The sequence below is a fragment of the Phragmites australis genome, chromosome 3, assembly GCF_958298935.1.
Source record: "Phragmites australis chromosome 3, lpPhrAust1.1, whole genome shotgun sequence".
Lineage (NCBI taxonomy): Eukaryota > Viridiplantae > Streptophyta > Magnoliopsida > Poales > Poaceae > Phragmites > Phragmites australis.
Genome location: NC_084923.1, coordinates 5673472 through 5740101, shown reverse-complemented (window position 1 = coordinate 5740101; position 66630 = coordinate 5673472). Strand labels below are relative to the sequence as shown.

At 42.3% G+C, this 66630-nt stretch overlaps 3 protein-coding genes and 1 pseudogene across 3 annotated transcripts; 2 read left to right on the top strand and 2 right to left on the bottom strand.

The window, feature by feature from the left end:
- Positions 1-9508: 9508 nt before the first annotated feature.
- On the bottom strand, positions 9509-9988 carry LOC133910460 (feruloyl esterase B-like). Its single transcript, XM_062352852.1, has one exon. The coding sequence runs from the start codon at positions 9986-9988 to the stop codon at positions 9509-9511; it is 480 nt and encodes a 159-aa protein (XP_062208836.1).
- Positions 9989-30778: 20790 nt separating this feature from the next.
- LOC133910459 (purine permease 3-like) lies at positions 30779-31649 on the top strand (annotated as a pseudogene).
- A 3496-nt stretch (positions 31650-35145) lies between these two features.
- On the bottom strand, positions 35146-37445 carry LOC133911774 (GEM-like protein 1). Its single transcript, XM_062354174.1, has 4 exons — positions 37091-37445; positions 36881-36982; positions 35883-36154; positions 35146-35528 (listed from the first exon to the last, which is right to left on the bottom strand). Exons 1-4 carry the CDS (start codon positions 37290-37292, stop codon positions 35337-35339), a joined length of 768 nt encoding a protein of 255 aa, XP_062210158.1. The 5' UTR covers positions 37293-37445; the 3' UTR covers positions 35146-35336.
- Positions 37446-63384: 25939 nt separating this feature from the next.
- LOC133911773 (transport inhibitor response 1-like protein) lies at positions 63385-66007 on the top strand. The gene is made up of 3 exons (XM_062354173.1): positions 63385-64020; positions 64144-64666; positions 64747-66007. The coding sequence occupies exons 1-3, from the start codon at positions 63503-63505 to the stop codon at positions 65503-65505; spliced, it is 1800 nt and encodes a 599-aa protein (XP_062210157.1). The 5' UTR covers positions 63385-63502; the 3' UTR covers positions 65506-66007.
- Positions 66008-66630: the final 623 nt, after the last annotated feature.

Sequence of the window (66630 nt, the reverse complement as noted above, 5' to 3'; positions counted from 1 at the left end):
GAAGGTTTTCACAGGCGGTTCTCTTTAGTAACCACATATGGAAGCTGACTTTCACAAGCGGTTCCTTAAGTGAACCGCCTGTGATAATTGCTATGAAACGTCTTCCATAAGACGACCATAACTTCTGCATACAGACTCCGATTTGGACTTTTTTTTGACTCTACGGATATCTACAGAAAAAGTTACATCCGTTTTTGGTAATTTTTTGAGACCAAAAATGGCTTGGAAGATTGAGTTCTCGCCACCAGAAGTTTCTGCACTGTTTTTGGAACACGCGTTTGTGTACATAGCAGTCACTCCTTATATCAAACTTGAGCAAAAATGTACTATGGTTTCTATTCTAATGCTGCTGAGGTGAGAAAAAATAAGAGAAAAATAAACTAAAAATAAAAAATATTTATGGCCGTGCTGACGCTCGATAACACTTGATGTTATTGTTATCACTAGTACTTCTGTAAGTAGAGTCTTGCTATTGATAGTGGAGGTCTTTGATCTTCTTCTAGTTGTCTTGCTGAAGATGTTGAAGTTGGTAGTATTCTTTTTCTTCTCTGGGTTTACTTGCATTAATAGGATTTATAGCAATAATAGTATATGTGTGATTGAAACTTATGTGTAAAACTTCAATGATCATTTGGATATATAGATCTCGTCGATGGCTATAATTTTTATATAAAATTTATCTCTATTTGAGTTCGTATGAAAAAGTTATGAATTTTTTAAGATAAACTGACATCCATTTTTATAGGCGGTTCCTTATATGATCCGTCTCTGAAAATAACCCTCCATTTTCATATACGGTTCTGTGAATCGTCTGTGAAAATGATCATTATCATAGACGGTTCCTTATATGAATCGCCTGTGTTAATCAGTATATTTCCACAAACGGTTTACATATGGAACAACATGTAAAAATGATTCATTTCTACATGCGGTTCATTATATGAACGATTTTTACAAGCGGTTCACATAAGGAACTGTTTGTGTAAATAACCTTTACATAGATGGTTTCTTCTGTCGCTTGTCTCTGAAAAATCGCTCAACCGATTTGCCATATGACCCGTATGTAGAAAGGTATTTTGGGTGTCTTAAAAAATAGTTTTTTTAAGTAGCGAAATAAATTTTTAGTGACGCATATGGACGTAATGGTTATAAGGATCCTTCATTTACATTAAGATTTATTTTGAAATGATAAATAAAAAATCATAAAATCAATTAAAGAATCAATAAATATTAAGTAAGAGAAATTAATAAATAAAATAGATCGTATGTACTTAACACATTGTGAACTTGCATTTACAGCTTTCCCGCATGCGGTGCGCGTGCGCACCAGTATTTGCGACTCGGGATGGTCGGAACGGGTGAGCGGAGAAGAGGCTGTGGCACCGGGACCATGCACGGCGTTGCAGCTAGTACTCCTTGCCCGTTGACCCTTGTCCGGGCTCCAAAACCTGCGTCGATCTCTGTGCTGTGCAGTGCAGCGGAATTGCGATTCCGGCACACACAGATCGCTCCATGAAACGCCACTCCGTCGTTATCTACATCCACGTATTTTTCCTGCTGCTCCTTGTAAGACGATATGCTTAACACCCACGGGATTATAGATTAGTTAGTACCAACCGAGTATCTTTCTTCAGGCAGTAGGAGCCCGATCGATGCTTGCAGCATCATCAAACTGGATCTGTGTGATAAACTTGAAAAGATATTTTCCTAAAAAAACTTGAAAAAGATATACACGTGGATCCGCTGAACGGGAAAGGACTAGCACGTGCCAACCAATTAAGGACAAACCAACCAGATCAAGGCAGATTAGAAAATCTCAGTCCGGTCACCAACTATATATGCATCAGGATCCAGGACACAGGTCACAAGTGTCGACATGCAATGCGAGTGGCTGAATTTATTTTCTGCAAACAAGGACACTGATAGACTGGATTTCTCTTAAAATTTATCTGAAATAATGATCCGCTAGTACATATATGCTCCGGTTGTTGTTCATGTGGAAAACTGGCATCCGTCCACCTCTTAGTCGACAAAAATCCATGTTCGCATGCATGGCAGTATGCCTTCCGGTGATAACCGAAATACCTGTGGTATATATACGCTATATGGTAGACTTAAAATTAGAACACTGCTGGTAACCAATCATCCTTCGATCTCACTAGGTTTTGGAGGACTTCCACAGGAATACCTCTTTTTACCTCTCATTTGTGTCGGATCAAGGCGCCAAGACATAATTAAACTCCGATACAAATAGACTCATGGTGCAGTGGGACACCTCTGAATCGTGTGCCAAAGGAACCGGGTTGCTATGGAGGTTGAGGGAGATTGATCTACTGTACATGTGCCTTCAAGACTACAAATCGTTTCGATCTAACTGTCAGTGGGAAAGGGATGAAAACATGGATCTCATGGTTTACCGTAGTCTCTAGAGCACGGCATACAATTTGAATATTCTTCTTATTTTCTTCACACCTTTGCAGTTATACCTAGAAGTGGAACCAGTATATCTCTCTGAGTAGTACTTGCAAATGATTTTTAGAAGATACTTTGTCAAACACAATATCGTTACTGCTAAGCCATAAAGCCCAATATAATGCAGATGCCTCAATTAATAATTGTCTTTTGTATTTAGTTCCCCGGCCAGTAAGCCGGTCTTCAAATAAATCATCCATACTAAAAGGTATAGTGATATTAAAGGCAATATGAACTGCACGTCATAGGAACTTAACAAAATAACAGTAAAAAAACCGGTGTTGAATCGTTTTATTATTACTAAAAAAGCAACATTTTTACCTCCTTATCTTGCTAAGTTATCTTTGGTTAGAATAACACCATTCTTTATGTACCACAAAAAGATCTTTATTTTTAAAGGGACCTTTAAATTCCAAACCACCTTATTCACGTTTACATTGTCATTGTTTACAAAAGTCATGTACATAGAATGGAATGTGAAAAGTCCATTCTCATGTAAATTCCACCTAAACATATCCTTTTGATCATTCAGTTGAACATATCCTATGTGAGCAACCAGCTGATGCCAATGTATTAAGTTACTATCAACTAAAGATCTTCAAAATGAAATATTTAGTGGAACTCTATCAAACTCCGTCGCAACGGATGTATTCTTCCTACGAACAATATTTTATAGCGATGGGTATTGCTCACTAAGAGTGAAGTTGCCCAACCACTTATCCTCCCAGAATCGGATTTAGTTTCCATCATTAAGATGGAACTTATCCAAATTTAGGAATTTGTCTTTGACATTCATTAGTCCTAACTAAGTGTAGCATCTAGGCCCCTAAGTAAGTGGTAAGTGTTTCGGTGATTAATAATAATCGTATCATTGTGACTAATGCATATGTTTTGAAGGGAATCAAAAAATTTAGTTCATAATGATTGAATGGATTTTCTTGATCCCTCATAGAATTCTATTGGTCGATCAAAGGATATTTGAATCAAGATTAAAGATGTTCTAGTTCTAAGTATCACAAGGTGATGAAGGACACTTAGAGTAGACATGTCTCTTTTTATCTTTTGATCGTACTATAAAGGGGAGCTAAGTGTTGTAGCTTGATCTAGTTGAGTCTAGACATAGTTGAATACACACTTATGAAAATCTAGCACTAGGTAGCTAAAAGAAACCCATGGGTGAGAAGTTGAGAAGTTAGAACTCAAAGTCGATTGAATTGATCAAGTTGCAGAAAGTTTGTTCTCATCGGATTATCCGGTGTGAGAAGGATTAAACTCACTGGACCATTTTCTCTCTGTGTGAAGATTTCGAATGACCTCACCGGATTGTCTGGTGATGAGAGAAATTTTGCACCAGAGAATTTAAGAGAAAAGTCATTTTTCAAAGAAATTTGAAGTTACATGCACCGGATTGTCCGGTGATCTGAAGGACATTAATACTGGACTATTTAACAGAAGGATTGTTTTTCTGGAGAAAATCTGAGTTGAACTGACCGGATTATCCAATGACTTAAAGGAGTTATCACTAGACTATTTAATAGAAGCTTGGTATTTTCGGAGGAAATAGATTATAACTCACCGGATTGTCCGGTGATACTATGTGGAGGAATACCGGAGCATTTTGCAACGACTACTGACAACTATTAGACCAGCGTGTTGAAAAAGTATACTCACCAGATTGTCCGGTGTTAACAGAAACGTGTGCACCGGACCATCCGGTGTTCAAGAAAAAGTGAGTGGTTGGGCAACGACTAGATTTGGACCTCTAGCCTATATATACCCCCTCACTTGGTTTCATTCGTCTCTCTTGCAACCCAGAAGCATTCATACACAATGTGTATCATCTAGAGGCAAGGGAGAGCACTTGAGGTGATTTGCAAGTTCTTAATTGAAGATTAAGGACTCTATTAGTGCTTCAAGAGTAGCGAGTATGCATCTAGCTGCTATTTAGTCTTGATAGGGATCAAGTGAACCAATTAGCTTGTTACTCTTGGTGGTTGGCAACCTAGCCAGTCGTAGAGATTGAATGTGTTCTCGGTGAGCTCTTGGAGGTCTTGTGGGAGCCCCGGGAAGCTCGTGTACTTGGTTTGATATCCGCCAATCTAGAGATGGAGAAGTGGCAATCACTAGTAAGCATTTGAGTCTTGATGACTCAAGGGGAAGCGACATCCTTGTGTAGATGCTCCAACGAGGATTAGTGGAGAGTGCCAACTCTTCGATACCTCGAGAAAAATTCGGTGTCCTCTTTCCCGACTCTTGTTACATTTCCTATTTTGCTTCTAGCATTTCCTTCATACAAGTCTCAATTTCGCACTTTACTTATATTCTATATGCTTGCATGTTTGTGCTTAACATTCTAGATTGCTAGGTTGTCTAGTTACATTTATTCATTCTAGACTAAGGTTGCTCTTTGTTCTAGAATTCAGTGGTTGGTTTAGCTTTGATTAGTGCCTATTCACCCTCCTTTTAGGGCCATTAGATCCTTTCACTAAGATTACGAATCATCAGCTTTTTTCTGCACTTGAGCAATTGTTTGGAATTTTAGATATTTATTTCTCAGGAGGTCCTACCATAAACCTTCTTCATTCATTAACTTGAACAACCATTTGCTTAATAAACATTAGTTCTGTAAATCAATATTCTAGATACCCAACCCTCCTTGGTCTTTTGGTTGACAAAGGATATCCCATCTAGCTAACCTATACTTTTTTTGCCATCACTTTGCCAAAAAAACCTTGATCTATAATACTTCAATTTTTGTAGGACACCCCTATGGACCTAAAAAAGAGCATAAACATTGCCAAGCTAGTTAAAACTGAGTTTATTAAAACCAATCTCCCCCCAACTGACATATGTTTACTTTTCCAGCTGCTCAACTTTTTTTCAAACTTATCTTCAATGATCCTCCAATCCTTATTGTATAACTTCTTATGATGCATTGGAATACCTAAATATCTAAAAGGATAGGTACCCATACAACAACCAAATAGTTGCGAATATTGTTCCTCACATTCCTTAGCTAGACCATAACAAAAGAGTTTGCTCTTGTTGAAATTTATTTTAAGGCTAGATAATTGCTCAAAAGCACAAAACGATAACTTCATATTCTTGCCCTGTTCTAAATTATGGTCTATGAAGATGATTGTATCATACTCATACTGTAAGATGGACAAACCTCCATCAACTAAATGTGGTACAACCCCAGTGACTTAACCATTATTCTTAGCTCTGTTTATGATAATGGCTAGCATATCAACTACTATATTAAATAGTATTCGAGATAATAGATTTCCTTGTCTAAGATCTTTTTTAGTCTAAAAATTCTGTCCAACCTAGTCATTCACCTTTATCCTAACATTTCCTCCTTGAACAAAAGATATTATCCACTCACACCAGGTTGATGAGAAACCTTTCATTGTTAACACTTGTTGTAGAAAAAACCACCTAACTTTATCATACGTCTTCTCAAAATCTATTTTTAGTATTACACCATTTAATTTCTTACGATGCAGCTCATGTAAGGTTTCATGTAGAATAACCACCCCTTCCATAATATTCCTTTGAGACAAAAGAGCCATTTGCGTTGGACTTATTACCTTTTGCGTTACACCAACAATTCTTTTCGTAGCCACATTGGTAAAAATTTGAAGCTTACATTTAATAGGAAAATCGGCCTATAATGTTGAATTTGAGTGGCTTTACTGCTCTTGGGCAATAATATTATGGTCCCAAAATTAAGGCAATGCAGAGGTAGTACCCTTGTGGAAGTCCTCAAACAAAGGCATCAAGTCAAATTTTATCAATTCCCAGAAAGCTTGGTAGAACCCTGATGAGAATCCATCTGGACCCATGGTCTTATTGTGTTTCATTTGAAATATAGCGTGTCTTACTTCATTCTCAGTAAACACCGCTGTTAACATTTCATTTTCTACATCCGAAACCTAGGGAATGTCATCTCGTCATGTCTCATCCATTGAAAAATGATTACTCTCCAGATGTCCAAACAAACCCTTATAGTAAGAGGTGATGTGTTTCTTTAGATCTGCATCCTCTCAAATTATTTGGCCATCATTTTCTAGCTTAAGAATTCTTTGTTTTCTATGTTTCTCATTTGCTACCAAGTGAAAATATTTGGTATTAGAGTCACCTTGAAGTAACTCTTTAACCTTTGCACGTTGGTACCATTTAATCTCTTATTGTCTCAAAAGATGGGCTAGCCTTTCATTAAGATAATGCTTTAGATTAACTTCATTAGGGGACAACAAAGTTCTTTCTGATTTTTTATCAAGTTCATCCGGCTAGACCAAGAGTTTCTTCTTCTCTTTCTTGTACATACCACTCACATTTTTTACCTAGGCTCTTAGATGATGTCTCAATCTCTGAATCTTTGCCTGCCATCTCTCCATAGGGGTGTTACCCCTCATTTTATTTGACCATACTTCAGCTACCATATAAAAAAATATCCCACAGTAACCATCATAGTTCAAATTTAAACATAGGTTGGTTATTAGCTACCGATGCCTCCCCTATGTTTAGTAGCAATGGCGTATGATTAGAAATTTTTCTTGTCAGAGCTTGAACAGTGAGAGTGAAAATTTCTACTCCCATTCTATGCTTATTAGAATTATATCCAGTTTTTCAAAAGACGAAACATTTAGCGAATTAGCCCATGTGTATTGCCTTCTTAACATTTGCAATTCTCTTAGATCTAGCCCACTAATAATTGCATTAAACAAAAAAGGCCATCTATGTTCAAAATTGTCATTGTTCTTTTCATGTGGGCCTCTCAAAATATTGAAATCTTCTCCTATTAAAATAGGATAGGATTCATTTCTACACATATGAGCTAGTTCCGTTAAGAAAATGTCTTCAAACTCAGGTTGAGCCCACCACATGCTTCTCTCATTCAGCATAGCCCATTTAAAACTATCCGACTTATTACATAACTGGAATTTAACATAATAATCTCCTTCGGCGATACCTCCTATGTCATAAGTGTCCAAATCTACCCATAATAAGATTCCTCCTGATCTTCCTCTAGGTGCTTTACTATGCCAAAGAAATTCTTTTCCACTACAAAGGTTCTTAAGAAATGCTTTTGAGAAAGTATCTCTTCATGTTTCTGAGATAGTAATGAAATCTAGTCTTTGTTCCTTAGACAAATCTGAGACATATTTGTGCTTTTTTGGGTCCCTAATCCCGTTGCAGTTCCAAAAAATCCCTTTCATCATTAACCATGTTTGGTTTTGCCAGAACTAGTACCAACTCGAATTCCATTTAGTTTTTGAGTTACTGGTTTGGACTTAGCCATGACCGTATGTTGATCACATAAATGATAATTGCCCATGTCCATCACCTCTTCCATTCGATCACCACATAAATGAATTAATGCAAGATGGTCCTTCACCTCCTCTTCTGTCATTTTCTTCTCTTCCTTTTCAAGCAGGTATGATAAATAATATAGTTTCTCTTTAGCACTTAGCCGTGATAATTCATTTTTTTAACAGAAGAAATAGAGTGTGCAACATGATTAGCTTCATTACCCAATAGAACACCCACACTATTAAAATTCAAAACCAAATGCTCATTAGAAAAGGATAAAATAGACAAGTTTTTCTCACATGTTGTTACTGGCCTGTCCATGTTGTAACCTGCCTTGATTTTAGCTACCCTCTCCAGTGGATCTTGGTCTGCAGAGGTTTCCCGTCTCTTGCTCCTACTCGAGTTCGACAAAGTAGCCTCTAGAATCACCGCCAGTTCACCCACCACGTGCTTCTCTCATTCAGCGTAGCACCAGACACAACTGTCCGAGCACTCCTGCTCAGTGGATCAGTCTAAGGTCCTCTACCTGGACACTCGTCGTACCTAGGGACTCCTTCTGGATCGCACCCGCCTGAGCTCCCATGCCGCCAAACGACTCCAACTGATGCTCGCCCGGCCAGGGGACCCAGTTTGCCCAGAGACACCATCTGGGCTTCATCAATGCTATTGAGACCTTCCACCACAGCCACCGGCATGACCTTTTTCCCAACCTCAGATTGGCCAGCCCCAGTAGCATGTATTTGTGAAGTGGTGGTTGAACCTCCTGGAGCATCAAGCACATGTTTGGAATCCTCCATATGAGTATCTTCGCCCTTCGCACCATTATCATCCTTATCTTTTACATTGTCCAAAATTAAAGGTACCAGATTTGCTTCATTTTCATCTGGTTCCACCCTGAATTGCAACTCATACAGATAGTCGCCAATAACCACATCAATATATTCAGGAATATGGTTGGGGTCAAGGATCGATACTTGAATGCGATCTATATCATGCCTTCTAGTAAATTTCATATCTACCATTTGGGTGACTCCTAAGATGGAGCCAACAGACCAAATGATAACAAAGTCCCTTTGTTTCTTAGACAATCCTCAGAGCTGAAGCCATACCTTTGGCATGATATATTTTACCTCTTCACTTGCACCCCGCTCCTCAATCACCATCTTAGCATTTTTTGTCTTAGTTTGGACGACACCACATCCCACCATACGCTTTAATTCTACTTTGGATGGAAAGATGGTTCGAAACGTGTTGTCTCCGTTTTCCTCCACTACCCACTTCTATCTACCAGGAATTAACCTTTGGAGTTCCGCTGTGACATTAGCAACAGACAAAGAACCCTCTATCACTTTTACCAAAGCTATTTTGGACTCCTTCTTGATTTTCTGGCTAGATGAATGTGGTATATAGTAAAAACCAAGGCCATCCACTGCATAGCCACATGGTACAACAACTGGTTTGATTGCTTTCAAAAGAGGGCATCTATGAGTTACATGCTCCTCGCAAAACAATATTGTGGAACTTGCACATGACCTTCTATATAACAACAAAAACAATAGGGTTTTGCTTTACCGGTACCATCTTTTGCTACTCCTTGCACCGAGGATTCAGGGACGTCCATAGCCGTAAGAGCTCCATTAGCCCCTCCCGGTCCAACTCCTGAGCTAGCCATCGCCGAAGCATCTGTTGCTAGCCCACCAGCAGCAACCATGGTCCCTTAAGGAACCACGTTCACTTGTATGCCACCATTAGCCAGAGGCACGATGCCCTGAAACACTGGAACATCACCTTTTTCCCTTACGCCTTGATGATTCACAGGCACAGGTACACCCACTTGAGGGGGTACTAGAGTAGTTGCTCCTGTGGTCGTAGCACCCCAGTGTCCTTGATTAGCCTGCACACCATATATTGGCACAAAACCACCCTGGAATATGCCATTGCGGCCGGCTCTCCCGCCGAAGTGACCCTGTTGTTGATGGGGGTACCTGCCGCCGCCACAACCACCGTATGGGTGCCGACCTCCCTGGTAGCCACCATAGTACCCTCTCCTGCCATAGCTGGGATGAAAACCTTGAATCGCCAGTTGGAAACCACCACATCCAACAAAGCTACCTTGACCTCTGCCATCGCCCCGAGCCAGACCCTGGTTTGGAATACCTCCACGTTGCGCACCCTGGTTCATCCCTCCATGCTCCATGCCTGCCCTTATGACCTCCGCATATGAGCACATTCATAGAGGAGACAATAAGGAAGATGACGCTCCAGGGTTTGCAAGATGCCGTCGCCCATTCTGGAGAATAAAGCAACGAGGCCCAAGGTGGGCAAGTAAAGTACGCTGGGCTGAAGCCTAGGCTTAAAATCCAACTTCCTCGGCCCAGCGAGTTTGAGTTTTGAATTTGTAACCTCCAGAAAGGACTCTCGATCAGCGTTTTCGCTGGATCTAGCTCCCATTGCCATCACCAGAGATGACTGCACCAGCCGACATCGTCAACCACTCGAACTAGCAGCCTCCAGAACATCTCCGAACGTGAGAGGCGGTGAGACCCTGGGTGGCGGTAGGTGACCTCACCATGGCCGAATACTAGCCTTTCTTTGAACGATGGCCTCAACTAATATTCTCGCCTGAGAACCATTCCTGTTTGTCCCTGTAGAACCAAGCGTTGGATTTACCTTAGCAGAGGAAGATGAAGGCAAATCCGCCTCCACCACCAAGAGATCTGTCACCGTGAACCCTGTTGCAATAGCCTCCCGAACTAGCTCCGGAGAGCCTATAGACTCATCTTCACTCTCCTCCTCCAAATTAGAACCTCCCACCGGTAGCCCATCATTAGACTCAGAGCACCCTCCAGAAGCCCAGAACCTCCCAGAGGACAGTTCCACACCATGTGGCTGTCTAGGACTTGACGAAGAAATGACTGCCACTTGGATGAATGAAGATAAGGACTCTTGACCTCGATGAGCTACCTCTTCTGAGCCCCACTCAGGCTCCACCACCGGCACCGGTCGAGCCATCGGCGCTAGGGTAAGTCGCCTCCACCTCACCATCAGCCCGTATCCTTCCTCAAGAGATACTCCAAATCTTGCAGCAGATTGTCATCCCTGGCGTTCATTCTTAAATATTTACAGGGCATTGCTCCTTTGTTCTATATGATCAACTATTTGAATGAAGAAATGCTATTCACTCCAAATGACTAATTTGTAATGTGCAATTGTAGGACCGAGAATGATGACTAGAGGGGGTGAATAGGCGTCTTACCAATTTCTTTTGAAACAGATGATCTTCTCCTTTTATCACCCAACACACCTCAGAAACCAATAGTGGAGGTAAAACCGGAGAGAATCAAGTTGCTAAGAAAATATCCAGAAAAACATATGGCTCTTGTGGATGTATATGAACCCTAGGTTCCATTGAAACTCATCTCACGGGTTATTACCACAAAAGATAGCAACTTGAGGAAAGAAACATTCGAATCAAAGAAAAGATTACAACTAGAAAAAATTCTCCAAGTTGATGATATAAATGCAAGGGAATTCAAGACCCACTTATATACATATGCATGTAAATTTATGCCTAGTAACAAGAAGAATAGTTTCCCAAAGTGGAAAAATTTTAGGTCAACAACCGGAACAAAAACACAACAGAAAAGAGAAAAACTTGCAAACTTGCAAACTTGCAAGAGAACCAATAGAGGGAACTATAAAGAGGTGAATACAAGCATAAGAGTAAACACAAATTTCATTGCTTGTAGACGTCAGCCCTATTTTAAACGGATTACAAAGATTTTTTTTCTCACACAGCTCTCATCTAATACATAGACTAAGCACTCATCTTTCTCTCCTCTAAAATCGTAACACAAAGCTATCGTATGAATGACTCAAGGGGCTTAAAGTGGTTGGTTCAAAGGGCTCAACTAGCTCTCCCCTTTATTTATAGCCTAGTTTCCTTGACCCCTAAGTTTTCTAATTTGTTCCCAAAATACCCCCCTCTTTTAGTACACTCCTACCTACCATTAAGGGTATTTTGATCCATTTCCTCCTCCATCCATCGGACGACCGTGACGCCTTCATGATTTAGCTTTGCCTCGACATAAACTTCACGATGATGCTACATGCACTTCCATCATTCCCATGATTTTGAGGCCAAACCACGAAACCCCTTACACGCTTTTCAAAGCGTGACTCGTTGCTACTTACTTGACCCCAAGCAAGCATCCCGATGTCGACACGTATACTCTGTCTTACGATTTTGACCGTCGACAAGTCTATCCCGCTCCCAATCCCTCAAGCCGCCTTATCACTTACACCGGCATCCCTTTCGCTTGACTTTGTCAACACGCCGTCTACATCCATCTTTCATACTTTGTTTGATCTCCACGTGTACAGCTAGTATTACTCTTGATTCTGCCCAGCCTACTTGATCATCTGACACCAAGCACCTCGCTTGGCCCTGATCATCTCCTCTTCGATTGTTAAGTTGTATCCATCGCTCGCACAACATAAGACAAGCAAACATGCATATCTAACAACATATAACTCCACTTGCAGTTAGTCCAAATTGAAATCCTCAGTTCCAAGCATATCTCAGAAAAATTATGAATGCCGGATGATCCGGCGCACACTCCTCCTGAGTGTCGGACCATCCCGCATGTGCAACTCAGCAGATCCCATCGTCTGGAATTCTCTTCTACAAGAAATAGTCCAGCGATTCTCCGGTGTACATGCTGGACCATCCAACATGTAGAACGACCCCGAACACTTCATAAAATCTTCTCTGAAAAAATTAGTCCGGTGCTCATTTTGCTTCATCGTCGGACCATCCGGTGTATATTAGTCAACCATACCCGATTTGCAACCTCTATACGAGAAAAGCTCCGGCGTTCATAGATGCCCAACGCCGAACCATCCGGCGTGTACTTTAAGTTTTGCCTTCGGCTTAAAATACTCTGGCGCATACTCTGTCTGAACACCGAACCATTTGGCGTGTACAATTTTTCTAGACTCAAACATGCCAACTCGATTTTCTCTGCAACTTTGGTTAGTCATGATCATAAGTACAGTACATATACATGCATTTCCGATCTAAAAATCATCAAACCAAATCAAGCACTTATCAATCACTCCTCATATATAAACTAAGACATATTTTCACTTAATTTTTTAGCAATGCAGAGAAAGAAGATAGGTGGAAGAAGAAAAGAGATATGCGACGTTGGCTGATGAGCATGATGCGAGCGAGGTAAAGAGTAATCTGACTTAGTGAAGAGTAATCTGACTTAGTGATAGATCTCGACATAAACAAAACTTATCTAACTTTTTTTGTTTATTGTTGTAATCGAGTCAGCCTAAACGATGAAACTATCATACGTGTGTGTCGGAGGGTGAACTTCTCAAGCGGGGATCTGGAGGGACCCCCTTTGAGATTCGGCCGGGGGATGATTCTGAATCCGCTTTGCGGGTGAAATAAATGGGCGTAAATGAGATGCAGGTGGAATGGAATGATCGGATGTAGGAAGTAGTAAGTGCTCAAGGGATTTTTAGACAGGTTTGGACCGCACTGAGCGTAACGCCCTACTCCTGTGTGTATGCTATAAATACTCTGAGAATGTCTCTTTGAGTATTTGCTGAGTTACAAGAATATTTGTCTAGTCTAGAGCTTCGTGCTCCTTGTTCTTCGGTGCTCGTCCTCAGCTCGTATTCAACTTGTCTACTGTCGAACTCTCCTTTTTTTTCTTCTCCGGGGAGCCCACTCGGCTTATATGCCTGCCGGGTTGATAGCGTGCCCAGAAAGGGTGGCGCGAGTTCCGAGGCGCCATAAATGGAAAGCAACCATCATGGGCTGCTGTGCGAGGTGACGCGGAGGGTTGAAAACGCGCCCCTGTCCGGTCTTGTTCGTCATCATGCCGTTTTTCAACGGGCGCCGTGGGCCCATCAGGCAGCCACCGAGCAGCCCGGCGTGCCCACCCGGTCAGAGCAGGTCAGACACAGCAGTGCGGCAGGTGGGGTGCCTCGAGCTCTGCGACGTTATCCCGAGGCGCGCCAGATGACGCGCGATGGGACCCGTGCATTAAATGTCCCCACACCTCCCTACTAGGCCGTAGCAGGGACTGACAGCACGCGTGGGGGGAGCAGTTAGAAGTGACAGGTCACGCGCCCTCTTAAATGCAGCATCGGGCCTCTCACCAGCTGACACCTCACCGCTAGGCCTCTGTGTGGCCACCGGAGAAGGACTTCTCAGGCCCTCGGGGAACCGAGTGCTCGGGGGCCACTGTTCGCCACCCCGAGCACTCTCTCCCGGATATACCCTTTTTTGGTCCTCGGGGACCGCTGTTCACGGCCCCGAGCATTCTCTCCCAGGTCTGACTGTTCAGGTCCTCGGGGAACCGAGTGCTCGGGGACCACTGTTCCTGGTCCCGAGCACTATCTCCCGGAACTGACTTCCTTTGGTTCCTCGGGGGACTCGGATGCTCAGAGGCCACTGTTCGAAGCCCTCAGCACCCTCTTTCCAGTACTTGGCTTTTCTTGTCGTCGGGGGACTTGAGTGCTCGGGGGCCACTATTCGCAGCCCTGAGCACTCTCTTCCCGGTACTTGGTCTTCTCGGGTCATCGGGGAACTTAGGTACTCGGGGACCACCGTTTATGGCCCCGAGCACCCTCTCCCGGGACTTGGTCTTCTTGTACCTTGGGGAGATAGCCCCTGCGGGAGGACGCCACATGGCACTCTGCTGTTCTAGCCTCGGGACTCAGTGACTTCTGGTTCCTGTGTCACCGATAGTGTGGTTCTTGTTTACGTAATGTAATTTATTTCTTATCAAAATGAGCATTACAGTCGGTTATTTATCCGAACTTATTGATAATAGTATTATCATAGTCGATTTCAGCCTAAAATCGATTATGATAATACTTTACCCGATCGGTTACATTATTTTAGTCGGTTCGAATACCGATTGACGAACCGACCGGATCAACTTTTTTTTACTAGTGAATATACATAAAAAAATTACACCCTCGGTCTAAAAATATGTAGGACACATTTTGTCTTACACAAATCATTGAGACATAAAAAATGACCACATTGACCCTGTTGTTATCTCTAAGGACTACTACATTTGATACGTGTATATATCAAATAAAAAGTAAATATTGATATTTATTAGGGGAATAGAAGGAAGAACGCACTATTTTTGCATTGTTGCTAGGATTGTTGACCGATCAAAGTTGGTTAACACGAGTCAGGCATTCCTCCCCTTATTCTTCCTGTAGCAAAAATGATCTTATTAGATTATAATTGTAATTTTGGTGATTAATGATAATATAGTTATTGTGACTAATATGTTTATCAAAAATATATGTTAGTAGATCTCATGAATACAATACATAAAGAAGCTACCGAAACTAGGACAAAATTCGGTTGAATTGAAAAAAATCATAAGAGAAATAACTACACTGGATGGTCTCGTGGTTCAGATATTTGCACTCACCAGAGTATCTCTATCAAAGAGGGACAGAGGCATGAAAGCATCATCGGATAGTCCGGTGACGAAGCCAAACAACACTGGATAATGAACAATGCAAAGATGAAAAAGAAGCAGAAGACCCAACCGGATAGTCCGGTGATTGATTTGAGCACACCGTAGGAATGCACCAGAGCATTGTTAACAAATGGAAGAATGCAGTGACCTTACTGGATAGTCCGGTGATGATGTGATAAGCACCAGAGAAGGCATCAGAGCAATTTACATAGAGAAGATGTTGGTTTGGATGGCTAAGGTATACTCACCAGAAAGTCTGGTAATTAAGATGGAGTATACAGCGGAGTATCCGGTGTTCACAGAGGCTTGAGTGGGGTTTCAACGGTTAGTTTCTAAGAAAGTACTCACTAGATAAACGGTATTAGTACTATTATTCTCACCGGATTATCCGGTGCTAACAACTTTTTAGAGTTGTTGGGTTAACAGCTAGTTGGCGGGTTTGAGGCTATAAATACCCCTCCACTCAGTCATTTAAGTATGCTGGAGTCCAGAGAAGTTCATGTACATCTGAGAAGACATCCAAGCCACCAAAGTGCTTAAAGTGATCATCTAAGGCGATTAAGCATAAGATTAGTGAGTGATTAGTGCTTATAGGCCTAGAGAGTGAGTTGCTAGATGATTGTTGTCTAGAAAGTGAATCAATGAGTGATCTAACAGTGTACCTCTTGGTATGCTGGCACCTTAGAGTCTTGGTGACTCACTGGCAATCTTGTTTACCCTTCGATTTGATGTAGAACGGCGGTAAGACGATTATGCGAGGACACGGAAACCCTTGCCTTTGTGTCTCAAGTTCTGAAGTGATCACAGCGGCGAGGAACCGAAATAGAGGCTAGTGGTGGGACCTTATCATGGTGTCTTATCCAGATGGAGGCCTTGCCTTTGTGACTTGGTGGCTCAAAGGTCATAACCGGGTGCCGACCGGGAGCATATCCTTTGTGTAGCTCCAACAAGGACTAGGAGTGGTATTTATGCCATCGATACTACGAGAAAAAAAAATCCTTGTACCGAGTTTACTCTCTCTATCTTATTTACGTTTTCACATTTACTTACTTATAATTTACGTTCTTAGATAGGTTGCAAACTCTTTGATCGATAGAGTAGACACCCTAGATAAATCTAGAGTATATTTAGATAAAATTCGATATAGATTTATCTTATATTATTTTTTTAAAAAATAATTCTAAATATCCTAATTCACTTTCTTTTAAGACGTCACGGATCTCACTTACTACTTACTAGGCCCTACATGCAGGATACTAAGTAAATGCCCAACTAAGGCTTAGGAAAACCGGGCCAGCACGTCTCATAATTTCTTTCCACATTAATCCAATCACACTACCATGTATAATTCCTTTTCTATTCCACATATTTTCACATAATAGAGCTCTGGAAACAAGTTTCCCCAAATACTCTTTGATATATAGTTCGTGGACGCTACCCTGAGGATTGATCGATCGATATAACAAATTGTATTGTGAAATATGCCATATAATGATGGACAAGATATTCAAACGAAGATCCCTATATTTTTGGATAAAGGGATATTTATCACATAAAATTTGCAAAAATAAGAAGCAAATAAGAATGAGGGAGTACTTCAGTACCTGCATATGATGCAATCAACTCGTGCATGCAAACCAAGACACATTAAAGAATTAAAAAGGATGTATCTATAGATCATAAAAATCCAAAATTAGATAATATATATGAGCATATTTGCTTAATAGATAACATGTTATCATAGTTATAATTTTAGTATGCGTATTCGGCTTATCATTTACCGAAAATAGAATTTTGATACACCGTACGTCGAAAAACCAAAAGTCCGGTCATATTCGGCACACCGTATGCCGAATATAACACTGTAGCCCATATTCAACATACCATATGTCAAATATCAACTGTATTCGGCACACCATGTGCCGAATATAGGCTACAGTGCCGTATTCGGCACATGGTGTGCCGAATATGACCTTTGCCTGTCGTGTGTCACTAATTCGGCACACGACCATATTTTGCACACCGTGTGCCGAATACAACAGTGTAGCCCGTATTCGGCATACTGTGTGTCGAATATGGGTTTTTTCGACGTACGGTGTACCAAAAATTTATTTTCGGTAAATGATGCGCCGAATACAGATGCTAAATTTGTAAATACGATAATATGTTATCTATTTTAATAAATATGCTTATGTATGTTGTAAATTTTAGATTTTTCCTTTCTATAGACAGGTCTTAATGGATTGGTATGATGAGTGAGCTTATTGAGTGCAAAAATAAAATGGGAGATTCTACTATTTATTATTGAATAAGTTATCTATTCTACGATATATTATCAGTGTGTCAATGATATGTGTAGACATTTATTCAGTGGCAAATAGTAGATTGTTCCAAATAAAATATTGGAGACACGTGTAACGCGTGGTAAGGATTAGTGCGCGCACTGTCAAGATACCAATAATATCGATTAACGATGCGGAGGATAGTAAATATACAACTTTAGAAGAGCTAGAGTCCACGGGGCCGGGGGCAGCTGGTAGCAAGGGATCGGGTGCTAGACGTACGTGCTCGGGTCGGTGAATCCTACAAGCAAGCCAGTGGAACGAAACGCGGGGGAAATGCGTGCGCGCGTCGGCGCGTGTCTTCACATGTACATTTACGCACGCACGCGCGCTGATCTACTCGCGTGCTGCACGCCCGTACGTCGCTCCTCGTTCATTCTATGTCGCCGAGCTTCAGTCGTGAGAGTACGTGCACAGTATGGAGACTAGCTTGGCCCTGAAAACTAGCTATATATGTCCCGGCCGTAATCCACCATGAGTTTTGCCTGTGACCGTCTCATCATGTAGTGTGTGTGGTCGTCGTAGATTTTTGATCGGCCGGGACCGCGAGGAAGGAAGAAAGAAATCGATCGGACTCCATATATTCCCGTACGATCGTGGATGCATAAATTTGAAAGTGGAGTAGATGCCAGATATTACGGTGCACGCAGATCTCCATAAGCAACTGTCTCGGTGTCTACACTGAATTTCTTTTTAGAGTAACTCGTACTTGGCGAACCCACGTTACGACAATATCCAAGTCAACTTAGACCCCAATGACTTACTAAGGATGTGTTTGATTCCGTATATAAGGCTGGATGTGTCCCATTCAGATAAACAGTATCCATTCAGGTATTTGGTTGAAGAGTTTAGGTTGGATGGAGTCATCCACCTCCAATGAATATTCGCTGAGATTCGGGATCATCCGATTCGCAAAAAAGAGCTGGACGAGACCGTCCAGCTTCGGTCCGCGTTCGGGACTCCTCAGCCCCGGAGCGGATGACCATTGGGTCGGATAGACAGTACCTGACTGTTTTCAATTTTTTTCTTCACTCTTTCTCTATTAGGATATTTGGATATTGGGTTTTCATAGTCTAAAAATAATGAAACTTTTTCTGTAGGTTCTATAATTAATGATGAATTTATTTTAAAAGGATTTACCTCAATATTACTTGTAGATTTCAAAATAAAAATCTCTAAAGAGAGCTACTCCTAGCTATTCTAGCAATTTTTAAGACCTCAAAGAAATTCTTAAAAATATGAAAAAATTCACTAATATTCCTTTCATGTAGCTTAATAATTTCTAAAATTATTTCCAACCCTAAATTATTTGATGAAAAAGTAGGTTCCTTTACAATACTATATATATATATATATATATATATATATATATATATATATCATTTCATGTGATATTCTCTTTGTAATTCAATTTTAATTTAAACATGCACAAATTCATTGAAATGCTTATGAAATACATATAAATATGAATGTGCACACTCAGCTTATCTCATCAATCTAACCAAACAAAAAATTAACCTATCCCATAAAAAAACAGAAATGACCATATTCTATCCAACCGTATCCTCTTACCAAACGCGCCTAATATGTCCTCTGTGAACCACGTTATGAGAGATGTATCCAACCATATATATATATCACTTGGAGTCTCAATCTCACAGCCACATCTAGACCTACCCCGGGCAGTAACTTGAGTCAGACGCAGATGAGAATATATGGTTGGTGTCGGTTCAAGAACAAAAGGATAAGACGTTATCACACAAATAGTAATAGCAGACACAGTATCACAGTTATTTAAAAGTTGTCATTGATAAATTATGCACAGATGGTTTGTCGAGGATTAATTCTTGATAATGATTCCGAGGTGTACCGATCGATAGGCGTATGAATAACACTTGTGGTGTGTATGTGTTTATGATAAACTCAAGAACACACGGGTTATCTAGGTTTAGACCTTCCGAAGGATAATAATGTTATGTCATGTGTATTTTATTATCAGTGTTTACGAGTGGTTACAGATGAGTTTTCTCAACTTTTTCTTCTTCGTCCCCTTACAAACCGGGTTTGTCCAATTTGTTTACCAGACCCATATCTGGTTAGATATTATACTCTTGGATCATCATTATGGAGAACCAGGTGAACTTAACTTGCTCAGAGAGCTCTGCGTGCCCGTCCCATATATGAAACACCGCCGCACCTGCCTCCCCCAGTCGCCTGGCCTGTACCATTGTTGTGCGCCGTAAGTTCGTCTATCAAGCGTCCCATCCCTGTGCTCCGCGAGTTTACCTGCAAAATCATCAACTTGCCTTGTCGTTCTGCAGATCCCGTCCCATCTGTCACGTGACGCAAGTCGGTCCGCGACACCTCACTCTGTAGCAATTAATGCTATGGGATGGGACACTGCCCATCTGCATTGGTCATGACTTTGTTTGCTGGAGGAGGTGCTTCGAGAAGGAAAATACTTGAGTAGACATCAATAAATACGATAAGACATGTTACGTATGGGCATCTCGTGATCAGCAAGGGCTGGTCACAAGATCATATTATATCGCAAGGAGGCTGGTCGCGCAAGCCTCGTGCTGTTTGTGTGAGCCAAGGGCTAGTCACACAATGGGTCAGGATTCAAGAAATATCTCTCGTCGGTCGTCATATCTTTCGTGGGCCCGTTAGCTAGGATACTCTCTTACTCAATACTCCGATACAGTTGACAGGAAAAAGTATTTGCGATATTCCCAGCTATCTAAGAAAGCAAGAGCACACAGACAATTTTACTAAAAGGTCATCTGTATATTGTTGAACGACACAGACGGCTCTGTATGAAAAAATCGTTTGTGTCTAGTAGTCATCTGCATATAGACGACCTTTTAGTAAAGTCGTTCGTGTGTTTTCACTCTCCTAGACACATACAATTTTTTTTTATATAAATATCCGTCTGTGTGTAGATGACCAACACAAACGAGTTTTATAAATATGCATCTATAGTATAAATTTGAAAATTCATAAAATATTCATATGAAGTCAGATGTAGAAATTTCTTATATAAAAATTATAGTTTTCGACAAGATTTACAACTTTGTATTTTATAACCTTTTCATTTAAAGTTATTTAGATACCTAAATAATTATCCAAAGTTTTGAACAACAGTAGTCAAAATGATAAAATATCTTATTGCTATTAGCAATGAAATACATGTGAGATGGTAAGAAAGCAATGCATGAAGTATGAGGTTATAGATTCGATGTCTACAAACTGCATGCACATGTATTTCACACGAAGCGGGGTGGCTCGGTACATTGAAAATATTGTGTTTTTTTAAAATTAATATTACAAATGGTTCTTATTAAAAACTGTCTATGTTATGTTATATTCGTGGTCTGTGAAATATGTTAAAAACTGTCTTTGATTGTGTAGTCTGTGGTAGCGGGAGTGTAAAGCTCAGGTATACCGTATATATATAGCAACGTTGCCCTGACCAAAGGGGAAACGGAAAGCACGGGTACTTTTCAGTGCTAGCTACCGAGTGACGACGATGACATTGTGCGACTTGTGACACCTGAGGTTCAGATTCTACAAGAGATCAAGCTCTGGAGATATTCAGTCTGAAAAACCGACACACAGATGATTGCGTGTGTGTCGTCCGTGTGTTCTGGACCATCGTGAACCCATACCGTTGCATGATCGACGCTAAACTACGTAGAGGCCGGTCCACACCTTAGCGCTTGGCCCACTGCAGCCGGTGCGTTTGAAGAAGCGTATCCTCCTCGCGTTCGCAGTTTCACATGGAGTAGCTAGCCGCCACGGCATGCTCGATGGCATCGCGAGGTGTGATGCATGCATGAACTCGTGGCCCGGCACCAGTACCACCGGGGGAGTAAGACCGTACCTTCCTTTCGTGACTAGAATTTTTTTACGAAAATATTTTCGTTTTCTTCTATTTTTTAATGATTTCTCTTCATAATTCTCTTCACAAAATAATTTTTAAGATCATTTTTTATAACATAATTCTTTATCTTTTTATTTTACAAATCTCTTCGAAGAAAAATAATTGAAGATGAAAAAATAAAAAAATAAGAATAAAGAAGAAAATCATAAAAGTAACAAAATGAAAAGAAAATAGTTGAGTATAATCTAATGCGCCTCGTCCGCATTCGCCAATTTGCAAGGTGGCCACGGATCGCCATGCAAGATACCAAAATTGGTCACGTCGTATCGATCGCCATGGGCTTGCACACGATCAAGCGCTTCCTGCAGGTTAATGCTGGGTCTCAACACTTTGGCAAAAATCTAAAATTAGACAATATATGTGATCGTATTTACCGAAATAGACAACATATTAGCGTATTTATAATTTTAGCATCCGTATTCGGTACACCGTATGCCGAATATGGCACTCTAGCTCATATTCGACACACGGTGTGCCGAAAATGATACCGTGTGCCGAAAATGGACTGTAGCACCGTATTTCGGCACACCACACTCCGAAAATGAACAGTACCGCGCGTGAACAGTAACATCAGTGCGTTTGAATTTCGTTTTTCAAAACGGTAGTCTTCTGCTACTCCAAAATACAGTGCTACAGTGTCATTCGGCACACTTTGTGCCGAATACGGATGCTAAAATTGTAAATACGCTAATATATTATCTATTTCGGTAAATACGGTCATATATATTGTCTAATTTTGGATTTTTGCCCAACACTTTCGGCTACTTATCTTTCACTACTATAAGATAGTCTTATTTATCGTCACAGTACTATCGGATTAATTAAAACTGATATTGATACGGTTTTCATTACCGATTCATAAGAACGTATTAAAAAACGGCAGCGATACTTTCGTGTCCGCTCAATAGGATTTTGACTCTTTCGCGTATGCTCAGCTCGATTGTTGACTAACCTTATCTCTTCGCGCTCGTCTAATTTTCTAAGTCCGCTCTCGTCCTCTCTATACCGTATCTCTTCATGCTCGCTTTATCTCTTTCCGCTCCCGCTACCTTATCTCTTCGCGCTCGCCTCGGCCGTCGCCGCCCTCCCCGCTCCCGTTCCCCTGCCGTCGCATTGGCGCCGTCGTCGAGACCCTGCCGCCTAGAGCGCATGATGACAGAGGTCGAGGCTGCGACCATGGCACTCGAGACCCGCCTCTTCGATAGCGCCGGGTTTGAGTCTGTGGAGCCCGCCCCGCTCCTTGCCGAGGTCGCTATGCTTTACAACGCCGTCTTCAAGCAATTCGATGCCGACCACAGTGGCGTCATCGACCGCGCCGAGTTCCACCTGCAGGTGAGGCTACGGGCGAGCGCGATTCGGCCATGGGCGAGGGCAATTTGGCTGGGGGGGGGGGGGGGGGGCTGGGCGACTGAATGGAGGGGCCGGGGTGGCCGAGAAGATGACTGCTTCTGGATGGCGCGGATCGAGTTTGGGCTGTATTTGTGCATGTGCTACGGCGGCGGCCTTCAAGCCACCGTGTTTTCCCTTTGTGTAGGTGTTCGCCGACATCTGCTGCTAAGCCGGTGGCGAAGCTCGCCCGATAGGGGTGGCTGAGCGGTCGCGTGTGGCGGCTCCGGCTTGATTTGAGCCAGCTCTTTTTTTTTAAGAGACATCACTGCCGGTTAGCTACCCGATAATAATAATACTCGCTTGATCCCTGCCAGTTTTTTAAAACCGGCAGTGACATGAGTCCAGCATTAATGTATTGTTATGTATTAGTGTTGATAGGTAGGATACTAGCCAACTAGCAGATCGCGAGACGGATGGCAATCCATGCGGCATTGCCGCATAGCGTCATGCTATCATGGAAGTTCCAGTTTGCCAGCCGCGAGGATGAGGATCTATGTGGCGGATTCGCTCCCGTTTCCTTCGTTCGATCACCGACGGAAGGGTTTGCAGTTTTGCAGGCCGCTGGGTTGACGATGAATCTTACTGCGGCCCCACTGCGGTACTGCGTGGCGTGTCAAATGACTCGTGATTCTGCAGGTCTAACGGTCGGGAAGTTACTGATAGATGGTTTGTTCAGGTGGAGCAGAGCATGCCCCATAGATTACTTCGTCAGGAGTCTTCACTCTTCAGGGAAGGCGCCGCCATATCTTCAAGTTCAATCTGATGGTTCCTCTAACAGCCAAAGCCCCTGCTCTCCGATTTCCCGGTGTTCACATGGCGCAGCAACTGTGGAGATTTTGGCCGACTTTCGTCCACCAAGATGATAGTAGGAGGGATACAATGCAATCGCTGTATATACTTGGTTAGCGAGACCAAGCAAGAAGAGTTTGGTTTAATTTGTGCCCCGTTCAGTCATTGGCGTCTCCAGCGGCAGGTGAAACACACACGGATGCATGCGATTTCTCCTTAATGTCACAACAACACTGGAGGGGGTGCGGTGGTTGCAGCAGCGATATAATGGCGTGCTAGCTGCTAGAGGATCGGAGATGGCAAGATGGAGTGGGCACAACAGTAAAGGCAGCGGATCAAGGAAGCGACGTAGCTCTCTGCAGGCCATGCCACCCCACGCATGCACCCATGAACTACAGACTCTACACAGATTCACGTCTTTAGTGAGATCAACAGAATCACCTAAGCTCTGCAGGCGACAAACACGTCGCAAAATCTCATTATGGCTCCACGGTGTGATAGACATATATTTTTATTTGTGGAGCCTTACCCCGGTGGTAGCGCTCGCACCTGGAGCCGCTAGCCAACTGAGCCTCCGGCTCGTCCTCGGTGTGATTGTATTTGTATAGCATGGACGACAGGGATACGTTTCTGAGAAGAAATCAGCCGGATGTTCCATGGACAATACTACCGGTAAGATATCTGCGCCAGGTGGCGGTTGAGCTGAGCTGAACTGAAGCGGGGCATGTGCGAAAGCAAACTTGCCGTGCGGCCTGCGGAGGCCCACGATTTGAGTGCTGGGCAGATCTCGGCAGCATGTGACCCCACGGACCACGGATCCACGTCGATGCAGCGGCGTGATTGCTGCAGAAAGGTCCCCGATTTCCGAGTTTTTTTAATATTTTTTCATTAAAAATTTAAATAAATAGATTTCTCGTGAAAAAATTATAAAACTAGACATCTACCGTCTTCTTATAAAGTGATTAGACACTTACCATCCACTGAAAAAGCGGTAAACAGTCTCACAAACTTTTACCGTCCATTCATTAAGCGGGGAGCTTACTAGTAAGCTACAGTACATGCAATCCTCGGTGAACAGTACTCTGAAGTTCAATTTCAGTACTAAATTCTCTATTCGAAATAGTGATGTTCTGTTGCTCCAAAAATCCTAAAACTTTTTGTACGTGTTACATAATACATGTCCAACCCATTTTAATTGAATTCACCCAAAAATTCTATCTAGAATTTAAACTAAAATTCTCTAAAAAAGGCTACTTTTATAACTTCTAGCAATTGTTAGTGCCTCAAATAAATTTCTAAAAATCTGGTAAATTCACTAATATTCTTCTTATGTGATGTGATAATTTCTAAACTTATTTTCAGCCCTAGATTATATGGTAAAAATGTGGATTCCTTTGTAATGCACCATTTATATGTCTTTTTATAATTTCATGTGATATTCTTCTTTTAACTTAATTTGAATTCAAACATATATAAACCTAGTGCTAAAAATAATTTTAGAAATTATCACATCACATAAGAAGAATATTAGTGAATTTTACCAGATTTTTAGAAATTTATTTGAGGCCCTAACAATTGCTAGAAGTTATAAAAGTAGCCTTTTTTGGAGAATTTTAGTTTAAATTCTACACAGGATTTTTGGGTGAATTCAATTAAAATGGGTTTCACATGGATTATGTAATACGTACAAAATTTTTTAGGATTTTTGGAGCAATAGAACATTACTGTTTTGAATAGATAAGATAGGAGGGAAATTGAACTTCGAAGTACTGTTCACCAAGATGTACTGTTCATGTACTGTAGCTTACCGCCCCGCTGTAAGCCTACCCGGCCTAACCGCCCCCATAAGAGGGCACTAGGCGTCTAGTTTTATAATTTTTTCCACAAGAAATCTATTTATTTAAATTTTTAATTGAAAAAATATAAAAATAAAAAAACTCCCCGATTTCCTCCTCCGTGACAGGGCTCAAGGGCTGCATGATGAATTGCTCACAGACCGTGCCGGGCCCACCCAAAACGGGCCATGCGCTGGCACGCAGCTATCAACTGTATGTTCTGCAGGAAGTGTGGGATTTATTTCATGAGGATGAGTTTGATCACTCAAATGATCAACTCCTCACTTCTTCTGAAGAGCATCTCTTCATGGCCCTATCAGATGCTGCTTACACTGGATAGGAGGCTCCAAGAACCATGAAACGGAAGGGTCCTATTCAGAACTAGTCTCTTCTCATATTGATTGACTCAGGTAGCTCCCATTCCTTTCTCAGTGCAGCAGTGGCTTCAAACTTGCAAGGTATCTCTGATACTACTCAACCAATGAGAGGACATGTGATAAATGGGGAAATTCTTATCTGCACTTCTGAACTTGCACACTCTGATTGGTATATTCACACCTACAAATTTCACTCTACTTAAAAATAGTACCACCAAAGAGTTATGATTTGATTCTTGGTATGGATTGGCTCGAGGAATTCTCTCCTATGAAGGTGCACTGGAGTGAGAAGTGGATGTCCATTCCCTATCAAGGCCAGTCCATTATACTGCAAGAAATCGCACCTGATATGTCCAATTGTGCCCTGTTTGAACTTTATTATATCATTGATCAGCATAAGTCCATCAGTTCATCTGCAATACCTAATTGTATACAGGCAATTCTTCACGAGTTTTCTACAGTTTTTGAGGAACCCACTGAATTGCCTCCCAGGTAATATAGTTATGCACCAGCCCTCAAAGATGAAATTGAAAAACAAGTGGCTGACATGCTGAAAACAGGCATCATTCAACCTAGTAGCAGTGCATTCTCTTCCCCTGTATTGTTATTCAAAAAGAAGGATGGATCTTGGTGTTTTTGTGTTAATTATAGACACTTAAATGCTCTCACTGTAAAGGGGAAATATCATTTGCCTGTTATTGCTGAATTTATGGATGAACTATCCTTGGCTAGCTGGTTCACCAAATTAGACTTAAGGTCTGGTTACCACTAAATTAGATTAGCTCCTGGAGAAGAATACAAAACTGCATTTTAAACACACTCTGGACATTTTGAATTTCGAGTCATGGCATTTGGATTATCTGGTGCCCCTCATACCTTCCAAGGAGCCATGAAAAGAACTCCGCAACCTATGTTGAGAAGATGTGTTCTTGTTTTTTTTTTTGTGATAGTTTAGTCTATAGCAAGTCTCTAGAAGATCATCTTGGAGTTGTTGGCTAAGGATCAGTGGCAAGTTAAAATGTCTAAGTGTGCTTTTGCTCAAAGGCAAATAGCCTATTTAGGCCATGTTATTTTGGAGCAAGGGGTATCAATAGATCCAGCTAAGATTTTTGCTATTAAAGATTGGCCCACACCAATTAATGTGAAACAATTGAGAAGCTTTTAGTGCTGGCTGGGTATTACAGAAAATTTGTCAAACATTTTGCAATTCTTAGCAAACCCTTGACTGAATTGAAAAAACATGTGTTGTTTCACTGGATTGACATACATGAGACTGTATTTTCCACTTTGAAGAAAGCTCTAATGGAAGCTCCAGTTTTGGCACTTCCTGATTTCAGCAAACAGTTTCAGATTGAGACTGATGCTTGTGATTTCATTGTGGGAGCAGTTCTGATGCAATCTGGTCACCCTTTAGCTTTTATTAGCAAATCTTTAGGACCAAGAACCAGTGACTTGTCTATTTATGAAAAAAAGTACTTAGCAATTTTGGTAGTTATTGAGCAGTGGAGGTCATATTTACAATTGGTAGAGTTTATTATCTACACTGACAAAAAAGTCTGGTACATCTTTCTGACCAATGTTTGCATACACATCAACAACACAAGGTCTTCACAAAATTGATTAATTTGCAATATAGAATCATATACAAAAAGGGGCTGACAATAGGGTTGCAGATGCTCTTTCAAGGCACCCTCAACCTCCTGCACAATTGATGGCCTTATCCAGCACTCAACCTATTTGGTTGCAAGCTATCACAGAGGGGTATAAGCATGATCCCAAGACTCTGCAAATCATAGTAGCTCACTCTATTGATCCCCAACCTATGCCTCAATTTACCTTAAAGGATGGAGTCCTAAGGTACAAAGACAGGATTTGGGTTGGTCATAATGAAAAGCTCCAACACCAACTGCTTGTTGCACTTCACAACTCAGCAATTGGGGGTCACTCTGGATTTCATGTGACTTACAGGAAGTTCAAATAGTTATGTACTTCGAAAGGTATGAAAACTACAACACATCAATTTGTCCAATCTTGCATTACTTGCCAACAAGCCAAACCTGATAGGAACAAATATCCTGGCTTGTTGGAGCCACTACTGGTGCCAAATGGTTCTTGGCAGATAATACCGATGGATTTTATTGAGGGTCTTTCTAAATCTGGTAATGCTAATTGCATCATGATCATAGTGGATAAATTTTCTAAATATGGTCATTTCATTCCTCTGCCATATCCCTTCATAGCTGTTAGGGTAGCTCAAGCATTTTTGGATCATGTATACAGATTACATGGATTGCCATTGTCCATTATTTTTTACCATGATAAATTTTTCTCAAGTAAATTTTGGCAAGTACTCTTTGAACTGGCTGATGTATAACTTAGGATGAGTACAACTTATCACCCACCATAGGATGGGCAAACGGAATGTGTTAATCAATTCATTGAAACATTTTTACGCTGTTTTGTTCATACTTGTCCGAAGAAATGGATTAATTGGCTGCCACTGTCAGAATATTGGTACAAAACTAGTTGCCATTCAGCTCTTAAGCATTCCCCTTTTGAAGTATTGTATGGTCATCAACCTCGCCATTTTGGGATAGATCAGTCTAGTGCAAGTCTAGTGCCTAAACTAGATCAATGGTTATCTGATAGAAAATTGATGCAGTAAGTGATCCCACCAACATTTGATCCGAGCTCAATTGAGAATGAAACAAGCTGATAAGAACCAATCTGAGCGTTCTTTTGAGGTCGGTGACAAAGTACTTATGAGAATACAACCATATGTTCAATCTTCGTTGGCAAATCGTGCTTCTCAGAAATTGTCTTTCAAGTTCTTTGGACCTTTTCGGCTCCTGAAAAAGGTTGGGAAGGTTGCTTATAAATTGGAATTACCTCATCACAATTCTATCCACCTGGTGTTCCACGTATCTCAACTCAAGCCAATCACAGGTAATCATCAGTCTTTTATTTCTTTATCTGACTTGATTGGTGAGCTGCAGATTCCAGAGAAGATCCTTCACCTGCAGTTGTCGCGTCGAGGTGATAAGATGGTGCCTCAAGTCTTGGTGAAGTGGATGCAACTCCCGGAGGATCTGTCGTCGTGGGAACATACAGAAGCTATACGGCAAGCCTTCCCGTTTGCTCCTGCTTGGGGTCAAGTAGGACCGCAAGGCTGGGGGGGGGGGGGGGGCGTCAGCGCTGCTGTGCATCATCTGGCAACAGAGGATCAACAGAAAAAGGAAGCGGGAGAAGATCGTGAACCAGGCAGCACATGAGGGAAACGGGCCCGGCGACCCAACTGCCGTGTGAGTGGGCCAGATTGGCTTTGCAATCTTGAGTGACTTCGCGTGTTATAGCTGGCGCCGGCTGGAGGAGTTGGGCAAAGATGTAACAGAATAGCCAACTCTATCTCCTTCTCCATCCTCCTCTCCTCTCTTTCTTCAACTCCTGCCACACTCAGAACCTGCTCTGGTTACACAATCTCGATCTTCCTCTCCCAATGCTTGTTCTTGCTGGTTGTGATTCGATCGATCGGGGTTGTTAACATAGAGCCTGCACTTTCTGCGGAGGCGCTTCGTTTTTGTTTTAATTTGTCTCGCTGAACAATGATCAAGTCAATGTGTAGACGCGCGTGTGTGAAAGAATGGAGATGTGATCGTCACAGCTACTCCCATCCCATGCTAGCTTAGTATTCAGTCACTACTGCTAGTGTCGACGACTCGACGTGGACTAGTAGACCCATTGTACTTCAGGTCGTCAGCTACTACGATGGAGATTGTGGTTAGTTATGGACATGGATGATGAGGTGATGACTACGTACAGGTCAAACGGAGCAGAAGTCCGAGCTCATGGAACGCTGACCGATTTGCTCACACATGTTGCTGCCCGTGGTCAATGAACAAGCATATATGCTTTACTCGGTCAGGGCATAAAAAGGACTCGATATTTTGAAACTATCAGGAAATTAACATACAATATTAACCTACACAAAGCCTAATTAATCTCACGTAACAAAAATTGCAAATAATTACTTTACTTCTTCTTCTTCTATGCTTAAATATTTGCACGAAAAAGGCATATATCCTGAATTAAATGAGGAGTTGAGATTTGCACCAAATGTTTTCAGACCAGGGCACTTGGGTTTTGATAGGACAGATTTAGTGCTGCTTATACACTTCCTCCAAAACTTTGTTCCAAGCTTATGTTTGTATACCATTTTGTAGCAGATTGTTGTATCCATGCGTATCGCAACATGACATGTGGAGTATAGTAGTTCATGTTTGTATATCTGAAGTTCAGAACCGAACGACCCAACTGCTGATTACTTAACTGGGTGTACTTATTTCGCCCGGCTGCATGTGTACTTCTCTTCCCATTCCATTGTGTGTTGACTCACCAACTTCGTTAGCTTGATTTCTCCATGATTTTCTCTGGGAACCTCACATCTTCCCGCCTCTATATAAACACTACAAGCCTGTCATGCAAAACACAAGCGATGAAGCTAAGATTGTGTTTGGTTAGGCCAAGGTTTTTGTTTTTTTTCTGATGGCATCTGTCTGATAGCTGATGACTTTTTGTTATTAGCTTTCACAATAAATTTTTAGCTTTTTAGCACGTCAAAAGTCAGAAAATTTACTTTTAACTAGTTTCTCTGCTTTTAATTTATTTCTTCAAAAACTAATTTTTTAACTTTTAAAAATCAGCTTTTCTATTTGGTTGAGCTTCCAAACAGGACCTAAGTAGATGCAAGAAGCATCCAGCAAGTTGAGCCTCCAGAGCCCAGATTCATACTCCGAACTGCAGAGTACGAGGCTATAGCATCAACAGAGTGCGGAATTTCCTGTGAAGTTCATATCCCATGGTCACCATAACGGCTAGTGCCAGTCCAGCCATGCAAGAACCCAGCAAGAAGGCGGCAAGCACGTCGCCAACCCGCGCTACCGCCTCGCCGGCGCCAGCGCGTTATCGGCCGTCGCCGCTGGTCATATTCAGCGCCTGCCTCGTCCTCCTCGGCGCCGGCGGTCCGCTTCTCCTCCGCGTCTACTTCGTCCACGGGGGGCAGCGCCTGTGGCTGTCCGCCATGCTCCAGCTCTCCGGCTGGCCGATCCTCCTCCCGCCCATCTGCGTGTCCCTCTTCCGCAGCCGCAGCCACGGCGTTGCCAACCTCCTCCTCCCGCCGCACCTCGTCGGCGCCGCGGCCGTCCCCGGGGCGTTCTACGCCATCTTGTGCTTCGTCTACGCGCTGGAGTCGCAGGCACGCGCTGCCGCTGTCCACGTCGTCGCTGCTGCTGGCCACGCAGCTCGCCTTCACTGCGGTGTTCGCGTTCCAGTTCGTCGGGCTCCGGTTCACACCGTTCTCGGCCAACGCCGTCGTGCTGCTCACCATAGGCCCGGCGGTGCTCGGGGTCGGGCCTGGCTCCGGAAAGCCGGCGGGCGAAGCCTCGAGGACGTACTGGACAGGGTTCTGCGAGGCCATCGCCGCGGCCGCGCTGGCCGGTCTCGTGCCGCCGCTCGTCGAGGTCGCCATGGCGCGGTACGGCCGACGCACCGGACCCGCTGCGAGAGTGCCACCCCCGTGCGCGACGGTGATGCAGATGCAAGCCGTGATGGGCGCCGCCGGCACAATAGTGTGCCTGCTCGGCAAGTCGGCATACTGAGCCTTGAGCCGTAGGAGTCAGGAGGGGGAAACAGATTCAAATCGACGAGTCAGGAGGGGGAAACAGAGATTAAAAAAAAAGGGCGAGCCTCGCCATGGTGTCGTAGCCGGTATACAGGTGGACCAGCTAGTTGCTGGCCATTTGGCACGAGAGTCTTGCGTGCGTGTGCGTGTCTGTAATACTAAATACCTGATATGTGGGCCCGGTTGGCTAGGGTGTGTTGCCGTGAGGATAAAAGGGAACTTACACTGTTACTGAGAGGATTATCGAATGAAAAGTAATCGTCTTCTGCCTAAACCTTCTATTCTCTTCTCGCCCCTCTTCCAGAACCTTCTGCTCCTGTTCCGGCAATCATCGACGTTACACTGGTATTAGAGTCTGGCCACCGCTTCTCGCAATCTCTCTGTCTTGACTCTTGAGTGGTAAAATCTCAGGGGAAGGTTTGTTATGATTCCGATCACAACTGTAAATCCATTACCCGGTTCACTCGGCTTGGAGGAGAAGCAACCACAGCTCATGTCAAGCACGGTGTGCAAGTTCGGCATGTCGTTGAAGCCATGGAGGATTTCGAGAAGAGGTTGATGGATTGGCTTCAACAGAAACTGGATCGCATCGAGGCGAAAGCGGATGGTGTCGACCAGTTGAAGGAGAAGCTGGAGGCACTAGATCTGAAGGTGTCAACACAAGGTGTCAACGCAAGTTGAACATCTAGATCAGTTGCAGACCAAGGTGGATCTATCAATGGTGTCGATCGGCAAAATCCAACAGGAGCAGGAATTGGTGGCGACCACGGGTGCGCTCAGAAGGCCAGGGTCATCGTCGCTGGTGATTCCTGCCAGGAACAACGTCATGGGTGAGCATCCCATATCAAGGTCAGTACTACCTTCACCGTCGCCACCACCTCCACCTCCCACACCTACCTTCCTACATGGACATTCCATTTCACACACACATCTATCAGGTCCACCTAGTCGTGCGTGGATACCCAAAATGGAGTTTCCTAAGTTCGATGGTTCTGATGTCTGCGTATGGATTGATAAGTGTGAATCCTTCTTCGAACTCTATCAGACCCCACAAGGTTTTCAAGTGACTGCAGCCAACATGTATATGTGTGATCGTGCTGCCCATTGGTATCAATCCTTTAAGATTGATCATGTTTGTTGTTCATGGGATCAGTTGAAATGGGTCCTCGTGGATGAATTTGAGGCACACACATATAGAGCTAAGGTTACTGAGTTACTATTACTGAAACAGTCTAGTTCGGTGGAAGAATACAACCAACAGTTTGAAGGCTTAGTTTACCACATTAAACTATATGACAGATCTATCAGTGATACTATGCTTGTTTCTCAGTTTATATTGGACTTGAAGGAGGAATTGCGCGCTGCAGTGGAAATGCACTTGCCTGAAACTATCAACCGTGCTGCACAGGTTGCAGCGATTCAGGAAGCTATTTTGGACAAAGGCAAGAGGACACCCTCTAGGACTTAGCATGTCAGGAGTGTACCTGATAAACCAGTTGCCAAATTTGAATCTAAAGCCTCATGGCATACTGATGAGATCTGGAAGGTTAAGTAGTTGAAGGAATACCGTAGGGTCACGTGACCTGGAAGTGCCATGGTGTGTTGTCGTGAGGATAAAAGGGAACTAGTACTATTACTGAGAGGTTTGTCGAATGAAAAGTAATCTTCCTCCTCCTAAACCTTATGCTCTCTTCTCGTCCCACTTCCAGAACCTTTTGCTCCTATTCCGGCGATTGTCGGCGTTACACATGGCGAAATCAGCAAAGGGGATCTCGAGAGACTGGAGACTGAGGAGTTGGAGATCGGTGTCAAGGAAGGCAAATTTGCTTTTTTGCTTCCTTCCTCCGACCTAAGAAATCCCGACGATGACCTCAAACCGAAGGGGAAATAGAAAGCCTGGGTTACATCACGTGCGGCCTATTATAATTGGGAAAGGGAGACGTGGGAGATCGGACGGCCGAGGAGTCAAGGGTGACGTTGGCCAGGTAAGGTTGTGTTTGGTTCCCGTATCTCTCTTATCCTGTCCTAGCGGAGATGTAGAATTTTGAAAAGGAGCTTGTTTTGTTGCCTATATCTACTGTTGCAACCTAGCTTGGCGGGTGCAAATATACAACCTCATCTTAGCCCGGAAGTGAAGCTCAATTTGAGCTTTACTCCATAACCTGGCCCGACAGATGCAGAGGATACATGCTCTGTAGCCACTCATGCAGGTGGGTCCACTTGTTAGTATTACAAAATCCTCTTTATGCAAGTAATCAATCACAATTTCAACTCTTACATCCGCTCATACGGTCTCAGATTCAATCAACCAAACAGAAGCTCGACTCAGCTTGTCCATACATATATATCAACCAAGCACTTTTCTTTTCAACAAATACGACTTCGTTCAGCCTGCTTCCCCTCAGCTTGCTTATACGATGCAGCTTTATGAAATCTAGTCCAAGGAACCAAACACATCCTAAAGCGCGTCGTTGTGAAGTGTAGTGTAGTACAAGGTGGCTTGCTTGCAGTTGCAGCAGCAGTAGTACAAGTCGGTTCTTACAAGTTGGCCGATGCTTTTGCTCGAGCCCAAGGTTTGTGCGCCAAAGGAACATACTCCCTTTGCATGCTATTTTTCTACAGGGTATTGTTTTTATCACCGTAATCGCAACATCTAGAATGTTGGGGTAATGCAACATATGCCGCTGATGGGTTGCCGCATCAGTAAGGAGTAGGCCTTGGTAAAAAAACCGGGACCGAGAACCGAGACCGAAATACCCGATGACCAAAATTTCAGGTAGTATTTCAGGTATGGGGCCCAGATAACCGAAATTTTTTATGTTGCTTCGGTCAGGTTCCTCGGGTACCCGAAATACCGAATAATGTGATATGTGACTGTCATTTGTGTTATTGTGTTCTTATGATATGTGACTGTGTGAGATTAAAGCACTAAAATGTTATGCACTTATGGTGTCATTCTATTCTTTAATCTTGTCTGGTATATTTATGTGTTGAAATATGCTAAAATGCTGCTGAAATAATGTGTTTTAAGTGCTGAAATGCTGCTGAAATCATATGTTTTAAGTGCTAGAATGTTGCTGATGCTACTGATTGCTTGGAACTATTGCTATGTTGATCGGGTATTTTGAGTATTTCTGGTATCCGAACCGAAATTTTGATGACCGAATTTTTGAACCATATTTCAGGTACTAGTTTTAGAAGACCGAAATTCAAAAAACCTAAAATACCCGGACCAAATTTCCGGGTATACCCGAACGCCCAGGCCTAGTAAGGAGAGAACCGGCGTGGCAACAAATCATGGATAAATTGATCACTCAAACCACTTTCTAATCCCCAACCTGAACTTGATTATAGGGGCGCCTTCCACTGCTTTATTCTGACTTGTGCTAGCATTCAGCCTCACAAGTCAGAACAGACACTCTCACTGTTACTTCCTCAAGCCAAATGAGCTAAAATCATAGATGACAATCATAGAAGAGACCAAACATGACAGGATGCACACGATGTCACACATCGAAGAACTGTTTTAAGTTGGTACAAATCGCAGCAAATGCCGACGACACCTATCCAACTAAATCGGGACACCAGTATATCACAACTGCAACGTATTACTGTTTCGAAAAACAACTGCAATGTATTACATGCTAGCTCCGATCTATAGACATCACTGAGCACGCGAACTCTGAGCCTCCTGATGTGCTTCCTGTAGATTCTTCACGGCGCTGTCGTAGTACACGAAGCCCATGAACCAAAACTCATGGTTATCAACAGAAACCACCTGAATGTATTTCTCAGCTGCGTTCGTTCTGCTTGTCGAAGAATTAACTGACCTCAGTTGAGCAAGGGGAATGACCACCTATTTTCAGATAGAGAACAAATTCTAAGTTACATATTCTCTTATAAAATATAGATACTGTAAATTGATTGATGACTAATGTCAGCAAATAAGATTGCCAAAAACTTCCTATTTGGGTTAGGATGAACACAATGCTCAGACCAAAGTGGAAAGGAAGTAGCCATAATGACATGTATAATCAAAGTAGGATGGATACAGGAAAAAAAAATCCGCTACTTACTTTTCATACGAACATATTGTTTCAGGACAAATATGTAAACCTGATTATCGTAACCAACATGAAGTACATTTCGTAAAACAATCTTTATACTTCCTGAACTATAGCAAAACACATAGAGCAATCAAAATAGGTACCTTGTAGTAGCTCCACTCAGTTTTGTCTCCAACCTGGTAAGCAAGTGGATTATCACTGCAGAATGCCAGCTTTACATTGGACAAGTAAAGAACACCCATAACAGGACCAGCAGAGGTTGACAAATAGCACGCATATGGCTTCTTGAGTTTTTCACCGGGGGCGACATCAAAAGTTTGATGGAAAATTTTTTCATATCCACCTTCCGCAATGACTTTGGTGATCTGGGAGATCCTGCCCATTGCTGCATCAGTAATGCTTGGTCCCGTTTTTACTGTTTAAAGACAAACAAGATCAATGCTGCATGCCATATGATGAGAACCCCACTCTATGACTTGATACAAGGCTACATAAAATCAGTGTATCTGGAAAACAATGTAGATGTGACATTTCATCCCAACACAGCTATCCAAATTGATCCGCATTATTAAAAGTATCAGGAAGATCTAAATACCCTTCAGGTACTCTGCACTGTAAGAACTTCAAGAAACGTAGTCATAATTTGCCAAACAGAATATGCACAAACAAGTCATTACACATTGTGCAATTGAATACAGGGGACCAAACTTTTCATGTTCGCGTGAATTCTATCACATAAGCTAAGAAGACGCATATTAACCATGACCCATGCCAATCAACTTAATACAGGACTAGCTCAACTATTCAACGATGCCACAAAAAGGGATTGTACAGACTACAGAAGACCCAAAAAATCAATTGTCCAAGAGCATCTTAATTTAGCACCATTATAATCTGGAATTGTCACCAGTAATCCCCAACCAAACATGACTAATGACATCAGCTGGAACTAGAATCTGTCTGACCCCATCAACAAGGATTCCTCGTCAATTTCATCGTGGATAACCAACAGCACAACTCAATCACAGCTTAATTCCATATAACATAACAAAGATTACTTGAAAGTTTCAAATAAACTTCTCACTAACAATTCGATGCAGAACACAAAACACAAAGCAATACATATGAAACCGAAGCTCACAGTGCTGCCAGAAGTTGCCGGTAATGTTCTCGGTCTTGCGGGCCGCCTCGCCGAACCTCTTCCCCACCTTCCCGAGCACGTCCTTCACCGAGTCCATCGTATCTACAAAAACACACCACACGAGAGCACCCCCAACCAGGTTAGCAACAATCCAAATCTCAGCCGAATCGGCGGCTAGCGAGGCCAGATTTTGGGCGTGCAGGGACGCACTCTTCGGGGCCGGCGCGTCGGCGCCGGCGGGGGAGGAGACGTAGGGGTTGCCGCCGTAGGCAGGCGGCGCGGCGGTGGCGGCATGGTACGGGGGAGGCGGGGGCGGGGCCACGTCCTCCGGCGAGAGCCTCGGGTAGGGCGCGTACTCCGCGGCGCGGTCTCCTCCGCCGGTGGACGACGCGGCTGCTGCGGGCGGATTCATGTCGCCGGTGGGGCTGGGCGGGGCGGGGCGGGGCGTTGGCGGTGGGCTCGATGTTCGTACGGTTCCTGGACAAGGGCTGATCTGCAGGCTCCAGGAATCGTAGGTGAGCTTTTCTTTTATTTTCGGCCGAGGAATTTATTTGGGAGCCAGCCGAATCAACTTGTCAATCTTTTTATTTATTTATTTATTTTCCTGAGAAACATGGTGCAGTCATCTCTAAGCACAGGGCTTCGAAGACTCAAAGTTCAAACTCGATCTGTCCAGCTGAAATGCTTAGCCACGAAGGTGTTTACTACTTCCTCCGTTTTTATATCATTTTATTTGTTTTCAAATACTAATCATTTTACGTTTTTAAAACTTAGTTTTAAATTTTATTTTATAAAATATTTCTTACTCACCTATTTACGATAGATTCTAAAATATTTAGACTAATTTCTAATAATATTTTTATCATTTATCATTTAAAATTGATACTATATTGGAATGATTTATTATATGTCTTTGGACAAAAGTGGAAGTATTGAATTCGGAGGGAGTACTAGTATCGTTTTCGTTGCCTTGGCGCAATAGAAAAACGAAAATCCGCTCTCGTGTGGCGTGTGAATTTTCAAGCCCGAGATAGAGTATGAGGCCGCGTCCACGAGGTCCGCGTGATGACGTGAATGCTCGCCGGACCCATATGTCTGTCCACCAGGTGAGCTCACAGACCCCACACGGATCCAGTAAAAAGCGCTGCACCCACTTTCGCAACGGTTCTATTCCGTCCTTTCGACTGTGCCAATGGATCTGGAAGGTTCGAGAGCTGCCGCACACGCTACTGCGGCACGTGAGCCCTGTCCGCCGACCCTTTCGCCCGTTGGAAGGGGAGTGTTTATATATATATTTTCTAAACAAAATAATTCGGTCTCTCAAAAGAAGGTAAGCCATCCGGGGTGCCACGCGCTGGGCGGAGGGGGCGGGTAGCCGTACCTTCCTCTCACAGGACGAGTATATTTTTATATAAAAAATAATATAAATTTTAAAAACTATTTAAGATAAAAATAAAAAACTCAAAAAATATTTAAGTGAAGATAAAATAAATACATGTAAATAAAATGATAAAATCACATTGAATGTATATAGAATTTAAACATTATTAATATCATGTAGACTACATTTAAGATACATGTATGCCTTAAGTAATAGATTAAAAATAATAAAATCATCTTGAATTCAATAAGTTCAATAATTAGTAGCATAAATATTACGAACGAAATGACCCTTGAAGTTGTCTATATCTTATCTCCCGGTCCATCCATTGGTAATCGCATTATGAGATTTTAGTCTATATGGTGTCGGTGTATACGGAAAATAATCAAAGTTTGGATTAAAATCATCTACCCTATCGTAACAACATGGAGTTCTCTGAGTAGTTGGCATGAAATCATTATCGTCGGAACCAACCTATTCAGTTGTGGAGAAAGTGGTAGAAGCACATCCTCTTGTGGTGATTGTCAAATGACCACCTCTTTCACGGTGGCTCGAAACATCACCTCTTTCGCAATGGCGTGGAGATCTCGAACGACCACATCGCCGTCTCCAATTATGTCCGGGTAGGCAGTCGTCACCGAAGAGCATATGCAAAAGAATAAAGTTCTCCATGGGTTTGTTCAACAACTCTTCATCACGAGAGAACACCTAGTAAAAAAAAAGAGCATACAAAAATATAAATGTGTCTTAGAAATGCAACCTAACAAATAGCGATGGCATGTAATAACGATGAATGTATCTTAATGTGCTCCTCGTACGGCTAAGCGTCCATAATTATGGTGCGTGCTCGCTTGCTATAACACTTTTCTATATCGGCTAGTTCGCACATCTTGATATATCTCTTACGGCACTCTAACAAGTGCGTCTTTAGGTACATAGAGGTCACAGAGCTTACCATTCATCTCCATTCCTCCGTGGTGAAACAGGGACAACGAGTCATGGTCTACCCTTTCAACAGCACTTTGTTCATGTTCTTCTCCTTAAACACATCGTTACCTTTTGCATTGGTCTCCTTCATAGTCTGTAGGGCTATCATTAAGGATTTTAATGTCCACGAGAAATATCTACTTGAGGAGCCAGCCATGGTGTGCTATAGGGTATCAGATGATAGTGGTGTTTCGAAAAACTGTGATGTCATGACCTTCTCGTTACCTCGGCCTCCCATTTTATAAGCAGGGTCCGATGGTGTATGGACCAAGTGTAGTTATATAATTTAGAGACAATGCATGCATTGGATGTCTTTCTGCAGCGACCGGTCACTAGACTCTGAGTAGTTGGCAGCGCGCAGTCACATCACTTTGAAAAGGTGGCAGAAAGCAATTTCGTCAGTCTGAAAAGCTGACAGCGAGGGGTCGCGTCTCTCTAAAAAGGTGGCAACGTGCAGTCACATAGGATTAAGAAATGCATTAATGATATAGTAAGTAATAACGCCTAAATATGTAATACATAGAAAGTAGACATGTACACATCGAAGAGTAGATGACTAGTTTGCGAATCGAAGATACATCGTGAAACAAACATTTAAGTTACAAAAGCAATGATAAAATTCTACTACTGTCTCCCCTGCTACCATCAGTTGTTCCCACCATCATGGTCCCGTCGCCGCTACCTCTGGTTTGACCTCATGTGGCTTCTAGAGTAGGTCAGGTTGTGTCGGAGGGTAAACTCCTCAAGCAGGAATCCGGAGGGACCCCCTTTGAGATTCGGCCGGGGGGATGATTCTGAATCTGTTTTGTGGGTGAAATAAATGGGCGTGAATGCGATGCAGGTGGAATGGAAGGATCGGATGCAGAAAGTAGTAAATGCTCAGGATGTTTTTAGACAGGTTTGGGCCGCACTGAGCGTAACACCCTACTCCTGTGTGTATGCTATAAATGTTCTGAGAATGTCTCTCAGAGGTTCTGCTGGGTTACAAGAATATTTGTCTAGTCTAGAGCTTTGGGCCCCTTGTTCTTCGGTGATCTGAGCTTCTGCGCTTGTACTGAACCTCTGTCTTGCCTAGCTTCAACTTTGTCTATTGTTCCGTGTCAACCGGTCCTTCTCCGGGGAGCCCACCCCGCCTTAAATACCCGCCGGGGCGGTAGCGTGCCCAGAAAGGGATAGCGCGAGTTCCAAGGTTCCATAAATGGAAAACAACAATCATGGGCTACCGCGCGAGGTGACGGGGAGGGTTGATAACGCGCCCCGTCAGGTCTTGTTCGTCATCATGCCATTCTTCAACGGGCGCCGAGGGGAGGGCCCACCGGGCAGCCACCGAGCAGCCCGACGTGCCCGCTCTGTCGGAACGAGTCTGACATAGCAGGGCAGCAGGAGGGGCGCCTTGGGCTTCGCGATATTATCCCGAGGCGCGCCGGATGTCCCGCGATGGAACCCGTGCATTAAATGTCCCCACGCCTCTCTGCCAGGCCGTGGCAGGGACTGACAGCAAGCTTGGAAGAGCAGTTGGAGGTGACAGGCCACGCGCCCTCTTAAATTCAGCATCGGGCCTTTCACTAGTTGACACCTTACCGCTGGACCTCTGTGGGGGCCATCGGCGAAGGACTTCTTACGCCCTCGGGGAACCGAGTGCTCGGGGGGCCACTGTTCACAGCCCCGAGCACTCTCTCCCGGATATGCCTTTTCTTGGCCCTAAGAGAACCGAGTGCTCGGGGGTCACTGTTCGTGGCCCCGAGCACTCTCTCCTGGAACTGACTTTCCTTGGATCATCGGGGGATTCGGATGCTCAGGGGTCACTATTCGTAGCCCCGAGCACCCCCTTCCCGGTACTCGGCTTTTCATGTCACCGGGGGACTTGAGTGCTCGGGGGCCACTATTCGCAGCCCCAAGCACCCTCTTCCCGGCACTTGGTCTTCTCGGGTCATCGGAGAACTTGGGTACTCGGGGACCACTGTTCATGGACCCGAGCACCCTCTCCTGGGACTTAGTCTTCTCGCATCTCGGGGAGATAATCCCGCAGGAGGGCACCACGTGGCAACCTGCTGATCTGGCCTCGGGACTCGGGGACCCCTGATTCCTGTGTCACTGACAGGTTGTCTGTTAGAACAACCTACATGGTAGGCCTCATAGCGACCGCGGGCGTTGAGGCCTCCTCATGGGTCTGCTGCATCGGTAGTGGAGCACCGGACAACTAGGACCTCGTGACGATGGCGTATTCCGAGGTGCCCGCGAAGAAACCCCTCATGATGTCGAACGTGGGGTCTGACCTAGGCTCATCCTCCTGACTCGGGTATGACAAGTGCGATGTTGCCATTGTCATCCATGCATAATCACTAGAGTGACCTACGAATGGATGAATTTATTACATACGGTAAATGTGAAAATGAATATATAAGTAAAAATGCAATGTCGTACCTGTATGGTCAGAAAACTCTTAAATCGGTTTGGTGAATGGCAGACAAGATGTTGCGGTACTTCGTGTTCACAGCAGGGTCAAAAAGCTCAGGGGTCGGTGGGTGAGCCATATTTGCATTCAAAACAAATATAAATATTTTGTAGAATACATAAATATACACAGTTACATGAACAATGCATAACATATATGTACATACTGTTACATGAACAAAATATAACATACAGCTACACACTATTACATTAACAACATATAACATACATGTACACATAGTTACATGAATATATTATAACATATAAGTACATATTCCCCGAATACAACGTACCTAGGTTAGGCAGAAACCTCACAAATATAACACATTCACACTTGACCACCGTCATGACCCCATCTACACACCAGGTTCATTTATCGGACAGTTCTTATATGTGCGTTTAGTTTCATCGCACTTGCTGCATCGCTTCACCCTTGGACTTACCTCAGATTCATCCATATCATTCCGAACCTGCCGAGTTTATCGACGTCCCAGACCGTACTTCATGTTCTCTAAGCCTGGCATGTAGATTTTCGAGAGACCGGGATCACTTGTAAATGTATCAATAATGTTGTATCCATAAAACTCATTGTTCTATGTGTTCCATATCTGTTCCTTCATAAAGTATCGGGAAACATATTGTCGGGGTAGCATATGGGACTTCGCACATGTAGATATGACGTGTGTGCATGACCAATGTAGCAATTGTGGTTTCTAACACGAACATATGCATGTTTCATTCCTAAGCACACACTCTTGCATATGACGCTCATGCCTGCCACCCTTACAACCCTTATTCCGGCACAAGACATTGAACATGTGCTCTGTAGTTCTCATCAGATTTGTGTTGCGCATATGTGCATTCTTTGTGGCCTTCTCCATATATTCACATAGCATCGATCCATACAACATACGGTTATATGCCAACAGCTGCGTAGCGATCAATGAAATATTTGCAAGTTTCATGCAAAATACCTTTAACAATTCAAAGAGAGAGAGAGAGAGAGAGATCCCATACCCCGCATAACCCAATTGTAGACCTTAGCAAGACTAGTTATCATTATTCCATACCTTATCCCTTCAGTGTCGTACATTAAGGCTCGTTTCTCTCTAGGCTAATATTGTACCCACTGCGAGAAGTTTCTAACAGATTATTCTGACCTCCTTACTATCTGGAGAGTATCTGTTGGGATGGATCAAAGAGCAACTGGCTCATCTCCTGTGTCTACTACCTCAGCTGATTGCTTTATGGTTAGTTCGTCTAGCCTTGCCCATAGGGCATGGAACTTTCTCTGCTGGTTTTGGCTGCACAATTTCTTGAAAAGGTTCATCAAGTGCTTGTTTTTTAATTGTCCATAAAAGTTTGCACCAATATACCTCCTGCACCACCTGCTCTTCAAGTCTGTCCACTTTGCTCTTCCACACTATCGAACAATATCGTATTGCATATCCAGCAAAACTTGCAACAACTCTACATGTCTATCATGAATCAAACATACATCAGGCCAGTTTAGAACAATAGCATGCTTCACCCACTCAAGGAACCAATAACATCTATCCCCGTTCTCGCTCTCCACAAAGGCAAACCCCAGTGACATGACTTAGTTGCTCACGTCTACCCCAATTGCAGACAGTATTTGTCTTTTATACTTCCCAATGAGGAACGTCTCGTCCAAGTAAATGATGGGCCGACAATGCCTAAATGTCTTGATGGTTGCCGCAAATGCAAAGAAAGCATGTTGCAGTACTAGTAGTCTAGACACTTCACTCGAGGGGTAATGCTTGACGTCAAAGTAACTTTCAGGCTTTATTGCACATATTGTGACTAGTTAACGTGGTAAGTTGTCATATGATGCTTCGTATGACTCAAACCTCATCTCAATAGTCTTCTGTTTCACCCTCCATGCTTTGGCATAGCTTATTATGTACTGGAACCTTTCCTCGATATCACAAATTATTGATCACGGCTCATAATTTAGGTTGTTCACAATCTCTTCGTACATAATATTGGCAACAAAAATAGATGACATGTTACAGTAGGAGAACTCTATTTCCTCAATGTAACAGTTATGCTCCCTAACTATTAAGCACTCCCAGTGGTCAACCCACTTCCCCTTGAATGCGTGCAACCGCCACAGATAATCAAGCACCAAACACTTGACGTCATACTCACTTTTGCTTGACTTCACAACCTTGAACTGCCTCCGAAAAGACAATGATCAGTATTTCACTGCATTAATAACAACCTCCTTACTAGGATATATAGCATCATACGATACCTCATTCTAATGATATTTCCATGGTGTTCGATGACCCTCACTGACTACTAGCTATGAAAAATCCTGAATTCTCTATTCTGCAGGAACATGAGCACTTTTCTTCTCGTCAGATGAATCCTCATCGGTAATGGCTTCCTCGACCTCCTGATCCTCCCTTTCTATCTCTTCAATTATGCTAGAGATGTGCCCCCCTCATTAGCCACACCTCTCGGTTGCATCTCCTACACATCCCAACATCCTGCTCGTCCCCCACAGCTATCGAGTCTGCTTCATCCACCATAGCTTGGCTTGTTCATGCCACTGCTTTCCCAACATTTATCTCTGTTGGATCCTTCTAGTATGCCTCAGCTAATAGCAAAAGAGGGAAACCACGTTCACATGATATATCTACGTACTGCCCCTAAGTAGCTGTCACATTAATCGGGACGAGCTCCCCAAAGTACCTCTGAGTAGCACGTTTTAGCACAACTCTCAGCTTAAGCTCATGGTGCTAGGGATCCAGTTAAAAATGACGCATCAACCACTTGTACACGCTCACTATAGTCCTCTTATTGGCCCTACTAAATCCTTAACGATATGTTAAAATTCAAAGAGATCTACACCGCTAGTATCATAACCGATCTGACTTTCACCATAATATATTTTAAAATATAGCTTATCAGACATACCTAGAAACATCCAAAAATATATCCAACATCAATACTGAAACTATATACTTCTGATTATCGAAACACTAACAAAATTATCAGGACATATGATCATCTAACAATATGTTTAGTTCACTCCGATCAATATTGCTCCTAAGTAAATTAACCACTTTCAACTAATTAAATCCCGTCTACTAAATAAAATTTCTAGTTATTTATAATTATTTCATACATTACTACTTTGTAAAGTCTAATAATCAAAACTAACATACTCTAAATACAATTACACATCTGATTATTATCCTACCATATCGAAATAGATCTTTACAATATACTATAAAAGACAAAAAAAACTCATTTTCTGATTACCGTGTTAAATCCTAGATCTCATATAATATAACTAATGTTATATCATTATACCTTAGATCTAGTAGTTTTTTAATTAATAATAAAAACAAAAGTGTAAAAAAATTATTGAAAATCGAGATCTAAAACATCCGCAGATCCAAAATAGTAAGACATCGCAGTGCTACCTCCCTCTTCTCTTCTCCCCCTCTCTTTCTTTTTTTTCTAGATTCAAATGATCATTTAGGCTATATTTAAACCGTTTTATAGTGGAGAGGTGAGGGCTTAACTGCTATCTTAGAATGCAGCGAGGGGCTAACTGTCCTCTCAGAGGACGATAAGGCCTACGGGCCTGCCATCATGCCACCGGAGGCACCACCATGGCACCCTTGGGTGGTTTAACTTTGAGAGCGCAGCAGACGTCTACTCCCGTAATTCTTCTCATCCGAAGTATATTTTTTAATTATTTTGTTTAGAAAATATAAAAAAAACTCTTGGAAGGGCTAGGGCTTGCAGCTGATGAAACGGCCCAGCGCGCGAGGGAGCGAGTACACGCCCGCGCAACAACGGCCTGCGGAAGCCTGAAAGGCTAACCGATCCATCCCATCAGATCTCACGCCGCGTCTCGATCGGTTGGGCGGGTTGGCCCTTGGGCCTCTAGCGCGCGGTGCCGAAACGCCCCTGCATCTCCAGGCCGAATCCTGCGGCTGCGACGGCGCCCGCCCGCTCGCGCGGGGAACCAGGCGGGGCGGGAGCACGGTGCACGGCCGGGGACCGCGGCATCGCGCGGGCGCGGGTGGTCTGCCGCGACAGTTCGCCGGCCGGCCGCGAGAGGTACGCCGTTGCCTACACCTTTCCGTTCTCGTCTGCACGCCGTTTTCGATGCGGTTCCGATCAATCCGCCCGACACACGGCCGTGGCACCGGCCTTGCGCGGTTGAATCGCAGACCCCGCTGCTAGCTGCGACCTGCCACCAATAAAGACCAGAGTCACCTTTGGACAATGCACAAGGGACCTCGGCAAAAGTCGGGTACCGATTAGTCATCGGCTTTAGCCTAATCGTGGATCTTTTGATGACCATTACTATATCTATTTGCTGCTATCTTCTTTTGCTCGCATTATACTCCAACATTTAGTTGTAGCAATCCAATTGCAGCATAAGTTGCAAAAGGCAACGCACTTTCCTTTCGAGAGAGAAATAGGAGGGAAACTTGGAAAAAGGAATGGCCTTTTGCAGGCATAAGAGGAAAATTCGTATTCATACCATATGCTGCAGAGAACAGCCATCCGTGTTTAAAGTTTGTATGCTTTAACTACTATTTGATTTGAAAGGAGTTAACGACTAAAAGCGATTGAATTCCCAATTGAGATCTCATTTCGTTAGGTTGGCCATTTATATCTGCCCTTGCCTTACCCTGCTCTTTGTGGTCTAGTTCTGAATTCTATCATGTGCTGTTCCGTTTTAAATGAATTCATAGATACAAAAACCGAATAACTTTTTACCATATGGCTAAATTTCGGGCATGTATGCTATAGTAGTTTAGCATGCACGCCAGTATTTAGCAAAAGCTGATCTGAACACATACATCCATTTTCCATTTTTGGATAATTAGCATCTAGTGTGTAGAGCTCAATTTTTTTTTATCTCACGATCATTGTGTGACAAAAACCAAACACAATCTTGATGAAAATCTATCTATTCTCCTCTATACACTTCTACTATATAAGCAAATTTATCAAAATATATAAGCAAAATCATATGATAAAAAAACAAAAATAGAACCATGTGAAGGTAAATTATACCCATGTGTTCCATACAAAGAAGAGGACAAGTGAACACACGAAAAGTAAAATTTCATCAAATACAAATGCTTATATTTTCTAAACTGTGTATCTAATCTCTGATCCATTTGTACAATTGTAGTCCTTACATTTTTATCAACAAAATGAGATCTATCTTGGTTATATTTTGATGTATTTTTTGGACAGACACAAATTACCTACATCGGAATTGAAAAATTGCTAGACTAATCCAATTAAAAATACTTAAGTGGCTTTCTAAAATTGCCTATATTAGAACATTAAAAAAGCATTCACTTATGCAACTCAGTTATTCACCCTGTTTTAATGTATATCCATTCATACTCTTTTTAAAACATCCACATCAGTACTTCACTTTATCAACCATCAGTCAGATAAGCAAGTTGTTGTAAAGTATCGAGTAAGTTTTCGAAAAATCGTAAGCAAGTTATAATGCACTTAAAAGCACTTTTTTTATATGAAGTTGATGTTGAAAAAAAATCACTTTATCAACCATTAGTCACATAAGCAAGTTTTTGTAAAGTCATGAGTGAGTTTTTGAAAAATCGTAAGCAAATTATAATGCACTCAAAAATACTTCTTTTATATAAAGTTGATGTTGGAAAAAATATCATCAAAATATACTCAACTAGGGTCTAGTTTTGAAGCTTTTATCACACGAAACACAATGATGTAATCGGATTTTAATTTAGATGCTCAGTTTGGAAACTATGTTTTTTAAAAGTTTTGATCCGAGTGTGCATGCTCGGAATTTAGTCATTAGGGTTTATTATTTGCCAATAATGGTAGATGATTATCTGAATGGTATTAAAGATGCAGCCCTTTATACTGAAGAAGTGTATTGACACTGAAAACGGAAAGATTATTACTTCCTTTTATAGTTTGAACATATCAGTTATATGTTCATGAATCCTGACTGTGTAGACTAAGAAAGGTGTATAAGTACTTTGCAGAAAACTATTTTTAGTTTTTGTGCTTGGCCCCGGATGTCAAATCAAACGTCATTGTAGCCACTTCCTGCACGTGTCGAGTGATAGATGGGCCTCAAATGGAGACCATGAGCCATATGATCCTATCCTCTTTTTTTTGCTTCTTCCTTATCTCTACCTCTCTAAATAATACGATGATACAGTGAAATTATGAGCAGGAAAAGGAATTACTTCTCCATGACGTACACTTAGTCATGCACCAATTAGCTGGTTTCAGTTAGACCGTTCAAGTATACCTTACGAGACATATAACTTCGGGGCAGCACATGAGAGAATACATAGCATAAATGCAATGCTGAAAGATATTTTTGCTTAGCATGAGGGATCTCTAGACACTGTAATTAGTTGGTTTGATTCCTTCTTGTAAATAACTCATAAAAAGTACAGTGTATGGTTAGCACTATATAATAACAATTAACATGGGACAGATCAAAATGTATCCCCACCATGAAATAAAATAATTTATAATCAGATATACTCGAGAAAATTATATGCTTTGACGTGCAGAGGCTGATATGGAGTCACATGGCACCGTGCAGTGCGATATTCAAAAAAATGTTTGCAAAGGCCGTATAAGTTTACTGGACAAATAAATCAGCTACTAACATGGAGAGCAGAAAATCTATTGAACTAAATCAGGACTTGACATCGATAATTTGCTCTTTTTTTGCAAGTGGAAAAATCCCTCTCATTTTGAATGGACAGTCTGAGCTATGCCTTTATCACCGTATTTGAGCAATGTAATTGACTTTGATTACAGAACAAAATCAGAATATTGCATCAAGCACCTGGTCAGAAGATCAACAAATCAGACTACCTCCACTGCCTGCAACCCTTAAAACGAAGTGCATTGTTTCATGCAGACAGAAGACAATGCGCAGTTCTATATAAGTATGGTCCAGTAGTACTTTCTTGAGAGAGTTCGAGTTGCAAATGATAAGTTCAACCAGAGAAAAGGGAGGAGGATCAAGATATGCAGCGCAGGAAGTCCACTGAGAAAGGTGGCGACTTTTGCCTCCAGCTTCCGTTTCTCCGTGCGGGTAATCGCATTATGATATCGTCAGGTCAAATTATAGTGCGTGGCTTTTGGTGTCTGGAGATGGACAGCTCATCTGCCAGCAACTTTCTTGTTCAAAAGAATCCGCAGTGCAGTCTGCAGTGCTCGTAACAACAGGATCAACGATCGATCCGGGTCTGTCTTTTGAATCTCATGCGAATAAACAAGGGGAGGAGCGGCTCCTAAAGTAAACAGAATACCAGTTGAAGTAAACTATTGCCACGCCCACCGGCCAACGAGATGTGTCCAAGCATGCATGCATGCGTGATGTGATAACTGCTCTCTTAAGAAAAGTAGGAAAAATAATCATCCTACCACAGCACATTGCAGAAGATTATGTGGTTCATGCCTCCTGTTCTGACACTGAAAGGATGCTGAAGGTATGTGTACTTGCCTGAGATTGCCAGGCATCTGAAACACTGAGCAGCAGCAAGATAGCTCACTCACAGGACAGAAAAAGACCGGCTTTTATTATTATACAGTTTCATCATGAATGATTATAAATATCAGAAGTCAAAGAGAAACATAAAAATTATCCGTATATCCTATAATTAAGTTGCCACCTATTTTTGACAAATATTTTCATAGTCACCACCTCTAAAGCTTGCCATGCCTTCGAAATATCATCCCTTGATACTCCCTTTCTAACAACTTCTAAAAATACAACTAATAGGTCTTTTGAAAATTAACTACATTAAAGATAACTGCAAGCGCCGAATGCTCATTTTGCACAACTTTAGTGCTAGGAGGAGGGTCGCTATTTATTGTACATACTGAGTTGCTGGAGCATCAAGTAGCATGCTTTTTTTAGATAATGGAATAAAACATATTCCAGCAGTTACACCTGAAAATGTACGAAGTTGTTCACTGTTACACAGTTTTGCTATGATATAGACTGCATCTACATATGGCCACAATTCACCAACTAAGCAAATAAGTTTTAAGAAATAGATTATGTTCATCCCAAAAATCTATTCTATTGCTAAACCTCCATCCATGTTTGGCGAAGATATACATGATCATTGTCTTCAAAAGATGGCATGCGGTACGTATTGTGCCCTGCTCCTCCTTCTGTAGTAACACCCAAAACTAAATCTAATATGTAGCCCTGAAAATTACCTGCATAGAAGACTGATTATATGCTTTATCAAACACCACATCATTCTAGCTGAGCCAAAGTGCCCAACAAATGGTGCTTGCACCAACTAGAATTCGGTTTTTGAGCTTTATTCCAATTCCATTTATCCATGATCCTAACATATTTGATATACTAATAGGAGTTTGTAAGCCAAAAGTGATTTGTAAAGCTCTCCAAATAAACTTAGCAAAACTACAATTAATGAAAAGATATTGAATAATTTCGTTTTGACTAAAAATAACACTATTTATCACCTCGTTCAATTCTGTTTAACTAAGTTATCTTTTGTAAGAACTACTCATGCCACACCCAAAAACCCTAATCTAGTCATTAAGCATGCATACACATTATGATATCATGCTTCATGTGATTAATTTTAATTTAAGTAATTAAACATGTTTCAAAGATGTTACATTATTGATCAATACATGTTCCCGTGTGTGTGTGTGTGTGTGTGTGTGTGTGTGTGTGTGTGTGTGTAATGAGTGGAAATCATTTAAAGATAGTTAGGAAGACCCCAAAGTCATTTAAGAAGGAGAAGAAAAGGAAGAAATAGGGAAAGAACAAAGGCTTTCAACACATGGGCCCTTCCCGTGGTCTGACCAGAAACTCCCGCAGTCTGATCATCAGAGCGCAGAGGCTCCACTTAAAACCATTGACCAACTCTCACTCGCTCTCTCTTGTTTATTCACTCCCCCACTCCCTACCCTTCACCAAACCGAGAGAGAGAGGATCACCTCGACCACCTCGACGGTCGGAGATCGATGGAGAGGACTTCTCCAAGCACCTCGAAGGCTTCCCCGAGCTCTTTCCCACTGTCTTCTTCACCAGAGATGCTTTAACACAGCTTCTTCCACCTCAAGGCCAAACCCCACCCCAGGGCCCGATCTTCAAATCAAAACTTCTTCGGAGTTGGCAAACCCCTTAGAAAGCTTCCCCACGCCGAGGCGAGACTTCTCTTACCATTCTCCCATCCTTTCCAAGCCCCAACCAGTCCCCATTTCATTTAGACCTGAGCTCCACCCTAGCCATTAACATCATCCATGGGGCTCTCGAGTTTGGCCCTGTGTATCTTGCCCAAGACACCAAAGAAACACTTTTCTAGTCTTGTAGAGTATTTTGGTATCCTTCATGGTCGAAGGCATCGTCGAAGCCTTCGCGGATGACCTTACCAAGGTGTCGTCGGCCAAGCCCAATGGTCTAACTGCCAAGTTGTGAGTTGGATAGTCAAACTCCATAGTCAGGAGTCAGACCGCTACTAGGATCGGTTTGACCGCCAAACCCACAATCTAACCATCATGGGTCCGGCCAAACCCATGGTCTGACCGCTAGGTCTACTCAGTAATGTTTTCTTCTCTATTCGACCCCCATAGTCTGACTGTCGTGTGGGCTGGCCTGACCACCAGTTACTTAGTACCCTGTGACCTTAGGTTGTCTCATGCGAGATTCAAACCTCTTTTAACCCGATTGCTTAGGTGTTCTTTTGCAAATACTTTCGTAACATGGCACATTTAATCTCGTTAATGATCATGCCTCATAAGCATACATTTCCATTCATTCATTTGTTTATTTGTTGCATTCTTAAATTGTCTAGAGAATGACGTGTTGACAGTTCAAGCGGTCGAGGCCGACACCAAGCTGGAATTGTACCTGAGCGAATCGCCGAAGCTACAAGGTAAACATCTAAGCATGTTTCACCTTTTACAAGGCAAACAATGCTTTATGTATGTTATGCATGTTAGTGACTCGATGTTAGAAATTGTGGGTAGAGCCTATATTGATGTATCGTTTCTAACTTGAACTATTGATGATCCCTATCGTTGTTACCTAGGTATAATCATGTTGATGTCTAACTTAAAAGTTATCTAAGATGCTAGCAATGCACAGGTCATCGGTAAAAGTCGAGTGATGATTCAACCATCGTTCACGAGCTATAGGGCTTAATTATTGCTTCATAATAAAAATATTGTTGGGATGTATGAGATGTAAGAATGAAATGAGATGTGAGCGATGCTAGGGGTAGTTCGGGAGAGGAATTTGAATGATATAGACCATTTGCACTGATTAAGTACCGATCTATGTTTGTCGTTGGCTTAAGGACTTTCTGTATTTCCACATATTCAATAAATGTACGAATGAACCAATTATCATACGTTGTGCTAACACTTAACTTGATACCCTATGACTCATAAGAGAAAAATAATGAGGAGAAGCAAGGTGGTGGGGAGCTGGAGGTGTTTGAGACATGCTCACGGTAACCCTGGTGCCATAGGGGCATATGCAAGTGGATAGTTCTGGGTACGAGAATGGTTATCTCGGGGGCCAAGAGGATGGACTAGAGTCGTGTGGGGTAATGATGTACCTCCTGCAGGGTGTAAAATCAATTCGAATTACTGTGCTCTCAGTTATGAGCATGTTTATATTCATCCACGTCAATCTTAGAGTTCCGATGTTAGAATGTATGTGATATGTTGGGAAGTGATTATTGATGGTTATATTGAGAGTAGTATAATAAGGTGACATGCATGTTTATGGTTATGATCTCATGGTAGGAGGGTATGAGTTGTTAAGTTATAGATGCTCACACACTTGGGTCTATAAAATACTTTTATGTATAAATTCAATTAACCTTATGACAGATTCCTGCTACGCATCCCCAAATGTATAATCCTTAGAGTTAGATTATTATATGTACCTAATAAGGAATAATTATTGCGAGTACCTTCGTACCCACCTTGCTTTTGTTGAGTTTTGCAAGTGAGGAAGAAGTAGTGTGTAAGAAACGTCCAAATTACACTCAGTTTAATCGATAATTCCGGTTGTCTATAATGATGAGAGCTAGCACATGCCCGTCATTCGACCTGCCACAAGCTAGCCCACATATAAAGGCATCCCTTTGCATCCACTATTTGATTAAAACGAGAGCAATTTTGGTAGTCCCGATATATACTCAACAAAATCCAATATCACATTATATACCATTTACAATATAGTTGCATCATAAGATATGAATAAAGTGCAAAGGTTTAACTTATATTACATACCTTGTTCACCATACCAGTTTCTACTTAATATCAGAGTATTTATACCGCAACAGAAAATATTGACAAAACAAAAGGCTAGTGGTGCCATTGTAACTAAGGCACCACTGTAATCAACTCGATAAGACATCCTCCACTCCTACCCATCGTCAGCATCGACCGGATAGAAATATACATACAGTAACTCGTCTTCACCTGCAACAACTTAAGGGCAGCACCTTAAGTACGAATATACTCGCAAGACATACACAATATAGATATATACTATTCCTGATTCTAAGAACAATGCATTTGGTTGAACAGCAAGGAATAAAGCCACAAGTTAAATTGATTTAGCGAAAAACACTTTAATCAACATAATGACCTAAACAACTAGCATTAATCATTAATGATCATAATCTCCCAGAAATGAAAACTTGCTCAACTCAAATAAGTATCAGCAAATGCTTCTCCTAACTGCCCACATACTTTTCATTCCACCAAGCTGAACGAATTTCTACGATGATGTCCAATGGACATTAAGCATGCTTATGACCAAGAGCGTGACTATTTGAATAGTCCTTACACCTTGAAGGGGAGTACTTCTTTACCCACACGACACAAGACCATTCGGCTTGTATAACTCGTCAGCTACACAAGATGGTACCCGTGACAGTATTTCCCAATAAGCTCCAACCGTTTGAGGCATGCGCCTATAGATGTGAAGGTCAGCTAGGTCAACTCCCAGAGCAACCTAGATGCCTCTACAAGCACGCTTGCTCACACCATAGACTAGCAATCCAAAGGGTCACAACAACATAAGGTATTCGGCTTATCCTTCGCATATGAAGATACGTGGTAGTACGGAAAAATGCTTAAGCCAACAACACCAAAGATTAGTGCTTAATTGACTCAAAGATGCCTATGGCATTCCGGACTCCTTTCCCGAACTACCCCTACCATTCGCTCCAGTCTCGTATCCCCATCATTACTCATCATCTCGATTGGTTGTACTCTTGATATAAGGTTGAAGCCATATAGCTCGCGAATGACGATGACATCCACCGCTCGACCTCTACCGAGGACTTATGTAAAGTTTAAGCCATTACCGTATTACTTTTAAGTTAGATCATGACACAATATACTCAGGTTACAAGGATCAGAATTAACAACTTTGTCAAGATAGGTACCATGCAACAAATAGGATCTACCCACATCTCTGACATCAATTCACTAAAATATGCATATACGACACATAGCAATATATATCAAATTGACCAATAATTCACCAAAATATAGGAGAAATATGATATGTGATTATCTGGTGCTTACTGTTCTTCACTCACAAATTCCATTGGTTCATCTTCTGATTCAAACACAAAACTCTCTGAATTGTCGTTTTCTAAATAAAGGAACGATGCATCGCAATAAATATGGATGATATGCGATGAGAGATGCTCCACAATGCATGACAATTAAAGGAAGTGCAATACATCATATCATGAATCTATAGCATCAATGATTTCTTAATTTGGATTATTGTTAATTGTTTTACAAATCTCCTAGATTAATTAAGCTTAAACCAAAGTTTAATGCTAAATAGAAAGTTATTTATGTATAACATGAGGGTAGGTATTTTTAATGAACATGAAAAAATATAACAAGATTAATAAAATTAGTTTCACTAATTTTGGACTTACCAATAATTAATTATGAATTATTAAAGCGTAAAAACATTTCTTTAATCATATGAATTTCGGCACACATATCATGGTTTCTAATATTTTTATCATGTATAGCATGATAATAAAAAACTAACAAAATGGTTTCATGATTTTTGGAGCAATATTCATTTTCTTATGAATTTTACAGCTTTTAACTGATTTATTAGTTGTACAATTAATCTATTTCACCATTTTTGAAATAACTAAATTAACAAAATCATCTAAAGGACCTAAAAACCTTTTGCACCAGGGTCTAGCTAGCGACATAGGTGGCCAGTACCTGTTGACCCTGGTCAAAATGACCTTGGCCATGGTCGAACAGTGCCACGGTTGGCCTCGCCGGTGTGCACAGGAGCGCATGACGGCGCATCTCACTGTCAGCAAATGATGGTAAGGTTTGGCCAGTCGAGGACACCACAAGAACCAGCGCGTGACAATGAACTCATTTAATCAAAGCTTGGCCGGTGGGCCCGACCGAGAGGTGGCTAGTGGCAGCACACCGCAGCGGCACGTGCACGAGAACAGGGAGGAGGAGGGCGACTTTTGGCTGGTCGAAGGAGCAGCGTGCGAAGGGGAAGCCAACCTGGGGTCCCTAGGCCAAGGGCCTGGCCATGGCCCAACCAGCGGTGTGTGGCCAGAGACGGCGGCGCTTGGCTCAGCTAAATTGACACGCGCAAAGGCATGCTAGAGGTGAGGTGAAGCTCACTGTGGGCTTAGATTGGACGGAGAAGCGGGGATGCGATGGCTCGACGATGAGGTGGCAGAAGACTTGGCCAGAGTCGGAGAAGATGAGGTCGGCACACTCAAATCCAGCTGGAACTTGAGAGGGATCTAGTGAGGGAAGCTCGGTGAAGCCTCTACGACCTCTCTCCTTGATTCCTAGTGCTTGGGCCCAGCTGATCTGACCTTGAGCGTGGTGCATTTGGTCTTGGCAGCGGCGGTGCAGTGTGTGCTCTGCTCTTTGTATGGTTCGGCTAGGAAGAAGAAAGGAACAGAGGGAGAGGGAGAGGGAGGGAGAGAGAGAGAGAGAGAGAGAGAGAGAGAGAGAGAGAGAGAGAGAGAGAGAGAGAGCTATGAGGGGACAGAGAGATAAGGTGGCTGCCGACCTTGCTTGGTCAAGGAAATCGGCATCGACGATGGCTGACCTCACTTGTCAACAAAGATGACGGGAGACAAACCGAGCAGAGAGAGGGAGGGGGTGACTGGTGGGCCCTAGGTGAACAGTGTCCAACTTAAGTGAAATATCTCCTTCCTTTCTTTGATCCAATGGAAAACCTTCCTAAGCTCCAGATACTGTAATTCATATGCGACCCATTTTAACTGGTTTAACCCAAAAACCCTGAGCTAAACTCAAATTAAAATTCTTCAAAGTTACTAACTTTTCTAACTTTCTCTAATTTTTAAGGTGTCATTTTAAATCCCTAAAATCCAGGAAAATCACTAATATTCTTCACATGTCACAAACTAATTTCTAAAATTATTTCAAGTCCTAGGTTACATAATAATTTTGTAAGTTCGATCACAATATATCACTTCTCATTAAACTTAGCAATTTATGTTTAACTTTAATTATATTAATTACTCGTTCAAAGCTTTAATTATGATTCTAATGATGCTCATGAATGCTTAATGATATATTTAAGACTTTTGAGATGTGACATAGTGTACGGTTACTTTATGCCTATCGATGTCGGTGATACGCAAGAGTAGTATGTGCTACTCATGTTGTTTTGGGTGGTGCCTTAGGGCAAATGATGCCCCTATGTTTTGCTTTTCATAAACTTTAATTCCGTTACATAGTAACTCTAACCAGCTAGGAGGTGAAACTGTATTTTTATTTTTCTAGTGTTCATCATTCTGTAAATTGTTAAACTTGTAATAACTTAAGGACTTGTAATATATTTATATTACTCGCTCTTTATTATGTCTTTGACATGATGAAGCTTGTTGTAAAGGCGTGCGTTCTAATTATAGGTATAAAACACATGTTGGGACTACCAAAATTGGATTCAGGTTGATCGTTATTAGTCATGATCGTTGTGGTGAGATGTGAGTTTGCACGTGGTATATCGAAAAATGAGTATGTCCTCTTATCTTATGATCATCTAATGATTATTCCGAATACGATTTGGATGGTTCCTTATAACTCCTTTACATAAGAACCACATAAATATCTTGACTTCAAGGGGAGTTTTAGTTTCCACACATATTGGTTGTAATCTATGATATTTGAATCTATTACAACCATATATGTTGATCGAACAGAGAATTTACCATCCTGTTGTAATCACCATATGAAAGTGTCAGTTAAGTTATTAAGTTGAACAGATGCAATTCTTGCCACTAAATTATACCATGCTTCTAACTTATTTTTCATTGAAGTCTTCCTGAAGGAGACATTGAAAGGGTTTGAGTTTAGCACTTTCGATACGGTGGTGTGTTTTATATAGATAATATTATACATAATGGGATATCACTCACTTAGTGTTGTTGAATCCATCAATCTATCTTCCTAGAATCTAATTTGTGTTCCACTCTATAGTCTAAAGTTACCTAAACCTAAAAAAAGTGGTTTTACACCCATTAGACCTGACAAAAAATGTGAATCACTAGATTTCTTTTCTTCCTGAGCAATAGTCTTACTACCTAGATATTTATTTCTAAGTAATCTCTGCCAAACCCCATCTTCATTAATTAACTTAAATAGTCATTTACTAAGTAAACACTTGTTTTGGATATCAAGATCTTAGATACCAAATCCACCATGATCCTTTGATATGTATAGCATGTTCCATTTAGCAAATCTATATTTCTTTTTATGTCTATCACTCTGCTAGAAAAATTTGGATCGATAATAATCTAATTTCTTTAAAATACCTCTAGGAACTTCAAACAATGAAAGCATAAACATAGTTAGGGCATGCTTGTTTCAGCTGTAAGGCCCTGTTTATTTCGGATTGTAAAAGCTAGATTGTGATTAAAATCTAAAAGTTAAAACAAACAGCTGGATTGTAAAAGTTGGATTATGATCACAATCCAAAAGCTGAAACAAACAGCTGGTTGTAAAAGCTGGATTGTTACAATCTAACATCCAGATTGTGAAAAACAACTTATAGATTGTGGATTGTAAGAAGTTAGATTATGAAAGTTGGATTATACAATTCAGCTTCTACAATTCACAATTTGCAATATGCAAGCTGAAACAAATATACCCTTAGACCGCTAAGAATAGAATCAATAAGGACTAGCCTATCGCTATAAGATAGATACTCACCCTTTTAGCTACTTAATTTCTTTTAGAATCTTTCATCTACCATTTTTTAAGTCCTTATTACAAAGTTTTCTATAATGCATAGGAATTCTCAAATATCTAAAAAAATAGTTCTTATCTCACATCCAAACAACTGTGTGTATTGAGCTTCACAGTTTTTTTCTTCCCCATAGTAAAATAACTCATTTTTATCGAAATTGATGTTGAGGCCTGATAATGGCTCGAATGCATATGGCAAGAGCTTCTTGTTCTTATCTTGGTTAATATCATATTCCATAAAAATAATAGTATCATATGTTATAGCGTAGAAAGACCATCATCAACTAAATACGAGACAACACCTCTTATCTAATTATCTTCTTTTGCTCTCACAATTATTATGGCGAGCATGTTCACCATTAAATTAAAAAGAATTGGAGAAGGAGGGTTATCTTATCTCAAACTTTTTTAATTTGAAAAAATCTTCTAATATCATCATTTACTCTTACATCTTGGAATGCGGAACAAGTACCATGCTACCTTCTTTGCATGTCATTCGAGAAGGCAGAACCGCATAAGGGAAACTTGATTGATTTGGAACAGAGTGAATTGCTGCTGATCAAGTCAAGTGATGAACCAGGTTTCGATGTTCTGAAACCTTGCGTTCAGGGTTCTCTCCTGGAACATGCAATCGGCGTCTTTGAAAAGGCAACTGCTATACGTCCTACTCCTTTCCGACTCGTGTACTACAGCACAGCAGCACAGGTACTGTAGCACTGATCGTAGCAACACTTGGTCGGTAGGATCTGTCTGACGTTCTGATCGTATGCGTCAGTGGCGGACTCAGGATTTAGCAATTGGGTATTCAGTATTAAAAAAAATGTTTATAGTAGAAAAGTTTCAACTAATTAAAAGAAATTACAAAGTATTTAAAGAAAATTACAATTTAATTTTGTGTTCTTTTATGGCTTGGAAGCGTTTAATGATGTCACTATCCTTAATTTGCATAAAAAATTCACGCTCAATTGCTGATTGCCGAATTGGACAGTCACAATATAGAGATCATAAGCTCTTGATGTTTGTTGCTATGTGGGCTCTTTTCAGTTAGGAAAAAATGCAAACCCCTCAAAATTCACTTGGATTTTGATTTTCCCCTCAAAATTGTTTTGTTAAAAAAAACTCCCCAAAGGTTTGATTTTGTTGCAAAAACACGTCCAAAAATTCAAAAAAAATTTTAAAAAATCACAAATTTTTTTAAAAAAACTAGAGACAATTATAAGACCTTTTGTGAAATTTGTTTTCAAAAATAATATCATTTGCATCATATTACATGGAGAGTAAGTTTGAAAAAAAAGAAAAACGTGCAACTCATTTATTAATTCGAGTTAAATGCATAGTTAATTATTTACTAATCGAAAATTTATGAAACAATTTTTTTTTAATCTTCTTACATGATCCTCTATCTTGTAAAAATACATGAAATCTTGAAATAGTTATTGTAACCTGCAGGATTGAGTAAATGTGTTGCAGATAAATTAATTCATAACTAATCCATAACACCCCAAAATTAGTGAAACCACTTTTATTAGTTTACTGAAACAATTATTTGTGTAGGAAAAATAATGGTAGACATGACAAAGTTAAAATAACATGAGTTAATAAATGAGTTGTACATTTTTCTTTTTTTTTCCAAACTTACTCTCCATGAAATATGATGCAAAGAATATTATTTTTGAAAAAAAAAATCACAGAAGGTCTTAGAATTGTCTCTAGTTTTTTTTAGAATTTTTTTTGTGATTTTTTTATTTTTTTTTGAACTTTTAGGGGGTTTTTTACAACAAAGTCAAATTTTGGAGGGTTTTTTTGCAACAAAATAACTTTTGAGGGGAAAGTCAAAATCTAAGTGACTTTTGGAGGTTTTTTTTTTGCAGTTTTCCCTTTAGTTAATAGACCGAGTGGAGGATGGATAATAGCTTGGGCTCACGATTTGCTAGGTGGTCTGATAGATTGAAGCAGCAAAGATATATATACGTAGTATAGCTGCTATATACTTAATTTTTTTCAAAAAAGTTGGGTATTCAATTGAATACCCATGCATCATGGTGGGTCTGCCCATGGTATGCGTAGCATTTTCTCTTTGAAAAATACATACAAGGTGCTGCACAGCACAGCACAGCACAGCAGTGAGCAATGGCTCGTATTAATTTTGTAGAATGCATAGACAGCCGGGACATTATGAGCTGTGCTTCTTGTGTTTCTAACAGGAGATGTATAAGTATAAACAGGGTGCTTAAACAAATACTCCGTACGTGCGCTAAGAATCACAATGCCTTGACTGACAGCAATCCCTGCCTGAAAGGCCGACCAAGCTCAATAAAAGATGTGGGAAGAAACAAAAACAGAGAACCTTTCCTTGGCCTATCTCTCGCCCTCTACTGTTGCGTTGCAAACAAAGCCCCTGGTGCATGTGGACTGGGCAACAGTGGGGTTTATTTTTTACTCTGGATTTTGGACTGCTTTTCGAGTGGCCGAGCTGATCTATCTGACGAGTTCAAAGATAACCTTGGTTATCTTCATCAGGAACTTGTACCGTTGTACGAGCATGGGCACTGGTTTTCTTCAACACCTAGCTTTCTCGTCGTCTCAACTAATCTGCCAAATGTCTATTGCCAACTTTAGAAGTTAGCAACACTTAACAACAGAGGCAAATGATCGGATCCTCACAGGAGCAAGTTTGTGTAACCTTCTGATTCTCTCCGATCAACTACTCTAGCTTTCTCTCTCTGTGATGACAAATCCTTGGACTGGGCCCTTATGCATCTCAAATCAAATGTCACATAAAGTTTCTTGACGAATCACTGTCGAATTCGGGGCAGGATACAAAGGAATCGTTTGGATTGAAGCCGCAACTCATCATGCTAAATTATTGGCGTTGATTGCAGGCATGTGCTACTGTTTTGTTTTATGTCAGCGCTAGCTAGTCCGCTTAGAATCTAGCCGATTCATGGGTGCAGACGCTGGCGGCAAAATAGTCCACCAATGTTTTAGCGGGGCCAACCTAGGCTTTATCCAGTGGTGGATCTTAGTAGAGATCATACTAAATCGTGTCCTTAGTAGCGGATCTTAGTAGAGGTTATCCTGAGCCGTGCTCTCTCTTTTTTTTTAAGTACCTAATATGCAGTAGCCAATTTGGCACATGCACTATTAGTGAACCTCACTGTTTTAGATAGGCTTCCTCCTGGGGTTGGTGCAGCAGCTGGCAAGTGCCGATACGTTAGCTATCTTTCTTCAAATCGAAGTCTTCTTTAATGAGAAAAAAATAGGTATTATCTTTGGCTCCCTACATTTCCTTCCAGCTCCGCCACTGACTTATTCATCCAAACGGCTCCAAAGATTTACCTGGTTGCCCCCCTTGAACGTTGGATGTTATTTCAGCTAAGTTGAGTAGCTATCAGCAACGTCTCCTCGAGCAAGACACGACTTGCCGAAAAATGATCACGGAAATATTATATCGATTTCACTGCTTACAGGAGTGTTATAGCATCTAATCTTGTTTATCTATTTAAGATTGAACGGCTAAGCCGTTTTGAAATCACCGTGACTTCAACTCGTATTAAGTCAGAGCTTCCCGGTTCCAACTTCTCACAGTTTAAGAGGTCTGTTAGGAACCAAAGAACTATATATCCAGTCCGCTTGTGGCCAAAAAGAAAAGTTGCATGCATGGATATAGCGCCAGCAGCATTGGTTCACCAATACTCGTCAGTAAAAATGTGAAGTAAATAATCATGGAAAATACAGCATGGTTTTACTGTTGATTTTTACGTGGCACATGAAAAGGGTTTGATAATTATGGCAGGTTTGATAGAGGTCTCTTATTCAAATTTTTCGTGGAAAGTGATTTTCTGATAGAAATGATTCTATAGCTGAAAATAAATCTCTAAAATAAACTCTACAGAGAAAATGATTCTGGGAAGGAAGTGAATAAGGGAAAATTGGTTTTTTCATCTCATAGTATCTAAGGCTTGTTTGGCAGAGCTCTCAAAGCAGCTTCCAGAGTGAAATTAGGAGGGGTTCTACCAAACAACATTTTTCAATTTTTAGTTCTTAAAGTGATTCCCTGGGAGTTATTTTCTGAAATGAACTAAGATGCTAGAAGCTGAAAAAAGTAACTTCTCCTGATTCACTGCTCATATAAAATCACTTACTTCATAGAGTTTACTCTAGAGAATCACTTTCAGCTATATAATCATTTCCCTAAGAGAATCACTCCATTTAGAGAATTTGAATCAAGAGAGCTCTATCAAATAGACCTTTAGTTTATTTTAAGGAATCATTCCTACGAAATCTCTCTGAGAGCTGAAAACAGTAAACCGCAGTTTGACAAAGCTTCCACTGATTTCACTTCGAGAGCTAGTCTGAGAGCTCTACCAAACAGATCATTAAATTTACCGCTCTACCCTCGTAGGGGGAAGAAAGGGAGAGACCTACCGCTCCACGACTCTACCCAACCCAGGGGTCGCGTAGATCGAGCAACTCCCGGCGGGGAAGGGCGAAGGGTGTAATCGAATTAGGTATGGACAGATATTATTCATTCTGAATCTTATTTTATATTTTTTTTTCTCAGAGTCGGAGTCGGACATGGATAATGTTGGATAATTATTTATTCATCCTGTATCATATTCTATATTTTTTTTTCTCAGAGTCAGAGTTGGAACGGATAATACCTCAAGCTTTTGATTAGTTTGATATATGATTTTTTTTAATTCAGTTGCATCCCCATATAGTATATTAAACAATATAGGAATACAATTAAATTGAGCACAGAGAGAGTAATCATTGAGATATAAAAATAAGAGCATTTAGTATTATCTATCTAAAGATACTTCTTCTATTTTTCAATACTTATCACTTTTAACCAAACATGTATACCAAAGATAGTATCAATTTTAAATGTGAAATGACAAAAATGTCCTTAAAAACTAGGTAAAATATTCTAGAACCTACCGTAAATAAGTGAATAAGAGATATTTTATAGAGATAAAATTAAAAACTACGTGTCAAAAAATGTGAAGTGACAAGTATTTGAAAATAAATAAAATGATCAAAAGTGACAATATTGAAAAATAGAGGAAATATATGATAATCTACTTATATATTATCATAATTTTAAGTAAAATCATAATAGACTTCTCGTAACATCTAATATTTAGATATTTTAAACAGATATTAGTCATCCTATATTCTATCTTTGTTTTCTCGGATTAAAATCGAATAAAAATAGTATCAAATAATAATTATTATATCTTATATTTATTTCTTAAACCTTCCGTCCGTCGAGCGGACAGTAAAGTATCGGTCCCGTTTTCACCGTCGAAGGACGACCCAGCGAACACACAACACCTCACACCCACCCCCACCCCCACCACCCAGCCCGCAGCGCAGCCCAGGCGCCTCCACCTCCACTCCGCAGACGGCCCCTCCCACTCCTCCATCTCGCCGTCTTCCACGCCCCAATCGCCAACCCCCGCGCGATGTCGGAGGAGGACGAGGACCAGCCGCCGCCGAAGCGGCCGAGCCCCTCGGCGCCCGCGGACCAGGTCCTCGACAACGTGCTCGAGACGGTGCTCCAGTTCCTCGACGCCCGGCGGGACCGGAGCGCCGCGTCCCTTGTCTGCCTCTCCTGGCACCGCGCCGAGTCCGCCACGCGCGAGTCCGTCGCCGTCCGCAACCTCCTCGCGGCCTCCGCGGCCCGCACCGCGCGGCGATTCCCCAACGCGCGGAGCCTCCTCCTCAAGGGCCGCCCGCGCTTCGCCGACTTCAACCTCCTCCCTCCCGGCTGGGCCGCGTCCGCCTTCCGGCCCTGGGCCGCCGCCTTCGCATCCGGCGCCTTCCCCGCACTCACCTCGCTCTACCTCAAGCGCATCCCCATCACCGACGCCGACCTCGACCTCCTCTCCCGCTCCCTCCCCGCATCCTTCCTCGACCTCTCCATGCTCCTCTGCGACGGCTTCTCCTCACGCGGGCTCGCCTCCATCGCCACCCATTGCAGGTATATCCTCACCTCCTCTTGACCTCCGTGCCGTGCCGTGCCGTTCCTCTGCGCCATTCCTTGCGGAAACTGTGCCTTCGATGCGAGATGCGTTCCTCTCGTCTTGATGTATGTTCCTAACAGGGGGCTGCGAGTGCTCGATGTGGTGGAGTGCGACATGGCTGAGGAGGACGAGCAGGAGGTGGTGGACTGGGTTGCGGCCTTCCCGCCGGAGCCGACCAACCTCGAGTCGCTCTCCTTCGAGTGCTACGGGCCGCCGGTGGCCTTCGCCAGGCTCGAGTCGCTAGTGGCGCGGTCGCCGCGCCTCAGCCGCCTGGGAGTGAACCAGCACGTGTCGCTCGGGCAGCTGCACCGGCTCATGGCCCACGCGCCGCGGCTGACGCACCTCGGCACCGGCTCGTTCCGGCCGGCGGCCGGCGGCGAGGAGGGGATCAACTTTGGGCAGATGGTGTCCGCGTTCGCGTCCGCTGGGCGAGCGCGCACTCTCGTTTCGCTGTCCGGCTTCCGTGACCATGCGCAGGAGTTCCTGCCGACCATCGCTGTGGTGTGCGGCAACTTGACGAGCCTCGACTTAAGCTACGCCCCGGTCACCCCCAATCAGGTTGTGATGTTCATCGGGCAATGCTACAATCTTGAGACGCTATGGGTACTGACTGGATTGCTTCATCGGCTTGATTTTACCTGCGCTGTGTGGTTCTGGTTTTCTGATGACGAGTTCTTTGCTAGGTGCTTGACTCAGTGCGTGACGAAGGGCTCGAGAACGTGGGGATTTTCTGCAAGAAGCTCCAGTCTATTCGTGTGCTCCCATTGGACGCACACGAGGATGCCGAAGAGTTGGTATCAGAGGTTGGCCTTACTGCTATCTCCCGGGGCTGCCGTGGCCTCCGCTCGATATTATATTTCTGCCAAACAATGACCAACGCTGCTGTTATCTCCATGTCGCAAAACTGCCCGGATCTCAAGGTATTCCGCTTATGTATAATGGGACGGCACCAGCCTGACCATGCGACTGGCGAGCCTATGGATGAAGGGTTTGGTGCCATTGTTCGGAATTGCAGCAAGCTTACCAGACTATCCACATCCGGGCACCTTACTGACCGGGCTTTTGAGTACATTGGCAAGTATGGCAAGTCTTTGCGAACGCTCTCTGTGGCGTTTGCTGGAAATAGTGATCTGGCGCTGCAACACATCCTCCAGGGTTGTTCAAAGCTAGAGAAGCTTGAGATAAGAGATTGCCCTTTCGGTGACACCGGCCTCCTCTCTGGGATGCACCATTTCTACAACATGCGGTTCGTTTGGATGTCAGGCTGCAACCTGACGCTGCAAGGGTGCAAGGAGGTGGCTCGGCGGCTGCCACAAATGGTGGTGGAGTTGATAAATGGCCAGCCTGAGAATGAAAGGACCGAAGGTGTAGACATCTTATACATGTATCGATCACTCGATGGGCCAAGGGAAGATGTACCACCATTTGTGAAGATCCTTTGAAGCTTCTTCCGGGGATGCATGTTGTGATTGGCTGCCTGGGAGTTTCGTGTTGCACTTGATATGCTGAGTGCAGATCAAAGGCAGCCTATGTAAGTTGTTGGAGCTTCGGAGATGGTACATTTTCTCTGTTAGACGTCTGAAGAAGGATTCCCAAGCACTATAGGGGGGCAGCGGGGTGTTCAATTGATGCTGTGCTAGTAGTTTTCTACCGCAAGATCATAAGCGCAGCAGAGCAGGCTTCTTCGATGGGGGGCTGTCTTTGCCTCAGTTTTGTTTGCTGCTCTGAGAGCCTCCAGTTTGAGGACCATCTTTCTATGCCGGCGCAACCACTGTGGTTTCTCTAATTTTTCGAAGTGAAGCTTGTTATCAGATTAAATTCATTAGCACTTTCCCTCTCTTGTTGCTGCATAGTTTTCTTTCCATTTTTGACATTCGTCAATTCAGAACTCTAAGCAACACCTCCTGAACCGATCTATGTTAAAATTTCAATATTCGTCTCAAATTTTTGTGATCTCTGGTGATGCTTGAAAAGTACCGAGCCTGTCTTTTCGTTATCTCATCTGAATCCTGAGCTTTGGCTCTTGCTATCATTACTGGAGGTCCTACAGTCACAACCTCTGAAAGGTGAGCAAAGGGTTGTGGTTAGGCCCTGGTCCATTCAAGTGATCATTGCCTGGTTTCCATTTGTCTTGACAGCCCTAGTTTCTCGCCGACGTGTTCGCTGCCCACAGTCGGCGAAAACGACGGCGCAGTTCTTGCCTTCGATCCACTCCTGCAGCTTGGAGATTATATGATGATTGGCGACTTGATGATGAGGTTTGCATTGCAAATATCGTGCTGACACTGCATTTCCCTTTTGCGCGTTTCTATTGTTTGCTGTTCCTCTGCCTGATGGCCCTGCTGGTCACAGTTTGGGCGAAACAAAAAAGCTTGGATGGCGACCAATCCTGCAAGGAAGGGAGCCTGGTGGATCCGAAGCAGAGGAGCTAAAAGACGGTGGGGAGATGGCAAATAATGAGGGAGTGATGACCGGTCGATCCATCTTGATTGGGATCGATCGGTCGTTTGACTGACCCGCACGAATCGCTCACTGAGTGACTGAGTGAAATGGGGTAGATGCCAAGT

Bases quoted from the DNA above. Each gene is read 5' to 3' on its own strand.
- LOC133910460 (XM_062352852.1), bottom strand. From the start codon at position 9,988: ATGGAGCATGGAGGGATGAACCAGGGTGCGCAACGTGGAGGTATTCCA.
- LOC133911774 (XM_062354174.1), bottom strand. From the start codon at position 37,292: ATGAATCCGCCCGCAGCAGCCGCGTCGTCCACCGGCGGAGGAGACCGC. The intron at 36,983-37,090 runs GTGCGTCCCTGC...GTGTTTTTGTAG, and splicing joins CGACGCGCCGGCCCCGAAGA to ATACGATGGACTCGGTGAAG. The intron at 36,155-36,880 runs GTGAGCTTCGGT...GTCTTTAAACAG, and splicing joins CGGCAACTTCTGGCAGCACT to TAAAAACGGGACCAAGCATT.
- LOC133911773 (XM_062354173.1), top strand. From the start codon at position 63,503: ATGTCGGAGGAGGACGAGGACCAGCCGCCGCCGAAGCGGCCGAGCCCC. The intron at 64,021-64,143 runs GTATATCCTCAC...TGTTCCTAACAG, and splicing joins TCCATCGCCACCCATTGCAG to GGGGCTGCGAGTGCTCGATG. The intron at 64,667-64,746 runs GTACTGACTGGA...GTTCTTTGCTAG, and splicing joins ACAATCTTGAGACGCTATGG to GTGCTTGACTCAGTGCGTGA.